Source organism: Glycine soja, chromosome 7, assembly GCF_004193775.1.
Source record: "Glycine soja cultivar W05 chromosome 7, ASM419377v2, whole genome shotgun sequence".
In the NCBI taxonomy this organism is placed as follows: Eukaryota; Viridiplantae; Streptophyta; class Magnoliopsida; order Fabales; family Fabaceae; genus Glycine; species Glycine soja.
In genome coordinates, this window is record NC_041008.1 from 34581283 (window position 1) to 34653371 (window position 72089).

A 72089-nucleotide genomic window follows, 5' to 3' on the forward strand; every position below is an offset into this window, starting at 1 on the left:
AACAAGGTTCGTGATCATCACAGGTATCAACCACACGATACAAAATTGCAAGGGTGAGTTTATTATAAAAGAACCAATACCAATTCCAAATAACCACAATTAGTAAGGAACATAGGCAAACGTGATAAGCATACACAACAATCATTATTCAACACTCATATCCAACAAATATTCATCATTCACATCCAACAATTACTCATCATCCATCCATGGACCCAATCAAGACTGCATAGAATGATGCATGCACCTAACTCAACACTCAGATGCAATGTGGTACGTACCAACAACAACCAAATATCAGGAAATAGCCTAAGCGTGTCCACACGACACTCTCACTTAGGGAACTGTGCTGAGTTTGTCGAGACCACCCGGTTGTGCACGTAACAGCCCCCCTCCCATAGGTGATCAGCCTGGGAGCCCAAAGGTGTTCCCTACCAGGTGACAGCCCCCTAGTACAAAGTACACTTGGCCACAGTTACTCTATTTCCTGTGTCGTGTGAGCTATGATCATGGCCAAAAGTAAGTGCCCAAGACCATGGACCAATTAAAGCACCTAAGCATCCCCTCAGGAATGCTTAGATTCTCTAACCACGCTAGTTACCCACGTCTAGGCCATCCGACAAGGTCAGTGCACTCTACCCCCCCATGACATACACTTCATACGACGTATGATCGTGGCCAAAAGCTAGTGCCAAAGACCCTGGAAGGTCAGTGCACAGTGCCCCCCACGATCATACACAACATCCAACGTATGAACGTGGCCAAAAGCTAGTGCCAAAGACCTTGAAAGGTCAATGCACAGTGCCCCCCACGAACATACACAACATGCACATGCCAATGCATTTCCAACATCAATCAACAAATCGTATTTCCATGTCATTCACAACATAAATATCATCTCATCTCGATGACGTTATCAACAACAACAACAACCTCATTTCATATTCACATATTCATCAATAATAACAATTCATGTTGACATGGTCTTTATTAACAACATCATCTCAAATAAATATCATCATAATTATCATTATCATCACATATCAATTAAAATCCTCAATAGCAACATCAACAACAATTCAAACAAACACAACAATATCATTTCCACACGCACGGTCTTCAAACAACACATTTCAAACAACCAAAACAATATCATTCATCACAATACATACATACATATATATATATATATATATATATATATATATATATATATATATATATATATATATATATATATATATCGCATCCCATTAGTTAAAACGTAATTTTCTTTGAAGAAAAATCAGCATGCAACAGGGACAGGCAGATATCCTCATAGCTAGGTTCCCTGACCCTAACTATGGTGTTAAATCGGTAAATTTTATAATAAACTCCCCTTACCTATATTGAGCTACCCCACGGATTCCTCGTCGCATCACTTGAAGATTCCTTTTTGTCCTTGCTTGTCGATTCCACACAAGCCTCTACCATGCCAAAACGAAGGAGACTTAGTATGGATTTAAGAAAACAAAGCTAGTAACAGTGCTCTGGGTCAAACACCCACATCACTACATGAAAGAGCTGAGAGTATTTCGGGTTTTACAAAGGAACGTAATTTGGAAATTCCGACCATGCCAATGTGACCGGGGTTCAGTGTAGGTTACGAAAATAACATGCATTTCATGAAAGGATAATGTTTACAAAGTCTCTTTCTCTAAGGTTTTTCAAAGGAAGCATAAGACATGCAATGACGGTTGCAAAGTTAGAAAAGATGCAAAGAGAAGATGAAACTAACAAGAAACAAGCATAGAACCATGGTTACCTCGAAAGAAAACGAAAGATCAGATTAGGGTTTTCGTTCTCTACCGAAACCGCAAGCCAAGTTGGAAATTCTGCTTCGGTTGAAGGGTTCCTCTCGATGTGGGTTTTCAATGGAGAACAATGATGGTTTGTGGTGGCTAATGGTGGATGTGGGTGATGGAGAAAGTACTTGGAACTTTAGAAATGGATTTGGAAGAAAGAAAGAAGAAGAAATGACATTTTTCCTAAGCTACAAGAAAGCAAAGGCTGAAATGCTTAAATAAGAGATGCTCTCGGGAACGGAAGCTTCTAGCACACTCCAAATAGTTTCTCAAAGATCCCAACGGTTAAATCATGGTAAAGTGTCTTGTGAAGTTGCAAACCAAATTTTGAGAAGATCTAACGGTTAACAAAGGCTGGGCAGCGTTTCTACCGAGGCAGCTTCATGTAGTTTTCTCTAGAAGCTTCATTAAGAGGCTTCCTCCAGAAGCTTCATTAAAAAGCTTCTAGCACACTCCAGACATTTTCTCAAAGATCCCAACGGTCAGATCATGGAAAGGTGTTTGGTGAAGTTGCAGACCAAATTTTGAGAAGATCTAACGGTTAATGAAGGCTGAGCAGCGTTTTTACCGAGGCAGCTTCATGTAGCTTTCTCTAGAAGCTTCATTAAGAGGCTTCCTCTAGAAGCTTCCTCGTGGCTTCTTTGAGAAGCTTTCTCAAGAGGCTTCTTTGAGAAGCTACATCCTTATCTATTCACCCCTCTATTAACTAAATTAACTTCCTTAAAAATAATTACGGATGAAAATAACGCAACAATAATCAAACATCAAACATAATTACGAATAATATATAGATATATATATCAGGGTGTTACATTGGTGGTTTTGGTGAATTGGCTAGGAGCTTGGCTTGTTTCATATACTTTCAACTTTCAAATGAGTTGGAGTTCTCCTGGTAAGAAGAGTTTGTTAACACTGGGTTGTAACCTTCTTTTTTTGTTCCCTTATTATAAAAAATACTAATATTTATTACTAAGAGAAAATAAATTAGATACTTTTGTAACCCTATTTGATGTTGACCGAAAAATAGCCTTGGTTGATGTCGATTTTAAAACATCATTGGTTGTGGTTAGGCAAAACAACCTTAGTTAAAATTATCAATATTTTGTATTTTTAAATTATTAAAAATTGAAAAATATTTTTTAATTAATATTTCAAAATTAGATTGTGATTGTTTTCTATAAAGTTTAATATTAAAATTTCATCTATTTAAAATATAAAATTGAAATTTTGCATATGGAGGACATTGAATTGCCTTATCCAAGCAAAGAATTTAAAATTGAAGAAATTTGAATTGATTTATCCAAACAAAGGATTTGAAAAACGAAAGAAATTAAAATCAAAACAATTTAAATTCTAGGCATTTCAAATTCCATGAAATTTTGAAATTCCAAATCCAAACACAAGGTAAAAGATTTGGTTTATATATATTACAATTAAGTGATTTGAAGATTCCTAAAGAAGTTCAATTCATAAAGATTGGAATGCCTCATGTGTAAATTAAATAATATTTTTTTAAAAAAATCCATAAATGAGCTTCTAAGGAAGCCTAGAATTAAAAAACCCAAAATTACATACGAGTTTTGAAATAAATTTGAGATCATATAGCTAACAAGAATCATAGTCATAAGAAATCTCATAAAATTTTCCTGATGTGAATTATCTCTATATATTGTTCCAGAATCTTCTATAAGCCAGTTATCCAAAAATTATCATGAGAGCATGATCTAGTGGCAGGAGTACACACCACATCATTTGAGATTGCCTCCACCATGAAGTAATATCATCAATTTCATTAGATTTGTTTTTTTTATTTGATATGATTTTCACGTATAATGTTCCCATTTTTGTGACTTGTGATAAATGGGATGAATAAGAATACTCATTTACATGGAAAATTTTGTGGTTCTCCCTGTCCTGGTATTTATTTATGCAATGAGGGGATAGAATGACAAATAAACACAAAATTTGTTAAGATTCATTCCCCGTACAAAACTGATTTCTCTTTTGTTCTAGTTATATAAATAAATTCCCATTCCTTGTTTTCTCAATAGGTATTGGCAAAGAAGTTTGGAGCAGCTAGGGTTACTCTTGAGCATTGCTACTATGACTCCATTTAATTCTTTGGAGACAGAAAATTTGAAATATCTTTTATCGATGCAGGCACTCTCTAATTTGGCTGTTTTGCCGGTATTATCAGGCAAGCAACATTGTTTTGCTCTCGTAGTTGTTATAGAACAACTTGGTAGAAATGAAGCTAGTAAAATAGTAACCTAATAAATTTAGTAGAAAAAATTTTGTGGATAGTTCTTTGCTTGAAGTTTTCTAAATGACTAAATAAACATAGGTAATGCAAGGTGTTGCAACCTACCCTTCGGCGGGAGGGCGACGCGAGGCTCACGGGTGTGTCTTCCAAGAAAGGAAAATACGCGGAGTCGCCACCAACGTTTATTTGAGGAAAACTTTGGAAAAACCGGAAAGGTGTGGTCTACGAACTTTAAGTGTGAAAGGTTTGGGAGTTGTATTTACGCACGGGGAAGGTATTAGCACCCCACGCGCCCGTCACAAGGGACGACAGCCTTTAATCAAGTGTGCAAATATGACTTCAATTTGTTTTATTTCCCTTTTACGTTTTTATGTCTTTTTATGCCTTTTTTTGTATTTTTTATCTTTTTGTGGTCGACAAGGGTGTTTCCCTTGCTCCTACGTATTCCTCAATTGTGGTAAGGAAATCAGACCTACGTAGTTCTTCGAGAACTAAACGTTGGTTAAGTTTTTTTTATCCTTTTTTGCAAGATATATTGTGACCAAACAAAAAGTCGTTTAAGGCGTTGGACCATTTAAATGATCTTTTGATTCTTTTGAAAGGAGAGAAAACATTAAGGCATTAGATCATTAATGATCTCTTGGTTTTTTGAAAGAGGTGACAAAGTTATGTGTTGATTTTAGGCTTTCAAAAGTCCACGTTTAACCAATAAAAGCAAAAAGGATCATTCAAGGCGTTGGACCTTGAAATGGTTTTTAGGTGATTTTTAATGACAAAGTTTGATTTGTGAGTTGATTTTAGCCTTAGTTTCACTTTGGTTATTAGTCAATTCAACTAAGAAAAATCCCAAAGAAAAGCGTCCGATTGATTTTTTTTAGATTTATTTTATTCAAAGATATTTTTGATTATTTTATTATTATTTTGCCTCTTTTTGGTTTTAAACGTGGTTACAACGTGAAAGATCGGTCGGATTTATTTTAACAGAGATTAAAAGATATTACAACTCAAATGATCGGTGGAAATTCATTTTATTTTTGATTAGGCGAGAAAACGGCTTAAATAAATGGTTAAAGCACGTCAAAAGGGGGTACGGAAAGCAAACGAAATAAAAATAAAAACACGCGAAACAAGTGGGGACCACTAAGAGCACATAGAATGAATTGAAAGGTTCAATTTCGGGAACTTACCGGTTGAAGACCGAAGAACGACGAAGAATGAACGAAGAACGATGAAGAACGATGGAAAATCTTCACGAAATCGCTCACGGAAACGTCTCAGAAGCGTTACGGAAGCTCTTCGGCTTGGATTTTCTTCACGGAAACAATTTTTCTCACTAATTTCAAGTGAATCCTAAATACCAGGGGGGTTGAACGAATTTGCTCTGCCCTCTATCCCTTATTTATAGGGGAAAAGAGGGAGGTGGTTGCCGCCCAGCTCGCCCAGGCGAGCTGGGTTGCTTCCACCAGAAGATACCCCCTTCTGTTGGAACACCCTGGAAGGTCCAAGGGGGTCTGGTTGCTATTTGCACACCCCTTTTTACTAAATACACTCCCCTTTTATTTTTTTTGTTGATTCTTTTTCCGTAACGTTACGGAACTTTACGGATTACGTAACAATACTTGTTTTCTTTCAGTAATGTCGTGAAACTTTATGGATTACGCAACCATCCCCTCTTTGACTTTTGGAATGTTACGGAACTTTACGGATTGTGCAACAATGCTTCCTTTCGACTTCCGGCTTGTCGCGGAACTTCACGGATTGCCTAACGATGGGTGTTAAGTACCTCGAAGCGGTCAAGCGAAGGTTGCATCCCACCAAACAAATGGTCCCCGGATGAAATTAGGGTATGACAGTTGCCCCTCTTTACTTATCTTTTATTGGAGATAAAACCGAAGTAAAGATAAGACACTAATTTCGTTCGAGCGGAACATCATTCGGCCGGTCAATATCCCCGCTAGTGGAACCTGTCATTCAGAAAGAAAAGAAAAGGCATCAGAAGCGTCAACAAACTTTAGTGTCTTGAAAACGACAAAGTTGGACAACCATGACACTTCCCTTCACCATTGCACTCGATAGTCCCTGCCCAGCAGAGAAGAATCTCGCGCGTCGTTGGGCTTGAATGTTTCCGAACGACGAGAGTAAAAACCTGCAAAAATTTTGAAAGTGATCGGCACTGAACGACCGACATCATCCTGATACCGTCGAATTCGTTCCCCTCAGTTGACGAAAGACACGGATGACCATATGGTATCTCTGCCTGCCACCTGACTCACTGTCCTCGGATGACAAAAAGGTGCAGGAGACGATGTTAGTCTCTGCACGTCAACGGGTCGTTTGCCCCTGGTTGACGAAAGGTGCGGGTAACCATAAGGTAACCCCACATGTCACCTGACTTCATGGGTCAAGACGACAGAAGGTACAGGAGACGATGTTAGTCTCTACATGCTATCGTGCTCTGGGTCTGATGGATAGCAAAAGAATGTTTATACAGATACCCACTTGGGTATTTCCGCCTGCCCCCTAACTTCACGGGTTACTACTGACAGAGATTGACTGCGTGGAAGACGATGTAAATCTCCGTGTGTCAACGAGCTCGTTGTCCGCGATTGACAAAGGGTGCAGAAGACGATGTTAGTCTCTGCATGCTATCATGCGTTGAGTCTTACAGATAGCAAAAGAATGTTTATATGGATAACCACTTGGGTATTTCCGCCTGCCCCCTAACTTCACGGTTTAGTACTGTCAGAGATCGACTGTGCGGAAGTCGACGTAAATCTCCGCGTGTCAACGGGCTCGTTGGCCGCGATTGACAAAGTGTGCAGAAGACAAAGTCAGTCTCTGCATGCTATCGTGCGTTGAGTCTTACGGATAGCAAAAGAATGTTTATACGGATAACCACTTGGGTATTTCCGCCTGCCCCCTAACTTCACGGGTTAGTACTGACAGAAATCGACTGCGTGGAAGACGATGTAAATCTCCGCATGTCAACGAGCTCGTTGGCCGCGACTGACAAAGGGTGCAGAAGATGATGTTAGTCTCTGCATGCTATCGTGCGTTAAGTCTTACGGATAACAAAGGAATGTTTATACGGATAACCACTTGGGTATTTCCGCCTGCCCCCTAACTTCACGGGTTAGTACTGACAGAGATCGACTATGCGAAAGTCGACGTAAATCTCCGCGTGTCAACAGGCTCATTGGCCGCGATTGACAAAGGGTGCAGAAGACGACGTTAGTCTCTGCATGCTATCGTGCGTTGAGTCTTATGGATAGCAAAAGAATGTTTATACGGATAACCACTTGGGTATTTCTGCCTGCCCCCTAACTTCACGGGTTAGTACTGACAGAGATCGATTGTGCGAAAGACGACGTAAATCTCTGCATGTCAACGGGCTCGTTGGCCGCAATTGAAAAAGGGTGCAGAAGACGACGTTAGTCTCTGCATGCTATCGTGCTTTGAGTCTTACGGATAGCAAAAGAATGTTTATATGGATAACCACTGGGGTATTTCCTCGTGCCCCCTAAGTTCACAGGTTAGTATGGACAGAGATCGACTGCGCGGAAGTCAACGTAAATTTCCGCGTGTCAACGGGCTCGTTGGCTGCGATTGACAAAGGGTGCAGAAGACGACGTTAGTCTCTGCATACTATCGTGCGTTAGTCTCTGCAGTCGCTACCAACGTTTATTCGAGGAAAATATTAGAAAACCAAAAACGGGGTCTCCGAAGTTTGAAACTGTGTTCGGGAGTTGTTTACGCATGGGGAAGCTATTAGCATCCCACGCACTCGTCACAAGGGACGATAGTCTTTAATCGAATATGCAAAACATGACTTCAAAATTTGTGTATTTTCCCTTTCTTTATTTCTTTATGTTTGAAAGTTTGTGTGTTACATTGATTTTATGTTTTTCAAAAGATTGATTTTAATTGCGAACAAAAAGTCATTTAAGGCGTTGGACCTTGAAACGATGTTTTAAACTTTGAAAAGCGGAGAGAAACGTTAAGGCGATGGACCTTGAAACGATCTTTTGATTTTTCAAAAGAGGAGAGAGTCATTGAGACGTTGGATCTTGAAACAATCTCAAGTGATATTTGATGAAATGAAGAAGTTTATGAGTTGGTTTTGCTTATTATCCTTCAATCCTTTTTTAAAGAGAACTTGCAGCACTAATGATCGATTAAAACTTACTTTACAAGAAGAAAATGGGATTTTTGATGCTAGAAGAAGGAGATGAAGATGCACAAAACAATAAAAAGGACCCTTAAGGGTGCATAGATCACATTCAAATCCTTAAAAAAAGACTAATCGGATGACGAACAAAGAACAAATGAAGAACGATGTAGAAGTCGATTACGGTCGCAATTCGGTAGTGGCTCAACTTCATTTTTCTCTTCTTTCTTCTTCTTCTCTATGATTTCTCTCAATTTATTCACCTCTGGACCTCAGAACCCCCTTCTCAGCCCCTTTTAACGCTTATTTATAGCAAAACAAAGCATTTGGTGTTATGACAACTAGCCCAGGCGAGCTGTTACTTCATCCTAAAGCAACCTTGCTCGCCCAGGCAAGCTGGTTACTTCAGCATGAAGTTATTTGGTGGCCCATTGGAGCTTGTAGGCCTAGGATCTTCTTCATCAATGGATTCCTTTGCTTCTTGGAAGATGAATGACAGCGGAATGAAGAAAGCAAGAGAGAGAGGAGATGCCACTTCAAGGAGAAGATGAGTCTAGAAGAAGCTCACCATCACAGGAGGCCAAGGATAAGAGCTTGGAGGAAGAAGAAGATGAATGAAGGGAGAGGAAGAGAAGAGCACAGAATTTTGTGCTCTAAATGAGCTTTGAAATCTGAAGTTTAATAATTAAATGATCAAAGTTCCCAAAAAAATGCACACACAAGGTCTCTATTTATAGCCTAAGTGTCACACAAAATTGGAGGGAAATTTGAATTTTTATTCAAATTTCACTTGAATTTGAAATTGAATTTATGGAGCCAAACTTTGGAGCCAAAATTTCACTAATTATGATTAGTGAATTTTAGCTATGGTTCAGCCCACTAAATTCAAGATCAAGTCCAAGATTCTCCACTAAGTATGCTTAGGTGGCATGAGGCATGTAAAGCATGAAGCACATGCACAAAGTGTGACTATATGATGTGGCAATGGGGTGTAGCAAGCAAATGCTCACCTCCCCCTCTAAAATTTAATTGGATTGGGCTTCTCCCAATTCAATTAAATTTATTTTCCAACACACACATCAAATATTCACTTAATGCATGTAAAATTACAAAACTACCCCTAATACAAAAACTAGTCTAGGTGCCCTAAAATAGAAGGGCTGAAAAATCCTACATGTCTAGGCTACCTTACCTACATTATGGAGCCCTAAATACAAGGTCCAAAAATAATGAAACCTTAATCTAATATGTACTAAGATATGTGGGCTCATACTTAGCCCATGAGCCCGAAATCTACCCTAAGGCTCATGAGAATCCTATGGCCTTCTCTTGCATCTCTGGCTCAATCTTCTTGGAGTTTTCTATCCAATGCCCTTGCGGGGTAGGATTGCATCACCTGGTCGAGCCAAGGTTTAGAAAAAGTGTAAAAATGAACCTTTTGTCCTCCTCTTTGAGTATTTTTCGCATTCTTTACCGAAATGTCGAAAAACCTTTTGTATTGTGCGACAACTGGTGTTAAGCAACTCAATTCAGCTAGCAAGAATCAAAATGTTAGCAAATGATAGTCCCCGAATGAAATTAGGGTATGATAGTTGCCCCTCTTTACTTATCTTTTATTGGAAATAAAAGGGAAGTAAAGATATGGACACTTATTTTGTTCGAGCGATCTTGCTATTCAACCAGGCAACCAAGGAAATGAAAGTGAGAAAACATGAGGACATTAAAGTTCTTCTTTTTTTTCTTTTTTCTTTTTTTGCTTCCTTTTTTTCAAAGCATGGAAATAGAGGACGTCGATTCCTATGAATCACAAACAAGGACATTGAGTCCTATAAAAGACAAAAGTTGTTGAAGTCTTTGAAATGTAAATGAAGACATTGTCATCTTTTGAAAGTGTAAATGATTGAAGATATTGTCGTCTTTTGAAATGTAAATGAAGACATTTTCATCTTTGGAAAGCGTAAATGGCGGAAGATATTGAAGTCTTTGAAAATAAAATGAAGACATTATTGTCTTTTGAAAGCATAAATAACGAAGACATTGAAGTCTTGAAATGTAAATGAAGACATTGTCGTCTTGACAAAAGACATTGAAGTCTTTGAAATGTAAAGAAGATTGTGATAGTCTTGACAAAAGACATTGAAGTCTTTGAAAAGTAAAGGAGAAGATGACCTTGATTGTCTCTGCAAGACAAAAGACTATGATAGTCTTTGAAAAATAAAGGAGCATATGACCTTGATCGTCTTTGCAAGAAAAAAAACTATGATAGTCTTCGAAAAATAAAGGAGCAGATGCCTTGATTGTCTCTACAAGACAAAAGACTATGATAGTCTTTGAAAAGTAAAGATAGATGACATTGATAGTCTTTGCAAGACAAAAGATTCTGATAGTCTTTGAAAAGTAAATGACAGAGGACTTTGTGTCCTATGAAAGCATAAAGATAAAGGACTTTGAGTCCTATGAAAGACAAAAGCGAGGACTTTGAGTCCTCTAAAAGACAAAGGTGAGGACTTTGAGTCCTATGAAAGATAAAAGTGAGGACTTTGAGTCCTATGAAAGATAAAAGCAAGGACTTTGAGTCCTATGAAAGATAAAGGCATGGACTTTGAGTCCTAGGAAAGATCTTTGAGTCCCGTGAAAGATAAAAGCGAGGACTTTGAGTCCTATGAAACAAGCCAATATGTACTAGTACCGAGGGGCTCAACCTAATGAGAAAGCAAGAGGTTGACTCTTTGAGAGGGCCTCTCATGCTAAACTTAAAAGATGGGACATTGGATTTGGGAAATTGGCATATGAAGAGAAATCTATGCACTTAACATGATTTTTGGGATGCAGATGTATGCAACATTTATCTTGCAAAGCAAAAAATGCAGGCTTTGTACACAACAATGCAATGCAATGGAAAATTATACAATGTTCATGACATTCTTTCCTATTTTTGCAATTTAATTTTGATTTTTTTTTGCTTCTTGTTTTGCTTTTTGTGGAAAACACAGATTGATTGTCTTTTTCTGAAAGACGTGATAACTCATGTTACCTCATCCTATCTTTTCAAATGTCTTTGGGGACTCCCTCAGAGTGTATGTTTTGTTTGATTTAGTCACTTGACAATTTTGGAGTGACGACAATGGAGCCGTTTGATATTTAATCAATCAACCAAAATATTGATCCTAGGGTTTTCCCTTTTTTTTAAAAAAAAAAACTTTGATTATTCTGCACAAGAAGAAAATATATGGCTTTGGGAACGATCTCATGCATCGTTGAAGGATGGCAATGGACCATTACACTTTGGTATATGACCAAGTGAAACTTTCTCGATTTAAGGTCATAGAGCGATGCCAAGGGTCTATCAATCTCACTGAAACTCAATGACATGGGTTGATCTTGAAAGAATTTATTATAGTGAAGACTACCCTTGGATTTGAAAGGAATCCTAAGGAATTTTGCATAAGCAATTAATATTAGGTGTATCCCACTATCATAATTGTCTTTCGGGCATTTTCGAATGAGTTTTCTTCTTAAATGTGCAAGTGTGAAACCTCGAGGATTCTCTCTTTTTTTTGTATATTTTTCAACAATCACAAGCGTGTGTGGGTTTTGTTCCAGAATCCCAACTTAAAAGCAAAATTAGTCATTCCTTGATCCACATGGGCTTTATTGGGCTTGTGACATGGTCTGGGGTAAGAGGGCTATGAAAGAAAGGATTAGAGAGGCTCAAAGAGTATTTGAGGGTTATATTGAGTCAGAACCTTGAGAGCGTTGCTTGTACCTTTTGGGCTCCTTTCAACTCTTGGGTTGGGCTCTACTTCGTTTGTCTTATACATTAATCTTCTATTGCACTTTTGTGCCTTTCTTGTAAAATCTGGAGATCTTTGTCTCTCTTTTTTCCTTCACTTGCCTTTGGCGGATTTTATTTTCTTTTTTTTATTTGCCCAACTTCATGCATGTGTTGTTTGCATTGCTCTTCCCTCCGGTTTAGCGGGGGCTCCTACTCAGGGTTCCTATTTTGTTTTTGTTGTTTTTTTGTGTTGTTTGTAGAAAACAAATATGCTTCATCTTGGAGGGGGTAGCAAGAGATAAATTAGCATTTGGGATTTTGAAACATAGCCATGTGTCATTTCAAATCTTGACTTAGATTCTTTGTAGTTTGAATTTTGGGACAAAACCTTAATAACACGCCCCTAATTGTTTTTTTTCCTTTTTCTTCTTATTTTATTATCAACCCTAATTTTTGCTTAGGTTGCCCTTTCGGGTTTTCAACCTACCAAGTGAAAACTTTGATCTGCCCCTAGGTTTGCTTGAGGCTCATGCCCGATGCCTCTCATTGCCCCAGTGTAGGGCTCTGAGGTATCTATTGTTGTCTTTTCTCATGACCTTGTAGCAAGGAGAAATGAACGAAACTGTGCAGATTTTCGAAAATGAATTTTCAAGGATGAGAAACATTTAAAGGATTTTCAATTGAAAAATTAAGTCGAATGACTCCTATTCTTGATAACTCACTTTTCTCTCAAAAAGACAACTTTTAGGAATGATAAAAATGAGGTCACACGAATGCCTATACTTTTATTTGAAACACAGTTAATCAAAGATTTTTTTTTTAACTTTTTACTTTACTCATCATTTATGGCTCCCTCACCAAACGCGTACAACGAGTAGTATCTAATTGAACAAATTTGGAGATAAACTCAAGAGTGCAAGTCACTTGAGCAAAGAAACCAACGGCTTACATTCACATTCCAGTGAAAGTTAAATAAACAAAGATGTAATTTTGAGAGAATGAGATAAAGACATCAAATTTATCCATATTATTAGCATTGTGACTATTGTTTACAATAATGACATAAACTTGAAAATCCTAATGAGTCATTGGAGACATCTAACAATAACCTTCAAATTGCCCCATGCATAATGTCGGTTGCCAATGTCAGAATTCACAAGCGATTATCCTCCTCAAATTTTAGCCAGCCGACATCAATCAGATTTTGCACCTTATGTTTCAGGGTCATACAATGCTCAATGGAATGCCCCGGAACTCCTCCATGATAAGCGCATGTTGTGTTTGAGTTGTATCCTCAGAAAAATGAAGGTTGAGGAACCTTGGCTGCGGTTATGGCTACCATTTATTGAGTAGATATGGGAGTAAGTTAGCATATGACACCGAAATTGGGGTGAATTCTACAGGCTTCTTAGTTAGAAAATTCCTTCCTTGGTTAGTGTTTTGCGTGGTGTTTGGTATTTGAGGATTTAGGGGTGGCCTTTGTGGATGATTGGGTGTTCTTGGTTGATAGGGTGGTGGGTAATGAGAAGGGCTGATATTGGCTGAGTATTGATATTATGGAGCTGGTGGAAAATTTGGCCATGTAGGAATGGTAGTGTTAGTCGCTTTATACGACTAACTTTTGTATAGAAATCATTTTCCAAAGCTTGTATAGTTCCCCAATTTATGGTTATTTTGGAGTAAATTTTGTAAATAAATCTTGTTTTATGGTTAAAGCTGTCTCTAGAACATTTCCATTGGATTTAATGATGAAATCTATGCATTTTCAGGTGAAAAAGAGGCTAAGTTTTGAATTGCAAAAAGTAGCAGTTAGGCTAAATGTGCATCCACCGCTAAGCGCAGCTTCAGAGCGCTTAGCGCAAAGGAGAATTTGGCAAAGCATCAGCATCAAAGCCGTGCGCTAAGCGCAAGATCAGTGCGTTAAGCGCAGCAGGTGCCTTCAGTTAGGCTAAGCGCGAGATTGATGCTAAGCTCAATTCCACTTACTCGCGCTAAGCGCAAGGGTGGTGCTAAGCGCAACGTCGCAAATTCAGAGCCTATTTAAAGCCTGTTTTGTGCAGAATTAGGGTAGAATGCCCAGGGCACAGATTCCAGAGCATACCATAGTGCCTATTTCGGGAAAAGAGCCCTAGAAGCAGCAAAGAGGAGTAGCTTTTGTAGAGATACCTAGATTTTGTAAGCTCATTTATTGTTAGGGTTTCTTTATAATGGCTGGCTAAACACCCTAGTTGGAGATTTCTAATGAACAACTGATGTAAATACATAATATCTAATTGATTGTTTTTCTGTGTTCAATGCTTCATTCAATGCTTGATGTTTGTATGCTTTTGGTTTGATCACCCATTTGTGTGCATAGTTAGGTGACTTTAGCATTGGGAAATGTACTGTTGCCTTAGAATTGATTGAAGCAGGATCGAAACTTAGTCTTAAATGAGGGATCTACGGATTAAGTTTTGGTTTTAATTATGTTGTTACAATAATGCTGTTTAGTTTAGACCTAGTTTTAAATGAGGGATCTGCGGACGAAGCTTAGGCTAAACTTTCGTAAGATACTTGAACTGAGTCTATTCATAAATGAGGGATCTGTGGATGAAACTCAGTTTAAGTTAGTCTAAACCTAAGAGGGCTGTCTAAATCGAGCCTAGTCTTAAATGAGGGATCTGCAGACGAAGCTTGGATTAATTCGGCCTGACGAGGGATCGAGGGTGTAGTAATTTAGGCTACAACATAGAACACAAGAGCACAATTGATTAGAGAAATATATTTCTATGCATTAGCTTGTTTGTTAGAAAGACCCAACATTTCTACCTACTGCTGTCATTTTATTTACCTTGCATTTTATAGTTTTTAGCATAAAAGTTTAGTTTAAATTCTGTTTGAAATTATCACTCATACATGTTCTCTCAACAATGCTTCAATTCTGAACTCAATTCAGGCTAACATTAGTTCCCTATGTTCGATACTCAGATTCATCCATTTTAATTTTAAATACTTGACGATCCGGTTCATTTTCCGGTAAACCCCCATTGAAATTTCCTTGAGGCATAAATGAATAAAAAGTAACTGCATTGGGGAAACAACAGGTAGTCATAACATGGGTTCCTCCTTCCTTCTCATTCTCCCTATTTTCTCCAGGCTTCCTATTCATCAAAGCAGGATAATTAAATTTGCCTCTTCTCAAACCCACTTCGATCCTTTCGCCAGGGAAAACTTAATCGGCAAAGCTTGAAGGCGTGTAACCCACCATCTTCTCATAGTAGAACACCGGTAATGTGTCTACTATCATTGTTATCATCTCCTTCTCCATCATTGGGGGTGCTACTTGAGCTGCCAGGTCCCTCCACCTCTGGGTGTATTCCTTGAACGACTCATGCTCTTTCTTGCACAAGTTCTGTAGGTGCATTCTATCCAGAGCCATATTAGAATTGTACTGATATTGCCTAATGAAGGCAACGATTAGGTCCTTCCAAGAATGGACTAGGGAAGGTTCCAGATTAGTATATCAGGTGATGGCTGCCTCAGTAAGACTTTCCTGGAAGAAATGCATCAACAATTTTTCATTTTTCGAGTATGCCCCCATTTTCCTGCTGTACATTTTCAGGTGATTCATGGGGCAAGTAGTCCCCTTGTACTTATCAAAATCCAACACTTTGAGCTTTGGAGGGATGACGACATCAGGCACTAGGCACAACTCTGCCATGTCAGCAAAAGCATAATCTCCGCCTCCTTAAATGACCCTCAACCTTTCCTCTATATGATTGAATTTTCCCCTTTCCACCATGGCAAGAGGGGCTCTTCCCACTCCAAAAGGCAAGGGTTGTGGTTTTGGGTGGTACTGAGGGCCCCCAAGATGTTAGGCTAAGGTACACCACCAAATGCTTGCCCCTCAATGGCATGTCCGGGGTAAGGCTCGAAGTCGGCCAGAGCGTGGTCCTGGGATTCTTCACGTGCCCCCCATGGGTTGAGATACATGTGCATGATCATATTGGGGTTGTTGTCTCTCAATGAGTATGGGAGTGGAGTTATTGACATTCTTATCGGGAGTGTGTGCAACACCGGGTGGTGTATAGTTGGGAGGCAAGGCATATGGTGGGAAGGAATGCTTGTTTTGAACTTGCACAAAATGGGGACTGCCCGTACTTCCTCATGCTTCGCCTCCTTGCCCTACCATATCCAAGGATGAATGATTTACTTGATCGAAGCCAAGTGGGTGAGTTGGGTCCAGTTCTGTGGCGGTACATTGGGCAACAACCATAGCCGCATTGACCTCCATCATTCTTTTCATACTCATCATGGCTTCCACCATTGTGGCTATTTGCTCTTTCATGGCCTCCATGTCGGCCTTCATTTGCTCTTGCACCTCCACTATTTCACTCATTACTCTAGCTTTGGCACGCGTTTAGTAAGGGCGCCGTAAAACGCGTTCTTTCCATTTGATTACAATGATTACAGTTCTGATTTCAAGGAAAGAATGCAATGAGCAATGCCACCAATGTGAAAAGAAAAATAAGCATGGATGTATGTGGATGATGCATTGTTGAAGTATTTGTGAATTTTACGCAGGACATAGGGTCGAATCAATTTAGATTTTCATTAAAACAACATGGTTCATCACATATTGTCAAAGTGAAACTGGAAATAAAACATGGACGTCAACAATCCTTAAATTTTGCAAATCATTTAGCTTAATCATGTGTTGGCAGTAGACAAAGGAGCGATGTAACTTGATCCATCTTTTTGCAAGCTGGTTACTTCTATACTTGACCTTGACTTGATGAACCTTTCCTTAAAACATGTGCTTGGTTCAACCCCATAATCCAACGAAAAGCAATTTTGATCGCCAATACTTCGGCAACATATCATAGAGATGAATGACTAGGACATACTTATGCTATGCATGGCAAATGGAATTATGAGATTGACATGAGATGCCTGAAGAACCATCATTTTCCTAGTTAACCATGCATTAGGTACCATGTTCACATGATTTTCAATCATTTTTTAAGAGAAATGAGTGTATAATCCCAACATGACTGGTTTATATCCATCATCATGGTACCCAACACATGTAACTAAGAATGTGGTGTGACTTTCTTTTTTTTTTCTTTGTTTTTTTTTGTAGAGGAAAATGCAAGGATCATGCATGCAAACTATGGAAATAGAATTCATCCAGTTTGCGGAACAAAAGCATGCTAGATGAAGGTGTATGACAATGCAATGACTTATGCAAATGCAATGCATGGATATGACAAATGATAAATGCAGGAATGATATGTTCATTACGATGCCATGAAGAGATGCATGATGCAATCAAGGAACAAGCCAGAGTGAGTTTGCTATGTGCCCCCTAATTCGAGAACCTAATGGAAAGGATCCAAAAGTCCACTTCTAGTGATAAATCCCAATGGTGGTTTCATGTAACTTTACTGGCTTCTAGATATATCATCCTCTTAGGTAATACATTATGGAGATAGGGACTATCAACGACAATGCATCACAAAAATAGGAAAACTCTAGATGAGGCTTCACTATTATCAAGCGAGTCGAAGACTCAGCAAGACCACAGATCGACCTCCACTCCTTATGGCTCACATAGACCTGGGTATAGGTCCTAATATCACAATGTGTGTGCAAGGTGTAGGTGCCATGTGTGCATAGAAAAAATATTTCTAACTATGAATGTAATTGATAGACAAACACACACCAAACACAACAACATAGCAAAGGTTATATACAAATATGGACAAAACAAAAGAGAAAAGGGAAAACAAATAAAGAAGAAGTCATGATAAAAGCATTGCACACCAATTGAATGGCCTAACTCTCTAACAAGTCCCCAGTGGAGTCGCCAACTATCGCAACCTACCCTTCAGTGGGGGTGTGATAAGGCCAAAATAGATGGGCCAAAGCATTTGTCTCCAAGGAAGAAAACGAGTGGAGTCGCCACCAATGTTAAAACTTTATTAACCTTCAATCTTTTTTTAAAGAGAACTTGCAGTATTAACCTTCAATCTTTTTTTAAAGAGAACTCAGGAGATATTTGATGAAATGAAGAAGTTTTTGAGTTGATTTTATTTTGGTTTTGCTTATTAACCTTCAATCTTTTTTTAAAGAGAACTTGTAGTACTATTGATCTGTTAAAACTTACTTTACAACAAGAAAATGGGATTTCTGATGCTTGAAGAAGGAAATGAAGATGCACAAAACAAGAAATAGGACCTCTAAGGGTGCATAGATCACATTCAAATCCTTAAAACAAAAATTAACTAGATGAAGAACGAAGAATGAATGAAGAACAATGTAGAAGTCGAAACGGCATACTAATATTTGTGTGTCTTTTGATGTTAATTCTTTCGAAAAGGCAAGATACTTTATTACCTTTATTCATGACTATTCACGTTATGATTATGTCTACTTACTGCACAAGAAGTCTTAGGCAATGGATACCTTAGAAATTTACTTGAATGAAGTAGAAAGACAATTAGATAAAAAGGTGAGAGTTGTAGGTCTGATAGAGATGGTGAGTATTATAAAACATACGATGAAACTAGGCAACACTTAGGTCTATTTGCTAACATCCTTCATAAACATGGCATTTATGCATAATACACAATGCTTGATACTCCACAACAAAATGGTGTATCAGAAAGGCGTAATAGAACTTGAATGGATATGGTTAGGAGTATGTTAAGCAATTCAACTTTATTTGTATCTTTGTGGATGTATGCCTTGAAAACTACCTTGTATTTGTTGAATAGGGTTCCTAGTAAGGTAGTTCCAAAGACACCTTTTGAACTGTAGATGAATAGGACACCTAGTATAAGACACCTAGATGTCTAGAGTTATCGGGCAGAAATAAGGATTTATAATCCACAAGAAAGAAAATTGGATGCAAGAACAAACAGTGGATATTTCATTGGTTATCCCGAAAAGTCAAAGGGGTATATGTTTTATTGTTCTAATTATAGTATAAGAATTGTCAAAAATAGAAATGCAAGGTTCATTGAAAATGGTGAAATTAGTGGAGTGCAATTCCATGAGATGTGGAAATTAAAGAAGTTAGAGTGCAAGTCCCTTTAGCTTGTGCTTCTAATAATAAGGTGATTTCTCCTTTAGTTGTTGTTTGAAACAACAATGAAGAAGAGAAACACAATAATGAGCCCATGATACACAATAAACCTATTGTGAAAGAACCATAAGAAGTAGCATTAAAGAGGTCTCAAAGAGAAAGGAGACCAACTATTTTAAATGACTATGTGGTACACCTACATGAAATAGAAACAGACTTAAGCATTGATGATAATGATCCAGTTTCATTTTTACAAGATGTAAGCTGTGATAATTTTGAGAAGTGATTAGTTGCCATGAAAGAAAAGCTAAATTTCATGGAACATAATTGATGCAATCCTATCCCGCAAGGGCATTGGGTAGAAGACTCCAAGTAGATTGGGCTAGAGATCCAAGGGTAGGCCCTAGGGTTTTCATGAGCCTTAGGGTAGATTTCGAGCCCATGGGCTAAGTATGAGCCCGCTTATCTTTGTAAATATTAGAATAGGTTTTTCCTTCGTTTGGGCCTTGTATTTTGGTCATTCTAGTAGTATAGGGTTTTAGCCTTGTATTTCGGGGCATTTTGAGTAGTCTTTGTAGTAAGGACCTTTTTTATTATTTTCATGTTTTTTGTCATGGGGGTGAGCTTAGCTATTATAGGGGGTGTGTAGCTAAGTTCTAGCTTCTCATCTCAAGGAGGTGAGCTTAGCTATTAGAGAGGTATGTGTAGCTAAGCTCTAGCTTCTTTAGGAATCTTCTTAAGGAAGCTTCTCAAGGAGGTGAGCTTAGTTATGAGAGGGGTGTGTGTAGCTAAGCTCTAGCTTCTCAAGGAAGTTTTCTCAAAGAAGCTTCTCAAGGAAGTTTTCTCAAGAAATCTTCTCAAGGAAGCTACCTAGTCTATAAATAGAAGCATGTGTAACACTTGTTGTAACTTTGATGAATGAGAGTCTTGTGAGACACAACTCAAAGTTCAACTTCTCTCCCTTTTTCTTCCTTCAATTTCGTGCTCCCCCCTCTCTCTTTCTCTCCCTCTTTCTTTTCCTCCATTGAAGCATCCTCTCCAAGCTTCTTATCCAAGGCTCATCTTGGTGGTGAAGCTCCTTCTTCTATGGCTTATTCCCTAGTGGATGGCGCCTCCTCTCACCTCTTCTCCTTTGTCTTCCGCTGCATCTCCATGGTGGAAAGTCACCATTAAAGGACCTCAATGAAGCTCAAAGATCCTGCCTCCATAGAAGCCCCACAAGCAAGCTTCCATCAATAATGGTGTTTAGGACCTCTTAGAATTGCCCAAGGGTTATAAGAGAGTTGGTTGCAAGTGGGTCTTCAAGACTAAACATGACTCTCATGGAAACCTTAAACGTTACAAGGCTAGAGTTGTTGCTAAGGAATTTACTCAAAAAGATGGCATTGATTATAAAGATGCATTTTCACTGGTCTCCCAAAAGGATTCTTTCAGGATTATCATGTCATTAGTAGCCTATTATGACTTAGAGTTACATCAGATGAATGTGAAAATTGTCTTTCTTCATAGAGATTAAGAGGAGAATGTTTATATAGACCAACCAATGGGGTTCTTAGTTGAAGGAAAGGAACAAATGGTGTGAAAATTAAAGAAATCAATATATATTCTTAAACAAGCTTCCCGCCAATGGTATTTGAAGTTTAATGATACCATTGTTTCCTTTGGATTTATGAAAAAAATTGTTGATCGATGTATATATTTGAAGGTTAGTGGGAGTAAGGTTATTTTTCGAATTTTGTATGTTGATCATATCTTGCTTGCAACTAATAATCTTGGTCTTCTTCATGAAACTAAGAAGTTTCTCTCTAGAACCTTTAAAATGAAAGATATAGGTTAGGCAAGCTATGTGATAGGGATAGAAATATTCTAAGTATTAGAGAAATTCATGATTGAAAAATGTTCAACATCACCCATTCCAATTCAGAAAGGAGACAAATTTAGTCTCGCACAATGTCCTAAAACTGATGTGGAATGAAAACAAATAGAAGCAATTTTGTATGCATTAGTTGTTAGGAGTATTATGTATGCTCAGATCTGTACTCGACCAGACATAAGCTTTGTAGCTAGAATGTTAGGAAGATATCAAAGTAACCCCGTAATGGAACATTGGAAAGCTGTAAAGAAGGTTCTGAGATACTTATAGGGAACAATAGATCACATGCTTACATATAGGTGGTCTGATCACCTTGAGGTGATTGAGTATTCAAACTCTTAATTTTCTAGATGTGTGGATACAAGAAAATCTACCATGGAAGCCGAATTTACCGTTGTAGCTAGAGGAGCAGTATTATGGAAGAGTGCAAAGCAATCAGTTGTTGTTGCATCTACCATGGAAGCTAAATTTGTAGCATGTTTTAAGGCTACAATTCAGCCTAATTGGCTATGGAACTATACTTTAGGGCTTGGAATTATTAACAATATTGCTAGGCTGCTAAAAATGTATTGTGATAACTGTGCAACATTATTTTTCTCTAAGAACGATAAGTACTCTAAGGGTGATAAGCATATGGAATTGAAGTACTTTTTCATGAAGGAAAAAGTTTAGAAACAAAGAGTGTCAATAGAACATATTAGCACAAACCTTATGATACATGTGCCTTTGACAAAGGGATTACCGCCCAAGACATTTATATAACATGTTGAAAATATGGGCATTATTATTATTTATGATCATTGAGTGTAATTTACCTTAAGCATTTTACTAACACTCTGAGCTCATTTATGATATGTTTCTGATTACCTGTTCTCTATGTTTGCATGCATATTTGTATTTTAGAGTAATGTTAACAGGTTTTGTCTTGAATAAAGACATTATGTTAGACCAATTATGTACTCCTAACTAATGTTCATATTAAGGAGAAGACTAATTTGCAGAACATGGAAGGGACTATGTCGATTAAGTGATGTACAAATTCCATGACTTGAATTGGTTCCTATTCTTAATCATGAAATTATGATGTACCAAATGTATAGAACAATATAGTCATTTTAATGTGCATTATGTTAGTTTAATCTATTTATTTATTTAGTCTGCAATGTTTGGTAATGTTGCATGAGCCAAGTGGGAGAATGTAAGAATTAATGTCTCACATGAGAGGCATGTGACTTATGTATGGACTAATAATTAAGTAATTAATAATTAAGGACTAAAATGTAATTGGGCTAAATTGGAAAAGTTTCTAGAAATAACTACTATTTGATAGGAGTGGTGGTTTTAAAAGTGGTTAATCTTATTAACGTGAAACGAGGTCCCCTTCCTGATAGAAAAGTGTTCCCTCAAAACCCCAAGCCATCATTAATGTAGAGAGAAAGAAAAAATAGTCAAGGGAGCGAAATCTTGTTTCTCTCCTCTTTCAAGGAGGCAAAGCACATCGGAGAGAAGTTTCACTATGGAAAAAGGTACACAGTGATTATCTATTATTTGTGAGAATCATAAATAGGTTAGCGGTAAAAAGGTTAAGTAAAATTTTGCTACCTCTGATGGCATCCGTAATTGTTTTCCATTAAGCATCGAGCAACATATCCTTACTTATTCTAACGACTTTAGAACCTCTAGGACATTCAAATAATACCCTTTTAGATGATGAAATCATTTCACCATCACAATACGCAACGATAGGTACACCTTCTATGTTTTCAGCAATATGGTGAACATCAAGGCAAGAAAAGCTATGGGAACTCTAGGAACAGTTGTAACCAAGCTTGGAACTCTAACAAATCCCCTTGAAGTGTTGGGAATGAAAACAAGAATTCTGACTGGAGTTCTAAGGATCTTGGAAATAAAGATTCTAACTGGGGCATGAGAAGTAATTAGAATTCTGGAGAAACAATAGCAGCTGGAAGATAGCAAATGCCTCAAGCGATGATGGTGTAAATGAAGGTTCAAATGAAAATTTCGTTGGAGTAGATGGTGCCAACTCGAGAAGTGGTTACCAAGGTAGAGGTGGCTTTAAAGGTCAAGGTTTCCAGGGTAGAGGAGAATACGAAGGCTTTGGTCTGACAATATAGAAGGTTTAGACTGCGTCTATATTTAATACGGGTTGGTATGCGTGTCAAAAAGAAGCAATGTTTAGTCAATACATCTCAGGATAAGTAGTGTTTAGTCAATATGTGTCAGGAAAAGCAATGTTCAGTCAATAAATGTAATCAAGATTTCATTGTGATAAAGGGGTTGCCAACAAAAAGAAGAACGGGATCTCAATTCAGTTGTGATAAAAAAACTTAAACAATAGAATCGAGATTCCATTGTGATAAGGGGATGCAATGGAGTCGCCATTCTGATAAAAAACAAAACTTAAACAATGGAACTAAGATTCCATTATGATAAGGGGGTGCAAAAAAAAACAACAAAATTATGTTTGGGGAGAAATAAAATATACAATGAAATCATGATTCCATTGTGCATTTTATTCAACGAAATCGTTATTTCATGCAAAGGGAATTCTCGAAATAAAATAGTTGCCAGCATCTTGGTAGAGGCCAAGAACAATTCTAATGGGGCCAATATCAACCCTTTATAAAAAATATTAAATGTATGTGTTGGGATTGCTAGTATACAAATAGAACTAGTGAAAGATGTGAATAGGCTATTGCTTGAGAAGGAGAGTAGGCCTCTGGTATAGACTCTAGTTACTCAACATGACCACTTAGTGGAGGAAATGAAGGACACATTATTGGGCTAAAAAAAACATGAGACAAAAAATGCAGTGTCATCAAAGAATCAAGTTGATGTTAACTTGCACAAATAGAAGGATTGTATGGAGAACAATGTTATGAACTCACCAACTGTTAAAAAGGTAGTTTCAGAAAATGAAGAAAAGAGCAACTTAATAGGTGATTCTCAAGACATGAATAAAAAGAAGGAAAATATGGTCATAGGAGGATGAAGTTAGTGAATGAAATCCCAAAAGCTTTGATATAACTATGAGTGCATAAAACAAGTACAATGAACTACAAGGAGTTGGAAGAAGCAACAATGCGACTCATGCATGAAGAACAACAGTGGGGTAGAAGGTATGTTTCTTGAAGGATTTGTGAATGTGAATTATTAGAATCCAATAAAGGGAGAAGTAAAGTAGGTAGAAATGGGATGAAAGGCCAATTGCATGCACATAAAAGAAAAAAATGGAGAGCAATTGCATCACTGATGCGCAAAATATGTTAGATTCACACAAGAGCAGTGTACCCTACACAATAGTAACAGTGGACTCGAATAAATCCAAAAATCCAAAATAATTGAGATATGTTAGGTTGTAATGGGACCAAACATGTAATGTAATGTAATGTAGGTACTAAAAGAAACAGACTAACAATGGACATCACTCAATCATATGAAAACACTCAGAAATTATGGGAACTTCTACTCATTTTTCCACCTTTCTTTTTCCTTCTCTCTTTTTATTTGCTTTCATGGTATAATAATTCAGACACACACACACACACACACATATCTTCTTTTTCTTTCTTTTCTCATTCTTTTGTTTTCTCTTTTTGTGTTTTTTTCTTTTTACCAACCCGTTTTTTCTTTGATTTCACTTGAGAGAAGGACCTAGAATTTATTCACTGGGCCAAAAAGAAATAATCATTCAAGCTCAAAGTGGTTAACTAGGGGGAAAACTAATCACAACAATTTACTAGTCTCAATAAAGCCTATCAAAGTCTCATCTTTTCCAAAAATTCAAATTCATTCAAGGATATGCATGTCAAAACAAAGAATAGAACAATGCTAATGAAATGATCAATTAACCCACATTAAGAGAATCAAGGCTCAATACTCACATTTCTAAGGGTAGTTCTAAGAACAATTCATAATCATGCATGCTAATGTTCCTTCTTAAAAAAAACTCCAATTACCCCAATACACACAATTTTTTTAATCAAGGGAATAACGGAAAATACAAAATTCTAAACCCAAGAACAAGATTTTTTTATATAGTGATGGAACTAGAATAATGCAAGAATTCACATACATCACAGAGAGCTCAAAGTTAAGGGAGAAATGATACCCATCCCCACACTTGTACACTGTTGTGTCCTCAATGCATATAAATAAAAAAAATGAAAAATACATGAAAATGAAAATATATTGAAAATAGATAATGTACTAAAATAATAATAAAAAATAAATTAAAGACTAGCATAAGGAAAAATCATAACAAATTTGGTTGCCTTATGAGAAACTCTTGTTTAACGTCTCAAGCCTAATGGATGAAAAAGGGAAGAAAACCGACCACCCTCGAACAAGGTGATTTTCCTTTTTTGCATTGATCCTTTAGTATGGTCATCCACTCCATAGCCAAAAGCTTGAATTGTGATGTTATCTCTCTTTTTCTTATTCCATTCAGGGTCTTTTGGAATGATTTTCTTCCTTGGAGGGTCTTCCTTCTCCACACTTGGGTGAGGCTTAGCCACAGTAGTTTTCATCTTGTTGGTGGCTTGCACAAAATTACATGTAGAGGAAGAGGAGGAATTAATTGTTAGACCAAAATCTTTAAACACTTCCTCCTCATCACCCAACCTCTAAATTATTTTCCCTTGTCGAAGATCAATCAAAACATTTCTTGTGCAGAGGAAGGGTTGTTCAAAAATAATTTGGATTTCTTCATCCTCCTCCATGTCCAAAATCATGAAATCAGCTAGAAAAATAAATTTTCCAACTTTAACCAACAAATTTTCCACTATTCCTCAAGATAATTAAGAGTCATGTATGCCAGCAAAAAATAAATGTTAGTGGGTTGGGGTTCTTGTAACCCTAACTTCTTATAGACAAAATATGGCATCAGATTAAATACTAGCACCTAAATCACATAAAGCTCTATCAATTTGTAAGTTTCCTATAGTATAAGGAACTGGAAAACTCCCTAGATCAATATGCTTAGGTGGCAACTTCCTTAAAACTATAACAGAGCATTTTTTGTTGAGACCAATTGTAGCAAAGTCTGCCGAATTTCCTTTATTTTAAAGAATTTCTTTTAAATATTTGGCATACTTTGGCATTTGAGCAATTACCTCAGTGAAAGTGATATTAGTATGAGCCCTTTTAAGCATTTAAAAAAACCTAGCAAACTGTCCATCCTTACTCTTGTCTTTCAATCTTTGAGGGAAGGGAATGTGAATGTATGAATACATGCATTTTGATGATGCCAAAGAAGAATCAAACAAGGCTACTTCAAAGGATAAGCATTGCTTCAAGATTAATACAAGATTGCTTCAACAAACAAAGCCTTGCTTCAAGATTACTTTAAGATCAAGCCTTGCCTCAAAACAAAGTGATTCCAAGACATGCAAGGCTCTGGTAATCGATTACCAGGTAGTGTAATCGATTACCAGAAGACAAGTTTGAGAAATAGCTGTTAAAAAGGGTTTTGAATTTGAATTTTGAACATGTAATCGATTACCAATTGTTTGTAATCGATTACCAGCAATGAAACTATTGAAATTCAAATTCAAAAGTCATAACCCTTCAAAATATAACTGTGTAATCGATTACCAGAAACCTGTAATCGATTACCAGTGAAGAATTTCATAAAAAGCTTTTTGAAAAGACACATCTCTTCAAACCATTTTGAAAAGGCATGAAGGGCCTATATATATGTGTGTGTCTGACTTCAAAAAGCAAGAGAGAGATATTTCAAGAGAACTTCATTGTCAAATGCTCTCTCAACAACTCTTGGGCAAACACTTGCAAATCTATTAAGAGTTCATCCAGGAACTTCAATTGTAATATCCTTCTCTTAAAGAGAGAATTCTTCTTCTTCTTCTTATACAAAGAGATTGATTAAGGGACCAAAGGTCTCTTAAGTTGTAAGGATTCCCGAACACAAGGGAAGGGTTGTCCCTGTGTGGTTCAGACTTTGTAAAAGGATTTTTACAAAGAGAGTGAAAAATCTCAAGTGGGTTGCTTGAGGACTGGACGTAGGCACGGGAAGTGGCCAAACCAGTATAAATCGAGTTTGTATTTCTCTCTTCCCTTATCTCTTTTATTTTATTGCAATCAATTTTGTCTTGCATGTTTAAAGAACATTATTAAATTGATTGTTGCTTCTTTTCTGCATTTCGAGCCTATCATTTAGAAGGGGGTTAAAATTTTGTTAGTGAAAATTAATTCACCCCTTCTTAAGATAGTTGAGGCCATTTGTCTAATAGGGAACACTTACCTGAAGAGGTATTAGTACCTCCTTCTCACCCTCCTTGTTTGCCTCTTGGCTGTCTTTAGTAAGACCCTCTTTTTCTTGTGGTAGAGTGGCTTTCTCCATCTTTAGCTCTACCTTAGGTTGTCCACTCTAGGTACTCACAATATTCTCTTCCTTCTTAGGATTGGGTTCAATTTGTGAAGGAGGGATGCGTAATTTCCTTTGTAACAAAAGAGATTGTATACTAGCCAATTGGGATCCCACCTTCTTCCAAGGTACTAATGAATCCTTTCTCACTCTTTATATATCTATCTATCTATCTATATATATATATATATATAAGAGAACCCCTAATGATTAAGGGAATTCAGACATATTTCTCTTATTAGATGTTTGGATAAGATTATAGAAAAGATCTTGGAAAAAAGAATTAGGAAGGTTATGGTTCTAGGTGGAATAATTGATGAGAAGAAATTTGCTTTCCTAGGGGAAAGGAACATTTTGGATGGGGTGTTTATTATAAAAAAAAAGTAGTTCATGAAGAAAGGTTGCCTCATTTTCCGGCTAACTTTGAAAAGGCTTATGATTCAGTTAGATAGGATTTCTTGACATACATGTTACATAGGATGGGCTTTTGTGGAAAATGGATTGAGTGGATGTGGTGTTGCTTATAATCTTCTTCAAAATCCATCCTTGTAAATGGAAGTCCATTGGAGGAATTCATTGCTTAAAAAGGCCTTGAGCAAGGAGATCCTTTGGCACCGTTCCTCTTTTTGGTGCTTGTGGAGGGCTTGAGTGGATTAATTATGAAATCAAAGAATTTTTTACCAAGGTTGAGGTTGGTGATGGGAACTTGAAGGTTTTACTTCTTCAATTCACAGATGACACAGTCTTATTTCTTAGAGATAATGTGGCAATTGTTTTTACTTTGAAAGCAATTCTTAGATACTTTGAATTGGCATCTGACTTAAAAGTAAATTGTTACAAAAGTAGCTTGGTGGGTGTCCATGTGGAACAAAGGAAGGTCTTTAGTATTGCGAAGATCTTAAATTGTACTACTATGACCATTCCTTTTGTATACTCTAGGTTATCAGTGGGAGAGAATGCAAGGAAGATTGGCACATGACAGCCAGTAATTGACAAGATGAGGAGGATATTGACTCCTTGGAGGAGGAAACACTTGTCATTTGGAAGGAGAATTTGTTTCATAAAAATCGGTACTATTTTCCTTATCCAATTGTATTAACTTTTGTTTTTAAAAGTACCCAAGAAAGTCATTAAAATATTCTAAATAGGATCCAAAGAAACTTTTTATGAGGAGGAAAATTGAGGGAAAAAAATGTGTCATGGGTGAGATGGGATGTAGTGTGTTATCATATCAAGAGGGGAAGGTTGGGAATTAAAAATTTATTGTTCAATAAGACATTATTGGGTAAATGGCTTTGGAGGATGTTGATCAATAATAGAGAAAGTCTTCGGAGAGATATTTTGGTGAGAAAATATGATTTTTAAATATTGATATTCTTGTAGAGGGTAGCCACACAAAGACGGGGTCTCAATGGTGGTGTGATCTTTTGAATGTTTGTGAGGTCTTTCAGAATGGCCTTGGGTGGTTTCCAAAAAATGTCTCGAGAGTAGTTAGGCATGGGAAGGAGGTGAGCTTTTAGAGAGTTAAGATAATGATGTGGAAGCAATGCCTTCCAAGGTTATTTAGATGATGCCAAAGATTCAAGAGTCAAGCAAATTCCAAAGACTCAAGAATGAAGTTTTCAAGAATCAAGTTTCAAGAATCAAGATCAAGATTCAAGAATCAAGAGAAGAATCAATCAAGATAAGTATTAAAAAAAGTTTTTCAAAACATTGAGTAGCACATGAAGTTTTCACAAAATCTTTTACCAAAGAGTTTTACTCTCTGGTAATCGATTACCAGAAGGTAGTAATCGATTACCAGTAGCCAACATTATTTTTCAAACTGATTTACAAAGCTGTAATCGATTACCATAAATATGTAATCGATTACCAGCTGTAATCAAAATTCAAAATGAAGAGTCACATCTATTGATGTGTAATCGATTACACCTTAATGGTAATCGATTACCAGTGACTATTTTCGAAAAATTTATTTCCAAAAGTCACAATTCTTCCAGTGACTTGTTTCTGAAGATTCTTTCAAAAGTCACAACTTTTCTAAGTGACTAGTTTTAAAAGAAATTGCCAAGAGTCAAAAACTTTGACTTGAGTCATCAAGAGATTATAAATATGTGACCATGGCATGAATTTAAAGATGATCCATCATCTCTTTCAATCATTCTATCTTCTTTCATTTCTTTCTACATAATTTTTCTGATTCTTTTTTCTCTTCATCTTTCTAAAAGTTTTTGTTCAAAACTTTCTGTTCCAAGAACAGTTCTTTGTTCAAAAACTTGTGTTTTTCATATTTTTCATTCTCTTCTCCCTTTGCCAAAAAGAATTCGCCAAGGACTAACCGCCTGAATTCTTTTGTGTCTCCCTTCTCCCTTGTCAAAGAATTCAAAACGACACAGTCTGAGAATTCTTTTGATTCTTCCCTTTCCCATAAACAAAAGATTTCAAAGGACTAACCGCCTGAGATATTTTTTGTTTCCCGTTCACAAAGTTTCAAAGGACTAACCGCCTAAGAACTTTGTCTTAACACATTGGAGGGTACATCCTTTGTGGTACAAGTAGAGGGTACATCTACTTGGGTTGTTGTAACTGAGAACAAGAGAGGGTACATCTCTTGTGGATCAGTTCAAGTGGAGGGTACATCCACTTGGTTGTTCAAAGAGAACAAGGGAGGGTGCATCCCTTGTGGATCTTTGCTTGTAAAGGATTTTACAAGGTTTTAAAGAAATCTCAAGGACCGCATGTCGCTTGAGGACTGGATGTAGGCACGGGTTGTTGCCGAACCAGTATAAAACTCTTGTGTTTGTTTTCTTCTTCCCTACACTTTTAATTTCCGCTGTGCACTTTAATTATCGCTTTTACTTTTAGTTAAGTTTTTATTTCTATTCTCTACTTTCTTAACAACATAGTAAAAGCCTAAGAAGGGTAGATTTTTAATTAGTAAAGGTTCAGCAATAATTAATTCAAGCCCCCCTTCTTAATTATTCCGAGGCCACTTGATCCAACAAATGAGAGCTTATGGAAAAAATTTAATCGAGCTTTTCTAAACTCAGAACAATAACAATGTCGAGGTGGGCACGCCCATGCAATAAGGAGGAATGAAGATGGGATCTACACTGAAGGAGACCATGGTTAGAATTGGAACATCTTGTGGTGCAAGAAATGTGGGTTGCCATTGGTGAAAATGGGCCAAAATAGAACATAGGGGATGGGTGTGCAAAGAATATTAACTCATAGAAGAAGTATATGGTTAGAGAGGTGTATGGCAGTTTGCTTATGAATGAGAACTTGGAGAATGAAAAATTTCACAAGCAAATATTGCATCTACCTATACCTTCTAATGTTAAAGGTTTTGTGAGGAAGGTGGCACATGATAGGCTCCAAACAATCGATAATTTGAAGAAAGGAAGATCATCTCAGATGACACTAATATAAACTGTGTTTTGTAATGAATGTGTAGAATCTACTAGACACCTTCTGTTTGACTATAGATTCTCTTATTACATTTGGTCAATATACCTATGGTTTGGTGACATGCAAGTATTTCCATCTGAGTGAAAAAGTTTCATGTATAAGTCTCATTATCGGGGTTGCTTATGTGGGAGGGGGACAAGCTTTAACAACCATATGATGAAACACATTGCTATCTTGTACTGGTTTGGTTGTGTTTGGCACTCCTTAAATTATGACAAATGATGTAGTTCCATGTAGAGCTTGTAGGCCTTGGACCTTCTTCATTAATGGAGTCCTTTTCTTCTAGAAGATCAATGGCAGTGGAATGGAGAAGGAGGAAAGGTCATTGAAGATGCCACTTCAAGGAGAAGATGAGTCAAGAACAAGTTCACCACCATAGGAAACCATGGATAAGAGCTTGAAGGTAGGAGAAGATGAGTAGAGGGAGAGGGAGAGAGGGGGCCACAAAATTTATGCCTCAAATGAGGTCTGAAATTTGAAGTATAATTTCTCAAATGATCAAATTTCCAAAAAATGCACACACAAGGCCTCTATTTATATCCTAAGTGTCACACAAAATTAGAGGGAAATTTGAATTTCTATTCAAATTTCACTTGAATTTGAATTTGAATTTGTGGAGCCAAAATTTCACTAATTATGATTAGTGAATTTTAGCTATGGCTCAGCCCATTAATCCAAGATCAAGTCCAAGATTCTCCACTAAGTGTGCTTAGGTGTCATGAGGCATGTAAAACATGAAGGGCATGCACAAAGTGTGACTATATGATGTGGCAATTGGGTGTAGCAAGCAAATGCTCACTTCCCCCTTAGACTTATCCAAAATTTAATTGGATTGGGCTTCTCCCAATTCAATTAAATTTCTCTCCCAACACACACATCAAATAGTACACTTAATGTATGTGAAATTACAAAACTACCCCTAATACAAAAACTAGTCTAGGTGCCCTAAAATACAAGGGTTGAAAATCCTACATTACTAGGGTACCCTCCCTACACTATGGAGCCCTAAATACAGGGCCCAAAAATAATGAAACACTAATCTAATATGTAGAAAGATAAGTGGGCTCATACTTAGCCCATGGGCCCAAAATCTACCCTAAGGCTCATGAGAACCCTAGGGCCTTCTCTTGCATCTCTAGCCAAATCTTCATGGAATCTCTTAGCCATGGCTCTGGTAATGGGTCCCCTCCTTGGGAGGATTGCATCATACCCTCCCTCTTGAAGAGGATTTGTCCTCAAATCTGCAGACCCCTCATCATCTGAATCAGCTACACCTCCAAAAGGAACCAAATCAGTAATGTTAAAGGTGTTGCTAACTCCATACTCCTCTGGGAGGTCTAGCCTATAAGCATTGTTGTTGATCCTCTCCAAGACCTGAAAAAGGCCATCACCTCTAGGGCTAAGTTTGGACTTTCTCTTAGTATGAACTTGGTTCTCTATTGCCTTTAGCTACATACACCTCTATTTGGTTCTCTATTTGGTTCCTAACCCTTTCATGTAATTTCATCACAAACTCTGACCTGGATATCCCTTCTTTATGTATAAAAGAAGTGTTAAGTGGAAGGGGAATTAGGTCCAAAGGCATGAGAGGATTGAACCCATAGACAACCTTAAAAGGTTACTGCTTAGTCGTTCTATGAACCCCCTTGTTATAGGAAAACTCCATATGAGGAAGGTACTCATCCTAAGACTTGTGATTGCCTTTTAGGAGAGCCCTTAACAATGTGGATAAAGATTTATTCACTATCTCTGTCTGCCCATCAGTCTGTGGGTGATAAGTGGTGGAGAAAAAGAGCTTAGTTCCTAGCTTAGCCCATAATGTTTTAAAAAAATGGCTAAGGAACTTAGCACCTCTATCAGACACAATATTCTTAAGCAAACCATGAAGCCTCATAACTTCTCTAAAGAAGAGTCTTGAGATGTGACTAGCATCATCTACCTTGTGGCATGGTATGAAATGTGTCATCTTGCTAAACCTATCCACCACCACAAAGATAAAGTCTACACCCTTTTGGGTCCTAGGAAGCCCAAGGGCAAAGTCCATACTATTATCTACCTAGGGTGCAGATGGAATGGGTAAAGGTGGGTATAGCCCATGAGGCATCACCCTAGACTTGGATTGTAAACAAGTCACACACCTAGTGCAATACCCATGGACATCTTTTTTATATGGGGCCAAAATAATTTTTCCTTGAGGAAGACAAGAGTCTTATCAATTCCAAAATGCCCCATTAGCCCACCCTCATGGCTCTCTTTGACCAAAAACTTTCTAATGGATCCTTGGGATACCTCCTTGAACAAATACCCCTTAGCAATGTAGAATCCATCTTGGGCCTTGTGCCCATAGCTAGCATAAATAGGAGAGAAGTACTCATCAGAAACATACAATTCCCTTATGTTATCAAATCCTAAAATTTGATCTCCAAGAGAAGAAAGCAATTGTGTGTCTCTTAGAAAGAGCATGTGCAACCACATTGGTCTTTCCCTTTTTGTATTTGATAACATATGAAAATTGCTCTAGGAACTATACCCATTTTGCATGCCTCTTGTTTAACTTGCATTGCCCTCTAATGTACTTAAGTGATTCATGATCCTTATGAATAACAAACTCCTTGGAAACAAGGTAATGTTCCCCAGTTTGGAGGGCTCTAACAAAGGCATAAAGCTCCTTATCATATGTGGGGTTGTTGAGAGAGGCACCATGAAGTTTCTCAATAAAGTAAGCAATAGGGTGTTCACCCTATAACAACACAGCTCCCACACCTACACCAGAGGCATCACACTCTAGCTCAAAAGTTTTAGAAAAGTCAAGGAGAGCCAGAACCGGTGCCTTGGTGAGCTTTTCTATGAGCAAAGCAAAGGCTTGCTCTTGTGTCTCACCCCATGTGAATGCCACATTCTTCTTCACCAACTCATTGAGTGGCAAATCAAGTGTAGAGAAATTAGGAACAAGCCTTTTATAGAAACTAGCCAACCCATGGAAGCTCATAATATCTCCTACACTTTTTGGGGTGGGCCACTTTTGGATGACCTTGATATTCTCAGGGTCCACATGGACCCCATTTTTGCTAACCACAAAACCTAAGAAGACTACATTATTGACACAAAAGGTGCATTTATCTATATTAGTTGTCGCAACCTACCCTACGAAGGGGGTGCGAAAGGCGAAAAGAAAAGGTGCGTCTTCCAAAAACAAAACGCGTGGGAGTCGCCACCAACATTTATTTAAGGAAAATGCTAGAAAAAACCAAAAAGAGGTTTGTCAATTTTGAAAATAAGGGTTCGAGAGTTGTGTAGGTATCATGAGGCATGTAAATCATAAAGAACATCCATAGAGTGTGACTATATGATGTGCCAATGTGGTGTAGCAAGCAAATACTCACCTCCCCCTTAGGCTGGTCCAAAATTTAATTGGATTGAACTTCTCCCAATTCAATTAAATTTCTCTCCCAACACACACATGAAATACTGCACTTAATGCATGTGAAATTACAAAATGACCCCTATTACAAAAACTAGTCTAGGTGCCCTAAAATACAAGGGCTGAAAATCCTACATTACTAGGGTATCCTCCCTACACTATGGAGCCCTAAATACAAGACCCAAAAATAATAAAATCCTAATCTAATATGTACAAAGAAAAGTGCGCTCATACTTAGCCCGTGGGTCAAAAATCTATCATAAGGCTCATGAGAACCCTAGGGTCTTCTGTTGCATCTCTGACTCAATCTTCTTGGAATCTCTTAGTCATGGCTCTGGTGATGAGTCCCTTCCTTGGAAGGATTGCATCAACAAACTTCAACTCATAATTAATAATACATCTCTTTGCGGAGAAAAAAAGTCTCTGCAAAAAAAAACATAATTAATCTCAAACATGATTTGAGTAATTCCAAATTAATTTTTGCAATAATTACAAATATTATTAAATATATCTCAGAAGTACTGTATGCATTTGAAAAATAATATTACCGTTTTATGTAATTTAATGCTCTTAGTACAATATAAATTTATTTTGTTTTGTACTTCTTCTAATATATCTTTATTTTTGGAAATAAATTAAGATTTTTTTTTGCTCAAATTAAAGGAGGTATAAATTAAGATTTCCAATATTATAATACTCCTTTCTTAAAATATGTTTTTTTTAATTCATCTCCTTCCAAAGTTTTCAATTTCTATGTCATTGAAACATTGAACTAAAAACTCACATGTAATTTTATATTCTAAAAACTATTCAAGTTAACTTTCAATTTAAAAGATAAATTAATCTAATATGTATATAAAATAATCTATACAAAAAGAATTCTTAGTTAAATGTGTAATTTAATTGCTAACTTGTCTGTTATATATCATACATTTAATCATGAATTTATGATTAATTTCAATAGATATTTTTTGAGAAAGGGGGAGATTGAATCGATAAAAAAATATGTCCAAATCATTTTTATAAGTTTTTAAAATTAAAAAAAAGTATACTTAATTAACTTACAACAATACTTATACACAAATCTTAAAACTACATTGCCTTAAAATTAAAAATAATAACAATTAATTATATCATAATAAAATTTATCAAAGATACTTTTAGTAAATAATAAATATTTTTTAAAATAGGAAATTTTTTTAAAGTCATAAACCTCTCCAAAATATATTAAATTTATCTTCATTTGTTCCCCCTAAACCATTATACTAACTTTTAACTAAGTTTATGTGAATTTTTTTAACGAAGTTCATAATGCAAAAGTCAGGTAGCTACAGAGTTTGGACTAAAAGAGTTCGTTTGTCATAATCAAGTTTATATGTATTAATTTGGTGTCATAGTCTTCAACTCGATCTGCCAAACTCCTTTAGTATTGGAAAACAAATGTAATTAGTTATTTTGTGTATTTAATTTTAGCCAAAACGAACGGATACAACATAAGACAAGGAAAACAAAGGAATTTGAAAGAGAAATCATGTCAAATTAATCTAACATTCTTTTATTAAGTATGAGGGATTTTCATTTTTATTCCATGCATAACTACACTTCTCATGTAGTTTGTGTTGCTAGCATTTCTCTTTATCTATACATAGCAATAGTGATAGCAACAACTAATTCTTAGCAAAAGTTCCTACTTAGTTATGCGGTTCAGCAGCACGGTATACACTTTCCATGGAACACATAACAGCAATTAGGAGGACAAGGCAGTGCAGCACCAGTTCGCCAACTACTGTAACTATATTTCATTTCATCTACCATATTTGTATCAGCAACACCTACTAAACAAAAAATAAACAATATATAATTAATAAGGTACTTAGAATAATGTTAGTAAAATAATCGTATTTTGGTTACATATGTATCACAAACAAAACAATGAAATTGATATAAAAGCTAGTCCTCGATATGGTTAATTAATTAACCAAATGCGCATACAATTCTTCTTTGGCAATATAAAAATAAATAGAAAGGGGCCAATTTCTCTACATATTAGTTCTAGCAACCTAATATGCTTGATTAAACTTGGTTAGATTAATTAGCATATTAATATGAAGAAAATATCTACATGTATCTATAAAATGATAATATATTAACTTATTTGAGTTGTACAACTAATAACAAATGCAGGTGAAAATTTCTCATGAAAAGAGTTACCATCATTTGCATGAAAATTCTCATCCATATCTTCGGGTGCAACTTCACCAGAAAGAACGAGGACAAAAGCCAAGAACACAACAAGGACGAGCAAAGCCTTGGAACCCATTTTCCTTAAATCACTGAAACAATTTAAAACTTGTACCTGTGTTTGTTGATGAATATTCTCTATTTATAGAAAAGAGGAGAGGAGTTAAAACAACATTATTCAATTCTTGAGCCTAGTATTGATTTAATTCAATCTTATTTAGTAACTAAGTATCCCAAAATTTACGATCATGATAGTTTTATTTGTTTCCCGTTGCCTCCATTTTAATTTTTAGCTACTATTATATTACATATCTATTATAATACTATATAGTAAGGAAATTTTGGTATATTTTTTGCCGCACAAAATAAGGGTGTTTTAGACAATTTCTTTTCATATTTTTATTTTTTATTTATTTAATATATCATATATTAATTATTAGGACATTTAATAAAAAGTGGATTTCCAATGCACATTTATTAACAAAAGGACAATGAGTTTTAATGTTGTCATTAATGAGTATTGAATTTATGCATTTATTTATTATGTCATTAATGAGTATTGAAAAGGACAATGTCCTAATATCATGATAGTTTTATTTGTTTCCCGTTGCCTCCATTTTAATTTTTAGCTACTATTATCTTACATATCTTTTATAATACTATATAGTAAGGAAATTTTGGTATATTTTTTGCCGCACAAAATAAGGGTGTTTTAGACAATTTCTTTTCATATTTTTCTTTTTTATTTATTTTATATATCATATATTAATTATTAGGACATTTAATAAAAAAGTGGATTTCCAATGCACTTTTATTAAGAAAAGGACAATGGGTTTTAATGTTGTCATTAATGAGTATTGAATTTATGCATTTATTTATTATATTTATGAATTTTACTTTTAAAATAAAAAATTTATGTTAAAAAATAAAATAAAAAGAGTTTAATAGTCATGTATTAAAGTATAAAATAGTTTTATATTGTCATTTAATCACAAATCATTGTTAATATAACTTTTAAGGTAATTATTATAAAAGACAATAAACTTATCATATACGATAAACTATGATTGAATGGCATTGTGAATCTCACTACTAAAAAAAGGCTTTCTACATCGCCCTATTAATATCGGTTATTGCTAAAATCGATATTAACGAAAGCGCGGTGACATTTTCGTAATTAAATGGAGCTACTTAACATCGGTTATAGCAAAACCGATGTTAACTACTTGATGTTAACATCGGTTATTTAAAAAACTGATGTTAACATGATGTTAAGATGAATATGGTAACATCGATTTCAGCAAAACCGATGTTAACTTCATAGAGTTAACATCGATTTTGAGAAAGCCGATGTTAAGGAGTTGATTGTAACATCGGTTTGTTAAAAAACCAATGTAATGTATTTTACGTTAACATCAGTTTTGTAAAAACCGATGTTAACTATATTCAGTTAACATCGGTTATCCATAAAAAAACCGATGTTGTTATGTTTATAAGTTAAAAATTGAGATTTCACAAGCCGCGCACGCTCGAAAACCTTGCCCTCCCTCTTCTCTTTGTCACCGTGAAATCGCTCTTCTCTTTCTCCTCCCGCCTGAAATCTGCCGGAAATCGCTCCCTCGACACTCACATTGTCCTCGCTCGAACCCACACAACCCCCTACAGTGCCGGAAAACCCACATTGTCCTCACTCGAACCCACAGAACCCCCTACACTGTTCTTGGAAGTCTGGCTCGAAGAAAACCCAACATACACTGTTGCTACTAGGGTGCTGAAACAGTCGTGGCATAAGCAGGAGTAAGCTTATTTTAGGGAAATTTCTAACATAGATTCAATTATATGTAGGACTAGGGTCAGATATAGTCATAAACAAAGCTCTTCCAAGTTGTTCCTTGAGCTGAAAGAATTCACAGAAACATCATCTTCTAAATCTGAGGCTACCTCTTTTGTGTCTCTTCTTCTAGAACTTTGGAGCAGAAACTTTAGGTGCCTTGCCCCATAATTGACAGACTAGACTTGCTGTTACATGGCGAATTGGCCGAGTCATAATTGTTTATTTCACTTGACCATGAATTTGATTCTACACTTGCCTGATCATAATTGTCATCACATGAATTGTCAATGCCTGTGTACAACAATATCTCAGAATCTGGTATTCTAAATGATGTTCAAGTACTGCCTCCAATACCATGAGCCCTAAGATGCTTAACAAGGGTATTTCTTGTCACATAGTCCTGATAATTAGAGATCCCTCCAGCTGAAATTAATTGCTTGATTAAGATTTCAGAATAGAAGTAAAGCAGCTTAGTTGTATTCAGAACCCAAATAATAAGATGTTATTAGCTTCTCATTCTCCCTTATAGAACATAACATAGAAAGAGAAGTTTCTTGCCGTGAAAATGATGGATTAGCTAGGATCTCTACAGCAACTTCTATTAGAATCTCCTCCCATCCAACCGGAATTGGTTGTTCTTTTGAAAAAGGATAGCTGCCCATCATAGTGCCCCATTTAGTCTCTATAGAGAATTTTCTAGAAATGTTAAAATAAATATGTTGTCAGTCAGAAGTTTACTTGTGTGCATTGCATGCTTCAATAGTCTGCAAAATCCTCCTCCACCGCTTAGCCCTTAATCCTTCGATCTGGATAGAGATGTGCTGAATGAAGTGTTGTTTCAGGCTGAAAGGGAAAACACCTTTGATATTCATCCATGACATCGATTCCCACCAAATTGGTTGGATTTTGGTGCAATGGATAAATAGGTGAGATTCATCCTCCACAACTCCACTGCAGAAAGGGCAAAGCATATCGTTGATTTCCAGGTGTCTCCTACGCAGATTCTCTTTTATAGGCAATCTGCCCCTACATAATCTCCAAGCAAATACCGCAATTTTGCTAGGTATCTTTGTCTTCCACAGTTCCACACTCCAATCCTCCTTCTGACCACCAGTAATTTCCTCCCACATCAGATTGTAAGCGCTGCGAGTTGAGCAATTGCCTGATGGATCTCCTAGCCACTCCCAAATGTCATTTTGTTGTTGCTGTATGTTTTGTCCTTCTACCTCCCTAAGAAAGATAGTTGCATCAATTTCATTGTCGAATAGCAGTCTTCTCCATGAAAATTTCCATTCCCAGCCCATGTCATTGTGAATTCCCATCTGCCTAATGGTGTGATTCTGCTATGAGGATATGAGAAACAGCCTGGGATACCTTTCTGCTAGTGTTTCCTGTTGATAAATCCACTTGTCTTTCCAGAATCTAATTTTCTCTCCATCTCCCACCTTCCACTTCATGTTATTTTGAATGACCATTCCCTGATTGATTAAAAGCGTGTTTTAGATCCCTCCACCAAACATATTGCTTTGCTGAATTTTCTGGTTCCTCAAGGTTCCTCCAACCACCTTATTTGGATTTCAAAACTCTGGTCCACAACTCTCCTTTTTCACGCAATTTCTTTTTTTTATCATCAAAGATAATATATTATATATTGAAAGAACTACGCAGAGGTACTTAAAATACAAAAGAAGTCCATATAGATGGTTCCACAATCAGACATTGATATTCTGAGGGGGAACCAAGCTATGGATACATAATACATATGAATTTACAAGTATAGAGCTCATAACTATACAATCCCCTGCTGATACATAAAACTTTGTGGTAAATTACTTGACCAGTGATTAAAATGCACTGTAAAATCCTTCTCAAAACTTTGTGCTGCTTTGGGCTTAATGGAAAAGCACCCTTAATTTGCAGCCATGACATGGTTTCCCACCATATGGGTTGTACTTTGCTGCAGTGAAAGAAAAGATAGGATGCATCCTCTTGTTGGGTTCTACAAAGAGTACATAGTGTATCTGTGAGCTGTATCTGTCTTCTCTAATGTCAATTGTCCTCTTGCACCAATACCCGGAGCAAAAGTAGCCACTAGATGCGTTTATAAAGAAATGAAGCCAACAAGAGATTTAAAAAAAAGGAAAAACACATCCAAATCCACCAATCCAAAAGAAAGAACCTTTCACTACAAGGGATTCATGTTTGATTTTATTGGTGTAACCAACGGTATCCTCCCCGAAGCACGAGGAGGCAATCCTATTTGAGCCAAACAGTATAGGACTACTATGAACAGTAAAACTGTCCTTGAGGTGTATCTAGAACTCAAATGTGAGACCACTTTTTGAATAAACCCAGGATACCCCTACCCAAAATTCAAAGACTACGAATTCAAGATCACTGGTTAATATAAAAGAGCTTTATTTTTATGTATTAATAAATGATACTGTATCACAGGATCATAATAAATTTGCAAGTGTACATAAACCTCAGCTGTTGAGAACAAACAGATCAATGAGAAATTAAAAACAAAAGGAATCCAAATCGAATATGAGGTTTCAGAAAACAGGAACACACGTTTTTAGCATTGTCCTTTGGTTCTGAAGAGAGGCCAAACAATTTTAAGACAACCAATTAACTTGACAAGGAGTGCATACAATACAAGAAAACAAGAATCCTATGTGTAGCTATATAAACCATGAGACAAATAATAAGAGTGTGTAAACAAATCGGATTCAAAATACCAATTGGTAGATCTGTAGCAAGTAAAAAACAAGAATTGGAATAATAAGAGAACTAAACTTGGATTATGAATTATGAAAAGAAAGAGGAACTTACAAGAATAATAATGAGATTGAAAGGAAAAAAGAAATAAGAGAAGGGTAGTTTGTGTAGGCAATATAGAGTTCCTGGGAAGAAGAAGAAGAAGAAGATAGGAGTTGTTATTTTAGCTGTTGTAATATAAAATCTATTATTTAAGTACTTGATAGATAAATGCCATTCAATTCGGTTCTTTAACTTTTAAGCTTTTAAAGTGAACCAATTTTATGTTTCAAATCTTAGTTTGTTCTTTTCTTGCTCTTGATGCTTGAAATTCTGACTGTGATGTAATTTAAATGTTGTTGTCTCTCCTATCATGTGTTATTCAGAGTCTATTTTTCTTATCATGGATCTGATGACTACACATAATTGTAGTTATGTAGTATCTCCATAATTTTAAATTTATTTGATAGGGATCTAAAGACTGGCTTGATGAGCTTGAACACATTGTTATTATGTTGAACTTAGTTCATATATGCAACCAATTTTAGATCTGTTGATAAGTTAGTTCTATCAATGCAATTGACATATTTTACATAACCAAAACAACTCCTAGATTGCCCTTGCGGCTATGAGAAGTGAGAACTAATGATGCATCTTTCTAAGTAGAAGAATGGAAAAAGCTTTCCCTTCTCAACCTGGTTTCTCTTGCCCCTAAACTTCTTAAGTCCGGTGTCACTGAAGATTAGTTTATTGCTGAAGATTGATTCATGCTTGCTGAAATCAATTTCTTACACTGAGAATGCTTTAAGAAATGGTTTCCTCAATCCTGTGCGAATTGCCAATAGCTTTGAGCTCCTCATAATTAGATTTGGTGTTGTTCACTGTAGCTCCTTTAATGTAATTAGAATTTAGAACACACAGAGAGCTAGAATTAGCTCCTGCCCTCTGAAATAATCTTTAAACTTAGAGATGTTTGTTTTGACTAATGCACTTGATAAGAAAAATCAGGAATAGATAAAAATACTACTCAAGTAGATCAGTTGCTGAATTTTGTTGTTATTGACATCCCCATTCTCTATACTCCACTGTTTCAAGCTGGATTTTAGGTTCCTCAATTTGTTTTTAAGCACAATACTCCCCCATCCAAGTTGTTGGTCACCACACCACACTTCTTTAACCAGTCTTTGATACTCTTTATTTTTAGGCCAACAGTCCATCACCCTAAATGGCTTCGGGCCCCAATCCACCAGCTTTGTTTTCAAAATAATTGGATAGTGATCAGAATAATCCCTGTGGAGTACTTGATGTGAAGAATCAGGCCATTTAAGTAGCCAATGTTCTAAAACCAAGCATCTATCGAGCCTACTCCTCACAGATCCATTTGGCCTACACCAAGTAAATCTGCTACCAAAGCTTTTAATTTCCTGAATTTCCATGTCTGATATCCAATCATTGAAACTAGAACTATCATATGTGCCCACACTCCTTTGAGATGAGCCTGTTCTTTCATCCTAGCTTCTAATGCTATTGAAATCCCCAAGGACATTAAGATCAGTGGAACGATTCAGTGGGCATAGTTTGGGCAGTTGATCCAGCAGCCAGGAAAAGGCAAACCATATCTCACAAACAACAAACATGCCCCATAGCCAGACTGCATCAGTATTTTGGTGTTTGATCCTCCATGCCAAGAACAGTGCCAAGACAACCAAACGAATAAAAATGATAAGACTGTACAAACAAACATAAAAGGAAGAAGGAAATTGTCAGATGATGTAGATTATTGATGTGGTGCACATTACTTTTTAAGTGCAGGACTAGTATACATGATATAATTGTAGGATAAACAAACAAGCAAGAACTAAAAAATGTGAAGAGAAAATCAGTTTTAAAAGTCTAACTGCAAAGACTAAAAATACATACACAATATAAAGAAAAAGGATCGGGTAAGTAAATAATTGATAAGCCTTACTTGTATTCTAAGTTGGTGTTGGAATGCTTGAAGAAAGGAATAGGACCAAGTCAATATTGATAAATTGCCATACTCATATGTAAGCTTATTAATCTATCAAATCTTAAATTGCAAACATATTAATATAAACTATTATCTATTTTGGGCATGAACATGGGAATACATGCTAATGCCATATTGTTATTCAGAATAATGGGGAACAACATTGTTTAAGTTGGTATAATTAGAAAAGAAACAAAACAAAAATGATATTTTAGAAAAGAAAAAAAAAAGCATTTAAGACTAAAGCTTTATACCGATATGGGCTCAAAACGGCAGCAGGTATCTTCAGTTTCTGAGTAAGTGGTCTCCATGGTTTGTTCATCAATTCAGTTGGCTGAACAAAATCATCCTCTTTTTCATTTCCAAAACCACCTTCCTTTGGCCATATAGCATTGCCATAGCCATAGGTTCCCTTTGTTCAAAGAGCCACCTATTATGATCAAAATCTCCAGTTTGGCTCCTCACCAGTGCTGACTTCGTTGACTTCATCATGGACAATCTCCTCTCCATTTTAGACATTCCACTTGGTGGAGGAAGTAGAAGGGGATGCCCATTATCTATAGCCACTTCATCTAGTTCTGTGTTCTGATATGGCTCCTTGCATCCTGGGCATATCCCACCTCCTGTTTTTACTGCATTTATATAACAATCTCTGCATATCTTAAAATGACACTCACATGGAAAAATATCAGCACAAAGTTCATCGCTCATCACCTTAGAATCACAACCAGGAATTGCACATGAAGATCCGTTTGCACCAGCCATCTGTGGATGAATCGTTCCACTGATCTTAATGTTCTGAAAGAGAAATTCTTCTTTCTGTAGATGTTCAATTTGACTGAAGCATTTTGTTCTTCAAATGGGAAAATTTTATCCCTCAAATCTTGCAGACAAGGATCTGACCTGTTCATTTCCAAAACAGTATAGAAGTCAGGCAAAATTCAGGAAAACTCCAGCTATAGGGGGAAAAATAAAGAAATAAAAATTTCAGCCATCACAAAGAAATAAGAACAGGAAAAAAGCAGAACTGATCACATCAATTTTTCCCCGTGGTGCATGCACAAAAGCATATAATAGTATGATAAAGTGATATGAGACCAGTTAACTGCAGCAGAGAGAATTATAGACTAATCTGTCGATCATTTCTGAAAGTAGAGTCATGTTCATTGAGACTACCTTAATTTATCAAGTGGAGAAAACCCCAAGTCTCTATTGCATATTGGACAATGCTTTAATTTCTCATCTATTAACTTCTTGTCTATGCATTCCCTGCAAATTGTTGTTAAACTTAAGATTTAGACTTGCAACTTGCATACAGATTCAGAAACATAAAGGTGGATGGAAAAGAAAAACAATGAACAATATTCATTACATGAAAAATAAAAAAACTGAAAGCAAGGGAATAATGGAGACCGAGGCCTAGTTTCTAGCACAATCATACACAAGTCATAGTCACTGAAATTAACATGACTAAGCATAATCACAAGTTCCCAGAAATGCAATAGTGAATATAGAAGAAAGTCAGCAAGTAATTTGAGTATAAGAGTCCAAACTAGATAGAGGGAAGGAAATGGATGCAGGACAAAATCAAATATATTATTTATAATGTCATTTAGCCTTTTTTATTTAATTTGCTAAACACTAAATTATGTTGCCATACTATTTTCAGATTCCATTAGGAGCGATTTTAGCCATTGTTGATCCTATGGTCATTGCTGTTTCGAAATTCAAACTGGTCCTGCGGTCATTGCTAGAAAGTCAATTGTGCTGAAGCCTCGAACTCAGGTATTTATATCTTTGATTCGAAAACTAATTTGAAATTGTTGTTGTATGCATTACTGGTATATTTGTAACTTATGCTATGCCTCTCTACATGACCTTTCTTTCATTGGACTAATATCTTCATGCCTATCTACATGACCTTTCTTTCATTGGACTGATATCTTTGAAGTATTTACTGTGATTTTAACTCTCAGAACTTGTTTATTGTTAGTGTTGAATGTTTTTGTATTTTTATCTACTGCCCTTCTCTATATATATGTTGTGACTGCCACTTCCCTTCTCTCTCTCTTGTATTATCTATATATATGTTTTTTTATTGAACTTTTGGTAGAGAAGATCTCATTACATGAAGCTCCCCACACCCAAGTATCCTTAAACCTATCGTTTAGGTTGATAGCAGTAGTCTAATCAATAAAAGCTGAAGCTATCCCCATCTCATTATCAAAAATGAGTATTTACCTTAAAAATAAAAATACAAATAGTGTGTGTACATGAGTAACGATAATATTAAATTTGAATAAATAGAATCTGATATTGTAATCTTTCCGATTTGAGGTGTTGGATCCTATAAAACTGGGAAATCAGTGTTAGGGACTTATTAGTAGAAATTGAACTCTTGTTCTTCTTTACCGATTCAACTACAGCTCAGCAGTGGTAGTACCAATGAGCCTGCATAATCTGCACTTTTTTTTGCCTTGGCTTCTATTCTCTCCTCACTTTGAATCAGGAGATATCCTTTCCATTCAAGGCAGCAAGCAGAAGTTTCAATGAAAGTCTCCTCTCCCACATAGCTACTACCTTCTCAACACTATTGGAATCACCATCATCTGAATAATTCCCTTTTTTCTTTCTCTTTCTCTCACACACCCCCATGACGTCAAAAGTTGTTATTTTCTCTTTATTCCTATCATCAGTCCCGACCATGTCTTAATATTTCTTTCTATCTTTCTTCTTTTTTTTAACCTTTTGGAAGATTTCGGTTTAACCTTCCCCTTCACGATTCTCTCTTTTCATTCCCTATTTTGCTTCGCAGCACAGTCATTAGAATAAGGAACACAATGGAAGACAGTATTATATGCAAACACACAGTGCATCGCAGCGTCACCAAGAAACTCATCTCCCCTAAAAAATCATCCCAAACCAATTCTTCAACACACACAGAAACACACACACACACACACACAACCACACACACAGAGAAACACACACACACCCACATCCACACACACACACACACACACACACAACCACACACACACACACAGAGAAACACACACACACACCCACACCCACATACACACACACACACACACAGAAACACACACACACAACCACACACACAGAAACACACACACACCCACATACACACGCACACACACACACACACACAGCCACACACACACACACACACACACACCCACACCCACATACACACACACACACACACACAGCCACACACCCTACAAAGGAACACCCCCCCAAAACCTTCAATTAATCTAATGTTTATCTAATTAAGCAACACCTCCTTAACGAATTTGTCCAAGTTCATGAATGAACAACCACTGGGTGTACTGGCTTCCTCTGCCTTCTTCTTCAACTCCACGATATTTTGTCTCATTTTGTTTTCTTTCTCTCCCGCCATCAAGTCATTCATCAGCTTCTCCACCTCTTCTCCTTTCACATTGGTATCAATTCCAATCCTAATTTCCCATTCATTGCAGATATATCTGCAGTTTGTTGGCCGATCTGCAAAGAATGGCCAACACAACATTGGTACTCCAGCACAAACACTTTCAGTGGTTGAGTTCCATCCACAATGAGTCAAGAATCCACCAAGGATGGTTCAGCACTTGCTCATGTGGACACCAACTTGCTATTAGGCTTCTATCTTTAGTTTCATTCACAAACTTAGATGACAAAATCACTAAACCTCCAATGACAAGGTCAGGCCTGATGATCCACAAAAAGGGTTTCTTGTTGTTGGCCGAACCCCAAGCAAACTCCAAGAGTTGTTCTGCTGACATAACTGTGATGCTGCCGAAACTCACATAAACAACGGATCCCGATTCCTTGGATTCTAGCTATTCAAGACACTTTGGATCTTCCTTCCAAAGATTGGAACCTAAAGATGCAAAGTTGTTTTGTGGACTTTGATTTAAAAGTAAAGGGAGAGGACCAATGGTATAAAGAAAAGGGAGCATAGAGGAGAGACCATTCATTGCATCTCTCTCAAGTTCATCAAAAGTATTAAACACAATAGCAGAGGCACTGGGAACTCTAGCCACTACTTCAATTAAATATTCTTGCATGAAATCATTTGGATCTATTGTCCTTATAAAGCTAGGCAAATCTTTCAGGCAGAAATTTAACCACCAGAAAATTTTACTCTAATTTCCTCATTTACAAGATAAATTTCCATAAAGCAATAGTGGATAGATTTCCATAATCTGTAATCACACAAAACAACATTGATCACTAGTTTGCTCTCAAATTTTACTAGCATGACAACTACGCACATCCTCATGATACACACAGACCCTCATGATACACACACACACACACACATATACCCAACTACAATAATAAAGCATAAGCACCCTTGAAACCCAGCATTTGAAATTAGTTACATAAATAACTATTGATGTCTATATTTTTCTGTAATTGAATTTTACCTTTTGTATGTTCTTGTATGTGATAAGTGTAATTTGCTATATAAACAATTGTTGTTCATGCTGAGTGAACCTTAGATTCCCGTTTGAGACTGAATGCAATGACTCTTGCGGATAGTTTGCATTAGTCATTGTATTTAGTCTTGAATTGTCCATTTGGATAGTTTGGGGAGACTGGTATTTTTATGTTAGATTCATTCGTGAAGGTTATTATTATTTTCATTAATTTGATTAAATTTCGGTTCAATGCATTTCAAGTTGTTCTTTGAGTGCATACATGATTTTCGAGAAATTCATTTCACCGATGACATGTCGTGTACTTGGAGACGAATGCGAAATGCTACCGAAATTTAGTCAAATTTTTGTAAATAATGGTAACCCTGATGATTAAAGCTAACATAAAAGACAGTTTTCCTAAATGGGATAGGGCCACACCTATAAATAAAAAAGTGAGATTTTCATGCATGGAATTGCTTAGATGGATCAAAGTTGGATGAATGAAAGTCGCATGAGCCCAGAATATGAGGATGGCGTCAAACAGTTCTTGCAATTTGCTTTAGAAAGAGGTTGACCGAATGAAGAAGGAAAATATTATTGTCCTTGCATCAACTATTTGAATGGAAGACGACAACTACTCGATGACATACGGGACCATCTATTGTGTGATGGGATTAAGAAGAATTACACGACGTGGGTATGGCATGGTGAAGTCACAGACATGTAGAGTGGGTCCCAATCTGAACCGTTTGATGTAGAAATGGGAGATCGGTTGAAGGACGTGATTCGTGACCTTGGACAAGAGTCTTTCCAGCAAGCACATGCCCCTATGTATGAAGGATTGCAGAGTGATTCAAAGAAGCCTTTGTATGCAGGATGCAAGAATTCCTTAACCCTGTTGTCTGCTGTGTTAAGTTTGGTTAATGTGAAGGCCAGGTATGGGTGGAGTGACAAAAGTTTCACCTCACTGCTTGAGGTAGTGCACAATCTGCTTCCAGAGGACAACACGTTGCCTAAAAGTTACTATAAGGCGAAAAAGATATTGTGTCCGATAGGTATGGAGTATCAGAAGATTAATGCTTGCCCCAATGATTGCATACTGTACAGGCATGAATTCCAAGAAATGTCGAAATGCCCTATCTGTGGGACTTCACGGTACAAAGTGAAGGATGAAAAGGAAAGCAGTTCTGATGAAAACTCCAAGAAGGGCCCCCCAGCGAAGGTTTTGTGGTATCTTCCAATCATTCCAAGGTTTAAGCGTCTTTTTTCTAATGAGGACGACGCAAAAGACCTTACATGGCATGCAAATGGAAGGATTTCTGATGGAATGGTCTGGGGAATTTTGGGAAAGAGCCAAGAAATCTTTGACTTGGACTAGCCAGTGATGGAATGAATCCATATGGCACCTTAAGCACTCAACACAGTTCATGGCCAGTTCTGCTAGTAATTTACAATTTGCCTCCTTGGTTGTGCATGAAGCGAAAATACATGATGTTATCTATGATGATATCGGGCCCAAGATAGTCAGGAAATGACATTGATGTTTATCTAAGTCCGTTGGTTGAAGATCTGAGAAAGTTGTGGGACGAGGGGGTTGTAGTGTTTGATGCATTTCGCAAGGAGACGTTCGAAATGCGTGCAATGCTTTTTTGTACCATTAATGACTTTCCAGCATATGGGAATCTCAACGGTTACAGTGTTAAGGGTCATCATGCATGCCCCATCTATGAAGAAAACATAAGTTACATACAACTTAAACATGGGAGAAAAACAGCCTACAGTAGGCATCACCACTTTCTAACACCCAATCATCCTTACAGACGACTGAAAAAAGCTTTTAATGGAAGTCAAGAGCATGATATTGCACTGATACCGTTGACTGGTGAGCAAGTATATCAGCGGGTTCAACACCTGAATATTGTATTAGGGAAGACCCAAAAGAAGGATAAAAGTCAGAGTTGCATATGGAAGAAGAGGTCCATTTTCTTTGATCTTCCGTACTGGTCTGATCTTGACGTTAGACATTGTATTGATGTTATGCATGTGGAGAATAATGTTTGCGACAGTGTGATTGGGACGCTCCTTAACATTCAAGGCAAGACGAAGGATGGCTTGAATACCTGTCAAGATCTAGCTAATATGGGTATACGATCATAGTTGCATCCAAGGTCTGATAGGAAGAAAATTTACTTGCCCCCAGCTTGCCATACTTTGTCCAAGAAGGAGAAGATAAGTTTTTGTCAGTTTCTTCGTCGGGTGAAGGTTCCACAAGGATACTCTTCAAATATTAAGAGCCTTGTGCACTTGAAGGAGCTTAAGTTTGTAGGGTTAAAGTCTCACGATTGTCACATGCTCATGCAACAATTGTTAGCTGTGGCTATACGAGACATCTTGCCAAACAAAGTCAGGTTAGCGATAACTCGCCTGTGCTTTTTCTTCCATGCTATATGTAGCAAAGTCATTGATCCTGTCAAGTTTGATGAGTTGGAAAATGAGGCCACAATTATACTGTACCAGTTGGAGATGTATTTTCCCCCTGCTTTCTTTGACATCATGATTCACTTGATTGTGCATTTGGTCAGAGAAATCAAATGTTGTGGTCCTGTTTATCTATGGTGGATGTACCCGGTTGAGCGATACATGAAGATCTTAAAAGGGTATACAAAGAATCTATATCATCCAGAAGCATCTATTGTTGAAAGGTACATTGTAGAAGAAGCCATTGAATTTTGTTTAGAATACTTAGAGAAGGCTAAACCTGTTGGCCTTCCTGAGTCTTGGCATGATGACAGAGTGGGTGGTAATGGTTCAAGAGGACTGCATGTGATCACTCCAAGTGTAGAACATTTGTTAAAAGCTCACTTGTATGTCTTGGACAATAGTAATGAAGTTTTGCGATACATGCTTAAGCATGAAGCTTTAGTCAAACAGAATAATCCAAAAATGTCAAAGAATTGGGTGTTGAAAAAGCATAACAAGACTTTCTGTGATTGGTTTAAAGATACAATCTTTGCAGATGAGAATGCTTTAGAAACATTAAGAAAGCTAGCAGATGGGCCTAAAAGAAATGTTATAACTTGACAAGGATACGACATAAACAAGTATTCATTTTACACAAAAGCACAAGATGACAAAAGTACAATGCATAACAGCGGGGTCACCCTAAGGGCTGAATCTCAACACTTTGCAAGTGTCAATGACGCCAATCCCTGTGTAGCTTCCATTCCTTACTTTGGGTTCATTGATGAAATTTGGGAGCTTAACTATGTGAAATTTGCGGTTTGTGTTTTCAAATGTAAATGGGTTGACAGCAACACCGGTGTGCGCACCGATGATATAGGATTTACACTGGTACACCTAAAGAAACTTGGTTACCACAATGACCCTTTCATCATGGCAGAACAGGCTAGACAAGTATTTACGTTCAAGACCCTTGTGATGAAAGGTGGTGCGTGGTTCTGTAAGGCAAAACAATTGGTGTTAATGTAGAATATAATGATTCATACATGGACACCTATGTTAGTCCTTTGACCGCTCAAATCACTCCTAACGTTGTCGGTGAAGAAGAAGCTGACGACGTTCATGCTAATCGTAATGATCATGATGAAGGAGAATTGATTAACATCGTCTAATGTAATTTTCTGTAGAGGCAGAGGTCACCAAAGCAAGTAAGTGACAGCTACATTTATTTCTGATTGAGGCATCAGTATTTTGTTTTAGATGGCATCCTTAGGACTTCATATAACTCATGTTTGTCGCCAGTTTCATCATCCACCACCCTTTTCTTCTCTGTCTTCTCACGTTTATTGTTGTTAAACCCATATTTATGCTTTCTTCCCTTCATGTCTTGTTTTATCACAACTTTAGCCGAATCTCCTATCTTCAGCACAGTTGAATCTTTTGTCTTATTCTCCAATGACACACTTTGATGGCCTGTACCTCTTTTTTTTTCATATGTTCTAGTGCTTCAGCTTCAGAATGCATAAAGCAATCTGAATTTTCCAGTGATCACCAAAGGCTTCTGCATTAGCATTAACACTCTCCACCCTCTTTGGTTTATGCTTCTGTGCTGCATTTCGTGCTTCCTCCTTATAAATCTCAGATTTATTAGAGGTTGCACTAGAACGATTAGCACCAATCTGTCCTTCTTCCTTGTTTACCAGCTCAATATCTTTCCTTTCAACTTTTGTTTTGTAAATTACAGTGTAGTTTACAAAAGCAAAGGTGAAACGAAAGATATTGAGCTGGTAGAGGAGGAAGAGGCACGAATTGGTGTTGATTCTTCTAGTGAGACCTCTAATAAATCTGAGAATTATAAGGAGGAAGCACGGAATGCAACATAGGAGCATAAACCAAACAGGGTCGAGAGTGTCAATGATGATGCAGAAGCCTTTGGTGATCATTGGAAAGTTTAGATTGCTCTATGCATTCTGAAGCTGAAGCACTAGAACATATGAAGAAAAGAGATACAGGCCATCAAAGTGTGTCATTGGAGAATAAGACAGGAGATTCAACTGTGCTGAAGATAGGAAATTTGGCTAAAGTTGTGATAAAACAAGACATGAAGGGAAGAAGGCATAAATATGGGTTTAACAACAATAAACGTGAGAAGGCAGAGAAGGTAAGAGTGGTGGATGATGAAACTGGCGACAAACATCAGCTGGATGAAGTCCTAAGGACGCCATGTACATGTGTATTTATGAAGATATAGTATTTATATTCCATCACGCATCCATTGACTGCTGATAAAATGTAATAGACTTTTTTTAATATGCTTGCCCCAAATCACAATTAAAAAGCACAACTAAATCACTTATATGTTGTTGTATGTTATTGTATAAAAGATCATGGGTTCTCCACCTGCCTCCCCTCCTCCTCCTCCTCCTCCTTCGGATGCATCGGCTTCACCGTTTTCCGTGAAGCGGACACGCAAAGCCTCACGTCTACGATTGTTGTCCACTAGACCGCCTGGTGTTGAGAGACCAGTGGTCCATGTTGATCCTGCTACCGGGAAGGCCGACGGTCCCCACAGGAAGAAATTAAGAACATATTTGGGGATTGTGGCGCGTGATAAGGTGGACGCCACCTATGAGAACTGGAAGGAGGTCCCTACTGCTTAGAAGGACCTGATTTGGGAGGATATTCTGGTATTTTTCTTTTCTTAATTGATTTTGTTTAATTAATAGCCAAAAAATACATTATTGTAACAAATAAACTTTATTTGATGTTGTCAGGCAGAATTTGATATCCCAGAGGCTTCTAACAATAGGACGAAAAGGAAGTTACTTCAGACCGTGGGGGACAGTTGGAGGCAATTTAAATCAGACCTCACGAGGAAATGGGCCCTTGCAGCCGATCAGGACGGTGTCAAGGACACTATCTGTGAGAAATACGACATCAACAAGGAAAAGTGGGCCCAGTTTTGCCAGACTCGCAGAGACCCTTCTTGGGAGGTATGTTCCTTTCCATTTAAGTTGTTTTTCAAATAACATGATGTTGTTATACTTCATTCTACCAATTTCAAACATTATTGTTTAATTTTTTCAGGATGAGCGCAAGAAGGCACAGGCCATCCAGAAGTAGAATACTACCCCCTCACGTTTTGTCTCGGGGGGGTTATGACTATTTGGAGCAGAAGCTCCTGGCTGAGAAGACGAAAAAGAAGCTGGAGGAAGCTGCACAGTCAAGAAGTGTTGATGGCATCATCGACCCTCCATCCCTGGTCAGACGTCACGTGAAGTGGAAGATGGCCCACACGAAGAAAACAGGGGACATGACAACTGAGGTCGCAAAGGAAATCGCTGAGAAGATTGTAAGTCATTTTCAACTAACCATTACAATTATATTTCAATATTTTGTGAATGCCATGTACCACTGTGTGTTTTCTGTGCAAGATTCCTTTGAGGAGCAGGCCACACAAGGATCCTTCGTCCCCCATGGATGTCAGGATGTTCTCGCTGCTGCTATTGGACGTCTAGAGCACCTTGGACGTGTCCGTGCTGCTGGAGCCGGTGTCACCATCAAGCAATACTTTGGATCGGCTCCACGGACGTCCCGCAGCTCTTCCTCCTTGCCTCCTGAAGAATTGCAGCAGCTGACCCAGCAAATCAGGGACCAGCTAGAGGAGTCCATCACAGAGAGAGTGACGCGGCAGATCATGACATCCTTCAGCCAAATGCAGTCCCAGCTTCAGTCACAGATGCAATCTTAGGGACTTGCAGTGCCTCCTGATCCCCTAGTTCGTCCCTCCGATCCTCAAGTGAGCATAAAGGGGAGTTGTGTTGATCCCTCAAGAAACGATCCTGAGACGGGTGACTCTGATAGGTGCGACTTGTACATAGAAGTAGATCCTGCCCGCCTGGTTGCCATGGGGAGAGTTTATGAGGAATCCACTGTTGTTCATAACACTCCTTTGTTGCCTGGCCAAGTAAAGGTGAGTGTGGAGGATGTTACAGATGCAGATGCTCCAGTTCCTGTACCCACTGATGAGGTTTCCTTAGTGGGGCTGACACTTCACACCTTCCTTGCTTGGCCGACACATCTGGTCAAGTCTTTATCACAGCAGGTACTTATTGTCCTTACTATATGTTTCTTCTTTTTAAATTAATTCATTAAGGGTGCCTCAAATTAGGCTATTTAACTTTGTTTCATGAACAGGTAGCTGTGTCTTCAACAAAACCAACTCTAAAGCCCGATCTGGAGGTCGATGATCCGCTTTATCTGATGACATTGACCATCCCAGAGCTTTTCTTGAGGCCTTATCAGGTTAGATGGGATGCCACTGTGTTCGAGGTCTTTAATCCAGATTTCGCCTTCTACATAAAGCATGAAGACCTCTCTGAAATCGCACACGGTGGTCAATGTCTCAGCATATTAGTGTTACATTTGTGGATTCTCTAAGTCATTTTATATTACTTTTAATTACCCAAGTTATTGCTTTCAATTCATAAATATTTAACTTTGACTTAACATAAACAGGCATCTCATTGAAACATGCATGCGAGCGGGGAATTCTGATATCTATAGATTCCTCGAGCCACAGTCAATTCAGAGGTCTGGGCAATCGCAGTTTGAGTCTGAAAGTTACATAAAGACTTGGATGTAGAGTTCAAAACGCGATGTTTATCTTGGAGCCTACCTAAATGGGTAAGTCACAAAATAACTGAATTTAATTAATGTTTACTAATGTACTAACCCATATTAATCTCCGCTACAGCGGACACTGGCAGGTGGTGGTCATCCTGCCCAAGAAACACCTAGTTGTCTGGTTTTGTTCATTGCATAACAGGCCAGACAACTACCTTAAGGGGATTATTAATAGGTTAGTGTTCTTTTCAATAGATTTGCATTGAAATACCTCAACGTACAACACCAGTTTTTAATTGTTACTCATCTGGAACAGTGCATTAAAAGGTCTTGATGATGCTCCACAACCTAAATCAAAGGCTCCTGCTAGGTGGATTGTCGCCAAGGTACGTCATTTACATAAAACTTCCACTTATATATATTTCTTTATGTGTCTGTACACTAGTTGTTTAATTAATATCCAAATTTCATTATGTATTTAGTGTAATAGACAAAAAGGAAGTACTGAGTGCGGCTACTATGTGATGCACTGGATGTCCACCATCATTTTAGGAACTTTTAGGAATAATTGGGAAGCGGTAAGTTTATTTCAAACAAAATCAATTTATTTATAATTTGTATTACATTATTAACTTATTATGATTTATTTCATCATGCAGTATTTTAACAATCCTAGACCATTGGAGCCAGAGAAATTAAAGGCATTGTGGATCCAGTAGGCACAGTTTTATCTCCGAGTTAGAGATCAGGCCTAGGATTTAGGGACATTATCTTTAGCTTTAGTTTACTTTGGTTTAACATTTTTGACATTTTCTATGTAATATGAACATTGAATTCATTTGATGATTGTTCTTTATGATAAATCAATTATTTGATGTTTATTATCATTAAAACTGCTTGAAAGCAGAATAAAATGTTTATTTGCTATGAATTGGACTTGAAATTGCATTTGACAGGTACAATTTTGGGTTTACTGTAAAAACAGAAAGTATATATAAAAAAATACTTGAAAACAACATCGGTTATTAACAAAAACCGATGTTAATATGGTAAACAACATCAGTTATTTACAAAAACCGATGTCGACATGAACCTTAACATCGGTCATACACAAAACCGATGTTAACTTTTGTACATTAACATCGGTTATTCATACATAACGGATGTTACCGTTTCTATATTAACATCGGTTATTTATACATAACCGATGTTAATGTACATAAGTTAACATCGGCTATCTATATTAAATTAACATCGGTTCTTCTAGAGAAACGATGTTAATATATAACATTAACATCGGTTTTACTACAAAACCAATGTCAACTTTCGTCATGCATACACTTTTTTTGCTGTAGTTCTTTGTGTTTAACATCGGTTATTTATAAAACCGATGTTATCATATTTATGTTAACATCGGTTTTTAAAAACCGATGTTAACAATGATACATTCAACATCGTCACTTTCAACATCGGTTTTAGAGCCGATGTAAAATCCCCTAAATAACCGATGTTGAAAGTGTAATTTCTAATAGTGTCTATTTTAAACTATAAATGCATATCATTTTTTTCAAATAAAAAACCTAAAGGTATTAATATGTGATTATTACTTCATTTAGCATTTGTAATTATTTGTAAGTGTATATGTTTGAGATGATTTCCTGTAAAAAAAAAAGTCAGATTATTTCAAAAGTTTTTAACCAAATAACACATTGTGGAATAGAAATGAAAAAGGATAAAATAAGAAACCTTGTTACTTTTTTATTAAAATAAAAAAAAATGATTTTTTTCTTGTTTTTACATAGAAACCTTAAAAAGTAGATAAAATGGAATAGAATGAGTAATCTCTTTTACTTCTTCCAATTATTTTCAATTATATTTTTTTATATTTTGTTTCTATTCATTTGTCATTTACAAAGTCTAAGATCACACGAATTACTCTTTTGTCAACTATAGTCTTTCTTTTTATTTAATCTATAATTATTGTATTTATTGTGGAGTGTAAATGAAAAAGGGTAAAGTAGAAAACCTACAACTATTTTATTAGTATAGAAAATTTCTTGTATTCTTTGGTTTCTACATAGAAATCTTAAAAGACATATAAAAGTAACAGATTGAGTAATATAAAGCAAGAAAGTTTTGGCACATTTTTTGTCACCCAAACAAGGGCATTTTAGACATTTCATTTTATTTATTTAGGATTTGTTTTATTTAATAAATGATATATTAATTATTGGGACATTTAATAGACAGTAAGCTATAAATGTCCATTTGTTATTAGCCCAAAAGACTCCCTAAATGGTTAGAGGGTAGGTGCAACTATGTTACATATTAAATTAAAGAAAGGATATAGTTGAACAAAACAATTAATGTAATCTTAGACTTTGTCAATATGGCATATAAATAGAAACAAAGATTTTAAAAAATGCAACAATTGAAAAAAATAGAGGAATTATAATTTATCATTTTTGATAAAACCACACTTCCTCAATAGGATTAGCCCAAGAGACTCCCTAAATGGTTAGAGAGTGTGACTATGTTATGAGATGAAACTCATGGGAGACCACTCATATTGTGTTGAAATTCCATACAATAGTGTCAACATTTGATGTTTGAGATTTTCAAGTTGTGTAGTGGTTATGTGTGTATATCAGTTATGATGATTGAGTATGATGAAAAATTTCATGGAGTAGAGTTATTTTTTCATTATTCATTATGATAATTGGTGATGAGAGTATATTGTTGATGGTAATTGCAAATTATGATATAATTATGTTGTTGATGCTAAGTTGAGGAGTTTTGATGCTAGTTGTGTTGTGTATATAAATTAAGATGGATGAGCTTTGATGATGTTTTTTATTGGTGCTTATTGATGAGAAATTAGAGATCTCTTTATATGAACTGAGTTTTGATATAAACTTATGAATTTGAATTGTATTATGAGCTTATGAACTAAGTTTTGTATAAATATTTTAGTTATTAATTATGTATAATATTTTTGAAGTACGCAAGGTCTAGTTTTCTCCATTTTTCATTAATAATTGGAGATTCATTTATCTACAATTGTATAGTTTGGTTTGGTAAGTTTACCTTTACATGTGATATATGTAGTGGTGACTATGATGATCCTAAACCCAACATATGAGGGAGCAGGTGGAGTTTAGGTGGATCTTCCTCTTGGAGACATTGTAGATAGAGTGGGCATGAGACTAAAGATGCGATCCCTTCGATCTCTTATTTTGTTTGGTTTATGTATAGAGGTGACCAACTTAGGTTTGTCTTTTTTATATTTTCAAGAATCTCATGTAATTAAAGATTTATCTTCTTTTAAGAAAGGTGTAGAGCCACGAGGCATTATATTTGTTTTAATTTTGTTTTATAAATATATGTTTTGTATTTTAAGATTTGAGTTACATTTGTTGGTTTTGGAAGCATGAAAAGTTCACAGTATTTTCATAAGTTAAAGAGTTTCGAAATTACATAAAACCAAACCTTAGCTTTGTTAGTTATGTAACAAAGGTGAATCTATTGGGTAAAAATTGTAACATCCAAAAAATTAGACTATAGAAATTAAAAAGTATTACTATTAGAAATAATAATAATAATAATATAAAAAATAATTAAATAAACTATTTAAATAATAGTATAGTAGAATTAAAAGGAAAAGTGAGAAAATGAGGAAAAGACTCATTTTCTACTAAAAATGGTAAAAGTCAACAAAAGTCAACCCTAGACTACTAGAGACAATAGAAAAAGATTGACTTTGTCAACTCATTAATGGAAATTTGATAAATATGATCAAAACTCTTTAAAATAGTTTAATTAATAAAAAGAAATAGTTAGAGTTATAATTAATAGTTTAAAGTGACTAAAGTATAGAATTAAGTATCATATGAAGCTTAATTAGGAAGTTTATGGATTCAATTAGAGCACCTAAGATAATTAGGCCTTAACCCAAGTGGGTTAAGACCCACTACATAAGGCAACACAACCCTAGGATGACTCAGGGGTGTGGCCGGTTTTGAGAGCAGAAGGGGCTAGGGTTTGCAAACTCTTTCTTGCTTTGGGAGGCTTGGTTGAGAGGATTTAAGGGGGTTTTGTGGAGAATAGAGGTAAGATCTCAAGAAAACCTTTTTTATTTCAATTTTTCTTTCATTTTATAAGTTTAAATTCTCATTCTCTTCTCCTAAAGATGTCTCACATGTGAATAGAATCGTTAGACAGAAGCAAGTGTTCCATTGCTCATCATATTTTCAATTTTTGGTGAAGAAGAAGAAGAAGAAGTTCTTTGATTCTTCTTGACTATTTAACAAGTATAGTAAAAACAAGTTCTTAGACTCTTTTTAGCTATTTAACCATACCCTTCCCAACCAACTAACATGTTGTTATCATTATTATGATAGGGTGGTCAATTTAAACCAAAGATATTTGACCTTTGTCATACCCTAATTTCATTGGGGGGTACTTGCGGTCGGTTCTCAAACCTTGTTTGCTCCCTTCGGAACCCTCAAAACAAGCATCGTTGCGTAATTTGTTAAGTTTTTCAACATTTCGGAAGTCAAAATAAGCATTGTTGCGTAATCCGCGACGTTTCAGAAGGAAAACATGTATCGTTGCATAATCCACAAAGTTCCGTAACGTTTCAGAAAAAAATCGATAAAAAACACAAAATGGGGTGTATTTAGTAAAAATGAGAGTGTAAATAGCAATCTGGACCACTTGGGCCTTCCTAAAGATTCCAAAAAGAGGGCGGTGGCTTCTGGTGGAAGCAACCCAGCTCACTTGGGCGAGCTGGGCGGCAACCACCTCCCTTTTTTCTCTTATAAATAGGGGAAGGAGGGTAGAAGGAACAGGTTCCACCTTTCTAGTATTGAGGAATCACTCGAAATTAGTGAGAAAAATTGTTTTCGTGAAAAAACTCCAAGCCGAGGCACTTCCATAACGCTTCCGAGATGTTTCCGTAAGCGATTTCGTGGAGATTCTTCACCGTTCTTCGGTCTTCAACCGGTAAGTTCCTGAAATCGAATCTTTCAATTCATTCTATGCACCCTTAGTGGTCTCTACTTGTTTTGTGTACTTTCACTTTCATTACATTTACTTTCCGTACCCTTTTTTAACGAGCTTTAATCAATCATTTAAGTCGTTATGTCGCCTAATAAATGATAAAATGAATTTCAACCGATCATTTGTGTTGTAATCTCGTTTAATCACTTTTAAAATAAAATCCAAACCGATCGTCCACGCAGTAACCTCGGTTAAACAAAAAAAAGGCAAAATAATAATAAAATAATCAAAATATCTTTGAAAAAATCAATCAAACGTTTTTTCTTTGAAAGTTTCCTTGAATAAATTGACTAATAACCAAAGTGAAACTAAGGCTAAAATCAACTCACAAATCAAGCTTCATCCGCAAAAGTCACTCAAAACCATTTTAAGGTCCAATGCCTTAAATGTTCATCTTTGCTTTTATCGGTTAACATAGGCCGTTCAAAAGCATAAAATCAACACATAACTTTATTGCTTTTGAAAGAACTACGTAGGTCTGATTTCCTCATCACAATTGAGGAATACGTAGGAGCGAGGGAAACACCCTTGTCAACCATAAAAAGATAAAAAATACAAAAAGGCCTATAAAAAGCTAGAAAACATAAAAAAGGAAAAATACATATTTTGAAGTCATATTCGCACACTTGGTTGAAGGCTGCCGTCCCTAGTGATGGACGCGTGGGGGGCTAATACCTTCCTCATGCGTAAAAACAACTCCCAAACCTTTCACGATTAATGTTCGTAGACCACACCTTTCCGATTTTTCCAACTTTTTCCTCGAATAAACATTGGTGGCGACTCCGCGCATTTTCCTTTCTTGGAAGACGCACCGATGAGTCTCGCGTCGCCCTCTCGCCGAAGGGTAGGTTGCGACAGTTGGCAACTCCACTGCGGACTGTTTTAAAGAGTTCGACCATTTTAATCTGTGTGCATTCTATATCATGACTCACTTTTTTGTTGGTTTCCCTTTATTTCTCATATGTTCTTGTATGCATATAACTCTTTGATGCTTTTTAGTGTAGTTGTTTATTTAATATATGCATTGATAAATATTTGTTCATTTGATGCACACACGACACCTACACTTTTTTTGTGCATAAACTATGAGTTGTTAAGGGCCCTATACCCGGGTCCATGGGAACATAAGGAGTGGAGGTGAATCTGTGGTCATGCTGAGTCTCCGACTCGCTTGATAACAGTGAACTCTCATCTAGAGTTTTTCTCTTTGATAACATATTGTTGCTGGTAGTCCCTACTATCACAATATGCTTGTCAAAGGGAATGATACCTCTAGAAACCATCAAGAGAGATATGACCACCTTGGGGAACGTTACTAAAAGCCTTTAACTCATCCAAGTTAGGTTCCCAGTAGGGCACGAAGCGAACACGCTACGTGTTTTTGTTTTTAACACTATCATACATATCCTCTAAATGTCATGTGCATCTCTACTGTATGTTCATTTGATGGTACTTCCATGCTTATGCGTCCCCCATTACGCCGCAAAAACCATGCACAATTTTGTCCGTGTCACGTCGTCACGTTTGCATTATATGTTGGTCCCATCATTTGTCACAAGAAGTCAGAAGGTCAGTATCACCTTCTTAAGTACATACGCGAGGCACTGTGCTACCCAAATGTTGTAATTAAGAAGAGGTAATCTTCCGAACTCTCGTGTTTGTAAAATGCATCTGTGCCATAAGCATTTCTTCATGCATTCATCCATTTCACCCATGGTAAATGTCAGAGTATTTATTCGCATAGGTTTTGTTCACTTTAGTAAAACATGGGATCAAGTCAGGCGCCTTTGCTTAAAAAGAGGTTCTATCAAGTCAAGATCAAGTGCCTAGGAGTCACCAGTCTGAAAGAGTTAGGACAGTTGATGGGTCAACTCCAGTGACAAGCCTTTCACAAAGCATATGGTAAGATCTGGGACCTAACTATGGCAGAGGTCTCCACGGAGGCCATTGCCTCCCTCACCTAGTATTATGACCAACACTTGAGGTGCTTCACCTTTGGGGACTTCCAGTTAACACCCATGGTAAAAGAGTTTGAAGAGATCCTAGGATGCCTTCTAGGAGGAAGGAAACCGTATCTTTTCTCAGGGTTCTATCCCTTCTTGGCTAGAATTTCCAAAATAGTCAAAATCTCGGCACAGGAATTGGACCCGGGGAAGCGAGTCGAAAATGGGGTGGTTAGAGTACCAAGGAAATGTTTGGAAGCAAAGGCAAGAACCTTGGCAAGTCAAGACGAATGGGCTCCGTTCATTGATGTCTTGGCACTCTTAATCTTTGGGGTAGTCCTCTTTCCAAACGTGGATGGGTTGGTGGACCTAGCAGCGATTGACTCTTTTCTCGCCTTTCACGATCGCAAGGAAAGCCCGATCGTCGCTATCTTAGCCGACCTGTATGACACATTCAACCGAAGATGTGAGAAGAACAGTGCAAAGATCGTTTGTTGTACACTGGCCCTCTACGTATGGTTGGTCTCACACCTTTTCCGCCAAGAGGAGAGACACGTTTACCCACTAGAAGGTCACCGCCCGTGCGCCGGGAAGAGGGAGGCAAACTGGGACCAACTCTTAGCAAGAAAAGAAGGAGCATCCGTCAATTGGTTCCCTCGATGGAAGGAAGGAAGAACCGAGATTCTTGTCTTATGTGGAGGATTTCCAAATGTTCCCTTAATGGGGACGAGGGGTTGCATTAATTATAATCCCATCCTCGCCATAAGACAACTGGGCTACCCCATGAGGGGGGCACCATCAGAGGAAGGCCTCACACCTTTTATTGCACGAGGTTTCAATAGCCCCAACGCGGGGGTGCTTCAGGGGGTCCGCAAGGCATGGGAAATGGTACAAAAGAAGGACAAAGAACTTAGGGGAAGTAGCAACGGGGCCATCAACGGCTACCGTAGGTGGTTGAAAGCCTACGCACAAGGTCTGGATTGGCTCCCGAGGTTGAGAGCCGCTAAAGAGGTGGAGGTTGAAGCCCTGAAAGAAAGCGAAGAGGTACAAGCCCTCAGAACAGAGCTTGAGAAAGCCCAAGCGGTCAAGGAAAAGTTCAAGTCAACGGCCGTTAGGATCTGAAAGGAGAACGCCGAACTGAGAGATGTCAACATAGCCACCACCAAGGCCTTGGAGCAAGAGACCAAAAGGGCCCGCAAGGAAGAACTCGGCCAGAACAAGTTTCAAGGGGCTCTGTGGGGCAGTAACAGCTAACTTAAACTCCAAGGAGAGGAAAGGGACCAGTCACGAGTAGATGCCATGATTCTGAAAGAAGAATTGAAGACTTGCCTAAGGTCAAAAAGGAGCTTGTCCCAATGGCTGAGCGAGACCAAAACAAACATGTTGGCCATCATCAGCAAGTACAAAGAAGAATTAGATTTGGGCACCACCCACGAGCACAAGGTGGCGGACGAATATGCCCAGGTGTACGCAGAAAAGGAGGCTAAGGGAAGGGTGATCGACTCATTACATCGAGAAGCGATGATGTGGATGGACCGGTTTGCTCTTACTTTGAATGGGAGTCAAGATCTTCCCCAATTACTAGCAAAGGCCAAAGCAATGGCAGACGCATACTCCACCCCCGAGGAAATCAATGGGCTCCTTAGCTATTGTCAGCATATGATAAACCTTATGGCCTATATAATTAGGAACCATTAGGGAGTTTGTATTGTCACTCAGATCTTGACTAGTTATAACTTTTTGAATAAAATGAGTTTATCCCATGAGATTACTCCAAAAATCCGGTGTGAATCAAGTGCTCCGACACTTTATCTCTAGCATGCATTCGTGTTTAATTTCCTCGTTGCATACTCCTCACGTTTTGTCTCTTTAGGAAAGACACCATAACTAAGTGCGCCCCGAGGCATCCCTATCGCACCAGATCCAAGTCTAGGACGATGGGTGACCTAGAGGAAGTATAGGAACAGATGAAAGCTGACATGTTGGCTTTGAAAGAACAAATGGCTTCTATGATGGAAGCCATGCTGGGAATGAAATGACTAATGGAGAGTAACGCGGACACCGCCGCCGCTGCCGCCATCGCATTCCGAGCATTGTGGGACAAGGGAGAAACACACCGAGGCATGTCAGTAGCCCCCATCTGGGGTACAACCGAGGTGCTTACCCTTATGATTTACCACCCAACTACACACCACCGACCATGCATGAAGACGCGGGTCACATTGCTCCCCTCATCCTCGAAGGGCAGCCTCCTCAACTTCCTGACAGGGCCCACGAGGATCCTTGAGAGCGCGCTCATGGGGACGTTGAATCCTACTCTCTGTTTCCCGCTTGGGGGCCAGCGCCCAACACACTACCTTAACCCAACATCATGGGAGTGCCTCAAACCCACCCAATGCAGCCAATGCTTCTGCCCATGGGAGGGCCACCCCCGGCAGCGGAAGGAAAGGAAAAACTCGATCTCATCGAAAAGAGATTGAGGGTCGTTGAAGGATTCGACAACTATCCTTTCACGGACATGACTGACCTGTGCTTGGTGCCGGACGTTGTCATTCCGCCGAAGTTCAAGGTACCTCTGACTTCGATAGGTACAAGGGGACGAGATGTCCTAAAAATCACTTAAAAATGTACTATCGGAAGATGGGTGCATATTCCAGGGACGAGAAGTTATTAATGTACTTCTTTCAAGATAGTTTGGCTACGGCAGCGGTCATCTGGTACACTAACCTAGAAGCTTCCCGCATCCACACTTGGAAGGATCTGATTACTGCCTTCCTTAGGCAGTATCAGTACAACTCTGACATGGCTCCCGACTGAACCCAGTTGCAAAACATGAGTAAGCGAGAACACAAGTCTTTTAAAGAGTATGCTCAGTGTTGGAGAGACCTAGCAGCACAAGTGGCCCCTCCCATGGTCGAGAGAGAAATGATTACTATGATAGTGGATACCTTGCCTGTATTCTACTATGAGAAGTTAGTGGGCTACATGCCCTCTAGCTTCGCAGACTTGGTATTCGTTGGAGAAAGGATCGAGGTGGGTTTGAAGAGGGGAAAGTTTGATTACATCTCCCCCGCAGGTACCAGTAGTAGGAGGACCAAAACAGCTGGGGAAAAGAGGAAGGAAGGAGATGCCCATGCTGTCACTTCAACGCCTGTGTGGCCCAAGCCGCCGCAAACCTCCCACGGTACCCACCAATATCCACAACATCACCCAAGCTTTTCGGCCCGTGCCGGGAGCTCTTCAAACTCAGCGCCCACCTAGCCAAGGGCGCCCGCGCCCACACAGAGGGGGCCCCCACAGGCTCCGTCTCCAACCCAACCTTGCCCGGCCAATAACGCCCACCTTGGCGTAGGCTCCAACACGGCGAGGAACTTTCCACCAAGGCAGGCTCAGGAATTCACCCCGATCCCAATGACGTACGGGGGCCTCTTGCCATCTCTCATTACCAACCAATTGGCCATGGTGACTCTGGGAAGGATCTACCAGTCTCCTTTCCCGAAATGGTATAACCCTAGCGCAACCTGCGCATACCATGGGGGAACCCTGGGCCACTCGGTCGAATAGTGCATGGCCTTGAAACACAAGGTCCAGAGTTTGATAGAAGTTGGATGGTTGACGTTTCAAGAGGACAGGCCCAGTATAAAAACAAACCCGCTCGCTAATCATGGAGGGGCAGCCGTTAATGCCATCGAGGTGTGTAGGTTGCACAGGCCCAAACATTTGAAGGATGTAATGACCTCTAGAAGGTTTATCCACGAAGCCTTACAAAAGGCGGGCGTGATTCCATGTGGTGGGCATAAGAAGGATTTTTGCTTAATGCGTTCGGGCATGCCGCAAGACATAGAAACATGTTTAGCGGTAGGAGAACTATTACAACAAATGATAGACCAAGGCTGGCTTGAGGTCAGCAATGAGGAGGAAGAGGAACAACATATATGCATGCAGTTGGTAGATAAGGAAAGTCCTCAGAAACCTAAACCCTTGGTAATACACTTCACCAGGAACACTGCTCCCCAAAGGCCCCGACACCCCTCGGCGGTATCGGGCGTTAGACTTGTTCCTTTCCCTTACAAAAATAGTCACGCAGTCCCGTGGAGGTACGCCCCTCCGGGCGACAGGAAGGAAGAAGCTACCGACATCGACTCACTGTTGGCCAAAGTAACCAACATCACCGGCTTAAGCAGCATAACCCGCAGCGGTCGCGTGTTTAAACCCCCCGACCTACCAACGCAACCCACGAATGCTAAAGGTGAAAGCAAAGGTGACCGAAGGACAAAACATCAAGGCGATCCCTGCACTAGACAAGGATGTTCCGACGGGGGGATTTGCCAAGGGAAAAGAGGGCCGCAGCAAGAAAGAGGTATTGCTCGAGGAGGCCAGCGAGTTCGTCTACATTATCCAACAGAGCAAGTTCAAGGTCATTGAACAACTCAATAAGACCCCAGCTAGGGTCTCCCTTTTGGAACTGCTCATAAGCTTCCAGTTTACAAGATAATGCTTATCTTAATGCAAAAAATGTCATGCTAATCCCTCTGATTTTAGAACGAACTCATGTAATCTATTTATGCACACACGTACGTGTGGAATATCCTACCATTTATATCAACATAGAGGCCATCCAACACATTCTAATTGTCACACACATATATGCATTTGAAAAGAACATACATTCTTACGCTCAAGGCATTGCGTCAAAATTCACACCTAATTTATATCCTAAACATTTGCTATTACAAACTACCTACATATATTTGAAATATATATCATACAAATTTTTATTGTTTCACTTACATTTATTCATATTGGCAAGCTATTTACATTATGCACACACTTGCATTCAAAAGGGAATTCCGTGCTATCATACATTCATTTAGGAAGCGACCTCAATATTCATTCACCCTTTGCAAAGAATTTCATGCCCCTTTTATTTACCTATATATACATACTATTGCAAGGTGTTTTTCATATTACTTAGGTGCAAAGTATCAAACATGGGGCAGCCCAAATTCGAGCAAAAACTCTCACAAGCAAGTCCTAATTTTCATGCTTTTCTAATTCTAAAACCAAAATTTGGATTCCTAGCCATGAGTATGTCTTCTTGCATTGAAGCTAAAAAGTTTGGGTTCCTAAGCTTGAAATTGCATTCGGGCACCTATTTTGAATCTCCTATGCTGTCTCTACATATATAAAACAGTCCCACCATCCCAATTTTGCAAAATCATATTCATATATCATTGGGGGCATTTCACCGAGCACTTGGAGGGCACACGTTTGGACACAAATTGCAAGAGAATGGGGACAATGTGGCATGCCCCATTGCTTCAGAATACAACATAGGCCTAATGCCTTCTCACACAAACCCTCAACTCAACAAAACAAGCATGGATTCAGATGTGAATTGCTTCATGAATTTTGCAAAAAATGAGCAACTAAAGCACCAAAACACATCAATGGAGAGCCAAATAACCAAGGGAAATTGCACTTACTTGTGGGGAGTGAATTAAAGCGTGAAAAGGGAAGCAAAAACTCAACAATGGAAGCTTGGGGGCTGCTGTTCTCGTACTTCCCGTGAGCTTGGGGGTTTTTGAAGTGATGGGGAAGAGTTTTGGGTGAAGAAAACGTTCCCCCTCCACCCATTTATATTTTCGTACAGGGGTTGCTCGCCCAGGCGAGCTAACCTGTACTTTTTTTTTTTTGAGAAACATTAACCATGCCTCCCCCCCTTACGGGTTAGCGTTTGCCTACTCGAACCTACTTAAGTTAGAATCAGGCGACGATTACTTTATTTAAAACAAATAATAGTAATAAAATACTGTGAATTCAAAGGATACTGGGCTGCCATGCAGCGACGTTCTCTACTTGTCTAGCGCCGGGAAGGGACAACGGTCATTTGTGACCCTATCCTCCATTTGCCTCCATCCCTAAGTACCTGCAAGTAGGAGACAAACAATACGCGGCCAATCGTGACCGGCCATCGTCTTACCTTGGTTGATTTCTGCCATTGACTTGTCTTGACTTCTGACCGTGGCCTGAGACGATTCTGCTCCATGCTACCACAAGATATGCATGTGCATGTGCATGTATGAATGTTTCTAATGCGATGATTTTCTTAGTGAAGGCTGGTTAAATTCAATTTTAAATAGGCATTTGGGGCATCCCATGAACCGAGCGAAGAGGGCTCAGGTTATAACAAACTAAAACACAAGGTTTGAAACCAAAGGGAGGACTGAAACCTCGCCCATCTTTTCTTTTCAAAGAAACGAGACAAATACAGTGAATGGGAATCCCTAGAGGAACCCAAGAAGAACGAGAAAAACTCAGAAATAAAAACATGCAACGGTCCTCTCGATTTCCCCAGACTTCAAGCGTAATATCATTTAACTACATCGGAGTTGATGGGCGAGGGCAGCTCCTCGCCATCCATGTGGGTGAGTATCAGAGCACCCCCAGAAAAGCTCTTTTCACCACGAAAGGTCCTTCATAATTCAGGGCCCACTTGCCTCGATTATCCTTAACAGCGTGGGACATCTTCTTCAGCACGAGGTCCCCCTCGTTGAACTTGCGCGGGCGTACCTTCTTGTCGAATGCGTTCTTTATCCTTCGTTGATACAGACGCCCATGGCTCATGGCTGCCAAACGCTTACCTTCAATAAGGTTAAGTTGGTCGTAGCGTGCTTGAGCCCATTCTGACTCTTCTAGGCCTGATTCCGCTATTATCCTCTGAGAAGGAACCTCCACCTCAAATGGGAGTACTGCTTCCATCCCATAAACCAAAGAATACGGCGTTGCCCCAGTAGAAGTTCGTACCGAGGTTCTATATCCGTGCAAGGCGAAAGGCAACATCTCATGCCAATCTTTGTATGACACTGTCATCTTCTGAACAATCTTCTTAATATTTTTATTCGCAGCCTCTACAGCCCCATTCATCTTCGGCCGATAAGGGGTGGAGTCATGATGCTGGATCTTGAAATCCTCGCACATTTCCTGCATCATCTTGTTGTTCAGATTGGTGCCATTGTCAGTAATGATCTTCCTGGGGAGTCCGTATCGACAAATCAACTCCTTCTTTATGAATCTGACTACCACACTTCTCCTGACATTAGTATAAGAAGCCGCTTCGACCCATTTGGTGAAGTAATCTATCGCCACAAGAATGAAGCGGTGACTATTCGACACTTTGGGTTTGATGGCCCCAATGACATCTATTCCCCACATGGAAAAAGGCCAAGGAGCGGACATAACATTAAGAGGATGTGGCGGAACATTGACATTGTCCGCGTATGCCTGACATTTATGACACTTCCTTACATGAGCGCAGCAATCGCTTTCCATAGTAAGCCAGTAATAACCGGCCCTAAGGATTTTTTTGGCCATAGCATGCCCATTGGCATGTGTCCCAAAGGAACCCTCGTGGATCTCCTCAATCATGAAGTTTGCCTCTTTGGCATCTACGCATCGTAGGAGGGTCATGTCGTGGTTCCGTTTGTATAGGATGGTACCACTTACAAAGAAACCAGTAGCCAATCTCCTCAACGTCCTTTTGTCATTGTCAGAAATCCCTGGTGGGTATTCTTTGTTCTCGACATATTGTTTGATGTCGAAATACCACGGTTTCCCATCCCGCTCTTCCTCTATTGCATAACAATATGCCGGCCTGCCCTAAGATTTGAATTCGATGTACGGCAGATCCCCGTGTGGGGCAAGTTGAAACATGGATGCCAGGGTGGCTAATGCATCAACCATTTGATTCTCTTCCCGAGGTATATGGTGGAAAGAAATGTTGTCAAAGTACTTGGCTAACCTCAAGATGTGAGTTTGATAGGGTATCAACTTCGGATCCCTAGTTTCCCATTCTCCTTTCAACTGGCGTATCACCAAAGCTGAGTCTCCATACACCTTGAGTAGTTTTATATCAAAATCAATGGCCGCTTGAACCACGAGGGCGCATGCTTCGTACTCGGCCATATTGTTGGTACAATCAAAACCTAGCCTAGCCGTGAAAGGAATACACTGATCATCCGGGGATACAAGGACTTCCCCTACTTCGTGGCCCAAAGTGTTAGATGCCCCATCGAAGCAAACAATCCATTTGTCTATGTCCTCGTGCGTCCGCTTTTCTTCAAACAGGGCCATGATATCTTCATCTGGGAACTCGGGGTGCATCGGCCGATAATCCTAGAGGGGTTGCTAGGCAAAATAATCCGCTAAGGCACTTCCCTTTACCGCCTTTTGGGTGACATAAACGATATCGAATTCAGATAATAGTACCTGCCTCCTAGCGATTCGTCCCGTGAGGGTCGGTTTCTCAAAGATGTATTTCACGGGATCCATTTTGGAAATAAGCCACGTGGTATGGCTGAGCATGTACTGCCTAAGCCGATGTGATGCCCATACTAGAGCACAACACATCCTTTCCAGCATTGAGTAATTCATCTCACATGCGGTAAACTTCTTGCTTAGATAGTAGATGGCTTGCTCCTTTTTCCCAGAATCATCGTGCTGACCCAACACGCACCCCATAGACTCGTCCAACACGGTCATGTACAGGAAAAGAGGTCTTCCTGTTACAGGTGGCATGAGCACCGGGGGGTTTGCGAGACTCTGTTTGATCTTCTCGAAGGCCTCTTAGTAGTCACTATTCCACAGGACCGCCTGGTTCTTACGTAATAGCTTGAAAATGGGCTCACGGGTAGGGGTGAGTTGCAAGATAAATCTCGCGATATAATTCAACCTGCCCAAGAACCCCCGAACCTGCTTCTCCATGCGTGGTTCCGGCATTTCAAGGATGGCCTTCACTTTCTCAGGATCTATCTCTATCTCTTTCTGACTTACGATAAATCCTAGCAACTTCCCCGACTTTACCCCGAAGGTGCATTTGGTTGGGTTTAGTTTTAGTTGGTATTTCCGCAACCTTCCAAACAGCTTACGCAGATTGACATGGTGTTCGTCCTCAGTTCGAGACTTGGCAATCATGTCATCTACGTAGACCTCTATTTCCTTATGCATCATATCATGGAACAACGTCACCATGGCACGCTGATAGGTTGCCCTAGCATTTTTCAGCCCGAAGGCCATCACTTTATAGCAGAATGTCCCCCATAGGGTGACGAAAGTGGTCTTCTCTACATCTTCGGGTGCCATCTTTATTTGAATATACCACGAGAAACCATCCATAAATGAGAAAAGGGAGAACTTGGCTGTATTATCTACCAATATATCAATGTGTGGCAGGGGAAAATTGTCTTTAGGGCTGGCTCGGTTCAAGTCCCGGTAGTCTACACACATTCGAACCTTGCCGTCCTTTTTTGGGACTGGGACAATGTTGGCCACCCACTCTGGGTACCGAGCTACAGCTAAGAACCCTGCATCAAATTGCTTCCTTACTTCTTCTTTAATTTTTAAAGACATCTCGGGTCTCATTCTTCATAACTTTTGCTTAACCGGGGAAGACCCAGGATTCAAAGGCAACTTATGCTGCACAATGTTGGAATCCAGATCGGGCATGTCTTGATATGACCATGCAAAGACATCTTGATACTCTTCAAGAAGGGTTATCAAGCCTTGGCGGATAGGCGTGGTCATACCGGTTCCTACCTTTACTTCTTTCTTTTCCTCCGTGGTCCCCAAGTTTACCAATTCGGTTTCTTCTTGGTGAGGCTTCATTTCACGTTCTTCCTGAGCGACCAACCTCTCCAACTCTGGTGAAAGGACGTCTTTTTCCTCTTCCTCATTTATCGTTTGGCTTATATCTCGATCGAAATCGATTGTCAAACCCTCGTAGACTTCCGACTAGCTTATTGAATCAGCTTTATAGACCCTCATATATTGAATCAGCTTTATAGACTTCCGACTAGCTTATCACGCACCAGTTCCCCACTTGAGAATCGGGATGGCATGGTTGCACAAAACTTGGCGGGTCTTGAGGGAACTCCTCTTCTACTGCGGCCACCTCCTCCTCGGGCACCGTTCCGGCACTAGTGAAACACTGGCTAATACGACCGGGCCATACCCTATCCGCCCGAAGTCTTGACGGCACATTCCTCCTCCCCGGCATCTCGGGTTCATACCCTAATCCATATTTGTATGGATTTCCCTTGATATCGACCACGTCGGCATTTCTGAGGCCGTCCTTGCCTAGACCCATTCCGGGCTCAAATCCATTCCTGAGCATAACACGTGCCACCATTATGGCCGCATTGGAGAGAGAAGGTAGCAACGGACTTGGTTCCACAGAGGCGCAGCTCACCACCTCGAAGGATTGGAAAGCCGTTTCCAATGATTCTTCCGCAGCTTCTACGTATGGGGCGGAGGAGGGGCAGCTCACTAACATATCCTCTTCACCCGACACTATCACTAAAAGTCCACCCACTGCGAACTTCAATTTCTGGTGAAGCGTTGAAGGAACCATTCCCAGG

General features: G+C 38.3%; 1 protein-coding gene, 1 long non-coding RNA gene and 1 pseudogene across 3 annotated transcripts; all 3 read right to left on the bottom strand.

Annotated features, from left to right (window-relative positions):
* Window positions 1-27529: 27529 nt before the first annotated feature.
* Window positions 27530-41286, bottom strand: LOC114419355. Its single transcript, XR_003668244.1, has 3 exons — window positions 41201-41286; window positions 34663-34665; window positions 27530-27539 (listed from the first exon to the last, which is right to left on the bottom strand). It is a non-coding gene; the product is annotated as an uncharacterized LOC114419355 (long non-coding RNA).
* Window positions 35822-36677, bottom strand: LOC114419353. 2 transcript variants are annotated; one of them, XM_028385011.1, is made up of 2 exons: window positions 36502-36677; window positions 35822-36122 (listed from the first exon to the last, which is right to left on the bottom strand). In XM_028385011.1, the coding sequence occupies exons 1-2, from the start codon at window positions 36608-36610 to the stop codon at window positions 35995-35997; spliced, it is 237 nt and encodes a 78-aa protein (XP_028240812.1). In that variant the 5' UTR covers window positions 36611-36677; the 3' UTR covers window positions 35822-35994. The 2 variants fall into 2 exon arrangements, with proteins under 2 accessions (XP_028240812.1, XP_028240811.1); XM_028385010.1 differs by having other exon boundaries at window positions 35822-36125; window positions 36502-36662.
* Window positions 41287-46425: 5139 nt separating the features above from the next.
* Window positions 46426-59187, bottom strand: LOC114420616 (annotated as a pseudogene).
* Window positions 59188-72089: the final 12902 nt, after the last annotated feature.

What these genes read in the sequence shown, in the direction of transcription:
- LOC114419353 (XM_028385010.1), bottom strand. Translation starts at nt 36,610, where the DNA reads ATGGGTTCCAAGGCTTTGCTCGTCCTTGTTGTGTTCTTGGCTTTTGTC. An exon ending in GAATTTTCATGCAAATGATG is followed by an intron (nt 36,126 to 36,501) that starts GTAACTCTTTTC and finishes TTTTTTGTTTAG; the next exon opens with TAGGTGTTGCTGATACAAAT.